This window comes from Bidens hawaiensis, unplaced genomic scaffold, assembly GCF_021521415.1.
Source record: "Bidens hawaiensis isolate Kalapana, Puna unplaced genomic scaffold, B.hawaiensis_p1.1 tig00050482_1, whole genome shotgun sequence".
In the NCBI taxonomy this organism is placed as follows: domain Eukaryota; kingdom Viridiplantae; phylum Streptophyta; class Magnoliopsida; order Asterales; family Asteraceae; genus Bidens; species Bidens hawaiensis.
Genome location: NW_027499029.1, coordinates 29,551 through 101,639, shown reverse-complemented (window position 1 = coordinate 101,639; position 72,089 = coordinate 29,551). Strand labels below are relative to the sequence as shown.

The 72,089-nt window shown below is 35.8% G+C and overlaps 4 protein-coding genes, 2 long non-coding RNA genes and 2 pseudogenes across 7 annotated transcripts in view; 4 read left to right on the top strand and 4 right to left on the bottom strand.

Annotated features, from left to right (window-relative positions):
• LOC143598531 (uncharacterized) overlaps positions 1 to 235 on the bottom strand; it is a gene marked incomplete at its 3' end in the record, with an annotated part of 3,726 nt that extends 3,491 nt beyond the window's left edge. The window contains exon 1 of the mRNA XM_077076728.1: positions 1 to 235. This exon is cut by the window's left edge and continues 35 nt beyond it. Within this exon, the coding sequence (XP_076932843.1) occupies positions 1 to 235 (235 nt within the window).
• Positions 236 to 6,696: 6,461 nt separating this feature from the next.
• LOC143598527 (uncharacterized) lies at positions 6,697 to 8,299 on the bottom strand. Its single transcript, XR_013147125.1, has 3 exons — positions 7,988 to 8,299; positions 7,801 to 7,899; positions 6,697 to 6,865 (listed from the first exon to the last, which is right to left on the bottom strand). It is a non-coding gene; the product is annotated as an uncharacterized LOC143598527 (long non-coding RNA).
• A 1,901-nt stretch (positions 8,300 to 10,200) lies between these two features.
• On the bottom strand, positions 10,201 to 10,788 carry LOC143598530 (uncharacterized). Its single transcript, XM_077076727.1, has one exon. It carries the CDS (start codon positions 10,786 to 10,788, stop codon positions 10,201 to 10,203), a length of 588 nt encoding a protein of 195 aa, XP_076932842.1.
• A 10,962-nt stretch (positions 10,789 to 21,750) lies between these two features.
• On the bottom strand, positions 21,751 to 23,882 carry LOC143598529 (uncharacterized; annotated as a pseudogene).
• A 24,261-nt stretch (positions 23,883 to 48,143) lies between these two features.
• LOC143598528 (protein DMP3-like) lies at positions 48,144 to 48,765 on the top strand. The gene has a single exon (XM_077076726.1). The coding sequence runs from the start codon at positions 48,144 to 48,146 to the stop codon at positions 48,756 to 48,758; it is 615 nt and encodes a 204-aa protein (XP_076932841.1). The 3' UTR covers positions 48,759 to 48,765.
• Positions 48,766 to 51,259: 2,494 nt separating this feature from the next.
• Positions 51,260 to 51,943, top strand: LOC143598526 (uncharacterized). 2 transcript variants are annotated; one of them, XR_013147123.1, is made up of 3 exons: positions 51,265 to 51,550; positions 51,645 to 51,681; positions 51,766 to 51,943. It is a non-coding gene; the product is annotated as an uncharacterized LOC143598526 (long non-coding RNA). The 2 variants fall into 2 exon arrangements; XR_013147124.1 differs by lacking the exon at positions 51,766 to 51,943 and having other exon boundaries at positions 51,260 to 51,550; positions 51,645 to 51,677.
• A 5,232-nt stretch (positions 51,944 to 57,175) lies between these two features.
• Positions 57,176 to 60,135, top strand: LOC143598533 (plant UBX domain-containing protein 7-like; annotated as a pseudogene).
• Positions 60,136 to 65,655: 5,520 nt separating this feature from the next.
• Positions 65,656 to 69,952, top strand: LOC143598525 (uncharacterized). The gene is made up of 7 exons (XM_077076725.1): positions 65,656 to 65,865; positions 67,236 to 67,282; positions 67,749 to 67,890; positions 67,972 to 68,176; positions 68,311 to 68,440; positions 69,470 to 69,637; positions 69,741 to 69,952. Exons 1-7 carry the CDS (start codon positions 65,688 to 65,690, stop codon positions 69,888 to 69,890), a joined length of 1,020 nt encoding a protein of 339 aa, XP_076932840.1. The 5' UTR covers positions 65,656 to 65,687; the 3' UTR covers positions 69,891 to 69,952.
• Positions 69,953 to 72,089: the final 2,137 nt, after the last annotated feature.

Here is a 72,089-nt window from a genome sequence, read left to right as displayed (position 1 = left end):
GAGCTTCATAATTGGGAACCTGGCCGGTTTCTGTCTGGATGAATACATTGACAACTAATGTGATTACTAGAACTTGCAAAGCAATGGTGTTTGTGAGAAGTTCCTTACTGTCCATGGTTGCTAGAGAAGGCAATACATTAGCCATGATGGTGCACATAAATGCCATGCTTCCCAGCTTTGCAGCTTGGTCCACAGCACGTGGCATTGAATCAGTTAGGTCCATGGGTAACTTCATTGCAATAGCTATGACGGTGAGGGAAGCAGCATTGAGAGTAAAGTATTTACATGGAAACCATAATTTTTTTATTTTTGAAACCATGTATTAGATCAGCCACTATTGGTAGGATACAAAAAAGAGAAGCCACTGCAATATAAATCCCAATCCACACCATAGGTTTACTAAACTCTATCTGGGACACTGCTTTCCGGATTAAACTTACAACTCTGTATGGAAGGTTAATGTACTTACACGCCAGTTCGTCTTTAATTTGCTGAATATCATTTTCCGTAGTTATGTTCCTTGGAATTTCGACGAAGATTTTGTGAGTTGTGGGTGATCGAATGAAATTTCCATGAGCAATCAACCTGTATGGTTTATAGACTAGTTAAGCTCGAGGATCAGTTTTCATTTTACACCTTAGACTGTGGGTAATGGGGCGCGGAGGAGGGGGGTTGATCCAGGTGGCTGCAAACGTGGCTCGCGCACACCATTACCACCCTTGCGTGAGCGACGGCGCGGTTGGCGGGGGCGAGCCCGACCACGGGGCGCAAGAATAAGGATGTAGAGAGAGAAAGTGAGATTGGGTTTTTGAGAGAGAGAGAGAGAGTGTGTGTGTGTGTGTTTTTGGATCGGTGGTGGTGTGATCGGTGAAGGTGAAGAAGAAGATCGGTGTTGGTGGTGTGATCGGTGAAGGTGAAGAAGAAGATCGGTGTTGGTGGTGGTGGTGTGATCGGTGGTCCGGTGATAGACGACGGCGGTGGTCCGGTGATCGGTGAAGGTGAAGAAGAAGATCGGTGTGGTGGTGTGATCGGTGGTCCGGCGGCGGTGGTCCGGGAAGGTGAAGAAGATCGCCTGGTGGAGTTTTCTGTGAAGAAGAATATTAAATTTAATATTAATATTAAAATTAATATTTAAAATAAATAAATAACTGGATCAAGCCTCGGATCACCTGACCACTACACCCTTCGGGGCTTGGTTGAGGAGCTTGATCCAGTGCCACGTCATCGCCTACGTGTCGGGTTTTGCTTAGCTCACCTGGGGCTCAACCAAGCCCCATTACCCTTAGCCTTGCAAATTTTAGTAATAAATGTGATTGGCATTTTGGAATTAACAAGAAACGTTAAGATAGAAACATGTGGAAGATGGTGTCACAATTAATATTAAATGAAAATTAATGTGGACGATATAATCAACCTCTACAACGTGTGGACATAAGTGAGATCCAGAATTTTGATACAATTGACATTAAATTCTGGAGGAAAAAAAACAATAACTAGGTATTCGAACAAAATTACACTAAGCCATCCGAATGATTTAGTGATGAAGAAAGATGGTGTATTTTGGGTGATCGAAAAAACTTTTATCACACTTTAAAGGAAGATGATAAATTTACAAAATTGGGTGGAATGTGTGTCATTGCTCGTGTAATGGTAGAAACCGGAAAACACATCATTTTTCCTTTGGTTTATCGAATATTGAAGTTAGCGTTGGTCTTACCGATTGTAACCGAACCGTTGAAATGTGTTTTTCTAAAATAAAGCTTATCATTACGGGTTTGCGCAAGCGAATGGGTGATGAGAATTTGAACAATGTTTAAATTTGTGTGTTCGAAAGAGAACATTTGATAAAGTAAAAGAAGAGGGTGTAATGACTTTATTTCAAGCTTTAAAAATCAAAGAACAGAAATTTGCACCCCGTGTGTTTAACTATATTTATTATCGTGTTTCTTTTTTTGTTTTATTTACCTCGCATAAAATAGGATAAAATAAAAATTAAAACGTTACACCTGAAATTTAATTTTAGGTTAGCCACCGGTCGTATGTGTCATCATAGGGGCGAAGCCATATATACCTTGTGTACAACATTTATCAAAAAGTATCATTTGTTTATTTTTATAATGACAATAATAATAATATTTAATTAGTATATAACACATTTTACTATTAAGTATCTAGAAAACTTAGAATATATATATCAGAGCATTCGCCGGTTCTTTAAAATCTATTATTGTGTTCTTCATTTTTTGGAGTGTGGCTGTGAGTAAATAAGAGAGAAAATATTATTATTTATGATTAAATTTGGAGATTCACTTGTTAGTGGTGGAAGAAAAAATAGTTAGTGATAAATGTATAAAAAGTATTGTTTAACTGAAAATAAGAGAAAATTTAGTGACTTTTAGTGTAATTATACATATAAAGATAGAGAAACTATTATGAATGCTTATTACATATGAGAAGGAAAAAAATTTCAAAGAAAGTTGAGTTTCAGGAAAGGACATTATATTTCGGGTTGACACATGTTGAACATAGACTCTTATCTGATCTTGAATATTACCAAACGTACACACTCAAAGATAGCAACTCTATCAATGCCATTGCCCATTGGGATATAGTAGCAGCGGAACTGGAAGTGGCCAACATGATCAACGCAAAATTTCAAATAACTACATTCTTGCATTTCATTGTTTTGTAATGTTAATTAGCACGGTCTAATTCTCCACACACTCAACTATAAATTTGTTAAAGTAAGATGTTAAACCGTTATGCGGGAGGTCCAACATTTTAGTGGGTCAAAGTGGTTACCCAAAAACATTACCCTTTTCATGTGATATGCTGCTATGAAAAATATCTCACTTCTGATGCTCTTGCCAAAAGAGGCATCAATATCATCTCTCTTAATCGAAGACCTAAGTATGTAGGATTGGACATACGCGACAAAAAAAAAAAAAAAAAAAAAAGAAGAAGAAGAAGAAGAAAGCTCCTAAAGATGATAATCGTGACAACATCCTGGTGCATTTGACGTGCTAGACTGCTAGAAACGATAAATTCTCTAACAAAAAAAAAGATATTTCTATTACAAGGATTTTGAAGACATTGAGATTAATGGTTTTTCATGTGAGAAATAAAGCAAAATTTCTTGCTCTTAAGTGGTGTCAGTTTGATTTTAGTAACATTGTTTTGTAAGTTTTTCTGGTCATGCTGTTTCCTTACTAGTTTATATATAAAATCTCGTTGTTCCAAACAAACTAAACAAATGAGTATTAGTGACAACCAACTTTGTCAATAATCCCTCGACTAAAGAACGTCAGTAATATGAGCTAGTGTTGTTTACTGATTTATTATCGAGGGAGTGTCTCGAGGGATTACCGATGGAATATGCATCAAAGGATTATCGAGGGGTACCTCTATGGTGGCTAGAAAATCTTCTCCAACGACACATCGATCATGACATCGAGTCGCTTCTTTATTTCCAGTTTCATATAGCTTTATTTAACTTTTAGAAAAATTAATACAAGTAATGAAAATTATGGTATTAATTAATACAAAAATCTTAAGCTCTAATACAAATTATGGATATTAACTCCTAATCCAAAAATTAATATAAAATCAACTTAGAGTAAAATTACGAAACTACAATAATAAAAAATAACCTCTAGCAACGAACTTGCATTGGGCTCGGTATCTCTCATGAAAATCATGTATCGGAAGATTCAACATTCAGGCCATCCAGTCAAATATAGTGTTGAGACTCGACACATATCTTGTGATAATATCATGTTCTGGACTCAATTTTAACAAATATCATGTTTCGTGATTAGTTTTAACAATCTTCATAATTTCATTTAAATATGTCAAAAAAGCAGCCGATCATTGAATTAAAACCAAAATTGCATTATTATTATTATTATTATTATTATTATTATTATTATTACTATTATCAAGTTTGGCAACGCAATCACGTGATTGGTCGCCAAACTTCTTATTTACTTTTAATTTGTTTTACATTTTCAAATCGTGTCGGTTTACTACCGGAAAATGCGGGGGTTTTTTATCGTTGATACCGTCAAATGATTCCGGTCAAATTCGCGGTAGCTCACGGACGGAATCCTAGGTTTTTTCTCCGTGAAATATTCTTAGTCCATTGATTCTGGACAAATCCGCGTCAGGTCAAGGCCACAACGCGCCTATATTTTTTGTTTTCACCATGGTCTTTTTAATGTGAATATGTTAATTGTTGTATTTTGAGTGTGGACGAATTAACTTATTGCTTTAATTTCGGAGTCGTAACCCGATACCAACCGAACCCATGTCGGTTTATCACCACAACACGTCGTTTTCTATGTACGATTTAGTCTCGACAACGTCGATTCTGACTGAATTTATGTTAGTTAGCAAACGCAATGCGTGGGGTTGGGGGTTTTTTATAACTTTTTTTTATCCCTCGATTCCATAATCAACGAATTTGTATCAGTTCGCAACTGCAACACGCGTGTTTTTTTGTCCGCCACATTTTTTAAAATTTTTAAATATGTTCAACTGTTATATATTTAAGACTGGACGAATTTATGGTTTGCTTTATTTTTTGGGTCGTAACCAGATACCAATCGAAGTGTCATCGGTTCGTAACCGCAACAACTGTTTTGTTATGTTACTTTTTTTTTATTTTTGAGTTAAGAAAGTTTTTTTTCGGGGAAGGGGGGGGGGGGGGGGTAATTACTGCTTTCGTAACCTAGCACGATCGAACTCACCTATACTCACAGACGCACTGCACAATTTTATAAGTTGTACGAGTACGATTATCAATAATATCAACTTGGCGCAACACGGCGGGAATCTTCCTAGTTATATACAATTAACGAATTTAGTGCCGCAAGTGGCTTATTGGGCCACTTGGCGGCACCGTATTGGTCCGTGATTTTTTAGTTCAGTTACCATAATAAACGTAATGGAAATCGACCAAACGACAATTTTTTTTTGTTTTAGTTTTGTGACCATAACAAATCTAAAAGGAACTGACCGAGTCCGTGCAGACTCGCGGCCTTATTTAAAGCCCATAACCGACAATGCTACATACCTACCCCCCCCCCCTCCATATAGGCCGTTGGTCCACATCAAACTTTATATTTTTGCGCTTTTAGTTCCGGTACCGTAAGGTATGTAATTAAATGTGTAACTATTTAATAAATTAACAAAATTACCATTAAGTTTAAGGAATATTATTGTAACTATTTTTCATACTATATTTGTTTAACATTAATTGTACATCATAATGACATTGTCATGTGAGCAAAGACCATACTACCCCTAACTTTAACATATCGTTCACTCATGCATTATATATAGTATAAATATAGATAACCGATTAAGCCTTCGTGAGACAAGATGTCACTGTTCCTAAGACCTGACTCACCTATAAATACCATTAAGGAAGAAACCACTCTGAATTTGGTATAGGACTTGAGGTTATAAAATCTCAAAGCCTTAATTATCACTCCAATTCCATTGAACCTAAAGGGCCGATTGTGGCCCAACATAAATATAAGGAGAAGTACTCGGAGAGGGTCTAGGCAAAAGAAGAAGGCTACGGCCTTTTTTCCACAACTCATTGTTACAAACCTTCTTTTTATTAGGCGTGGAAACAATCATAACAAAATAACTAATTATAAATGTGTTAAAAATGACATTTCAAATGTTCTTTTCAGTCACAACAATATAAAATTGTAATTTTTTACTAACGTGGTTTATTTTGTTATGTTGTTTATATGTTCATAAGTGATTAGCGACTCGGTATTGTAGTAAGACCTGTTTGTTTCTATAGGGGTGAGCATAAACCTGACAGGGACCCGCAAAACCCGAAAGGATCAAACCCGGTTAATTATAATAGGGTCAGCTTCCGGGTTATGAGAATATCATTAACCTGGTCTAGGCGTCTAGCACAGCTATTGCGGGTCAGACCTATTTGTTCACCCCTATAAGTTTTGGATTTTTGGATGTTGCTGAAGGGCTTTTTGTAAATGTAACACCGGCATATCCTATAATTGGACAATTGGGTGGGATTGTCGCCTGTGACAGATATTAAATTCTTGGATTTAAAAACACAAATAACCATAAATAAGAAATATTGAGTCGTAATAAAAATAAGTTAACTAGTTTATTAAACCAAACCTGTTTTTACTAATTTACTAAGATGGCACCTTCATAGTAGAGGTGTACAAAACCAGTTTTTTTCCAAACCGAACCGGTACCGGTTTAGTAAAACGATGGCCCAAACATGTTTGACATAAACTGGTTCGATTTATAAACCGATTTAGGATCAAGAAAGGTTGAACTAGTCCCACTCAATTCGGTTCAGTTTCAAACTAGTTTGGTAGTTAAGAAGGGGAACCCACTTACCCACTACTAGAAAATAGTCTTTAAAGGGGTAGATGACACGATATCTTGTGTCAATGAAGGTCATGTCATAAAGAAACAATGACGCAAATTTGTGCGTCATCTTTTTATGACATGCATTTATGACAAACATTATTGACATCTTTTTTCGACACGCGTTTGCGTGTCATGGTTTCAAGTATTATAAAATAGAATGTTTTTGACAGATTTATAATTTCAACATTAAATAATGGCAATTACCGTCTCATAATAAAACTAAAATTCATATATAACAAAATAATCCATTTCATATATTACTTCAACATACTAACAAACATTCAAAAGTCGACCATTCTTCACAATATTTCAAAGTTTAACATTTCATTAACATCGATACGAACATTCACGGGTAAATAAATGATGCCACAAAAGTCGACCATTCTTCACGAATTCCATCAATATCAGCATCCGTGTATTCATTATTCCCTCCTCCAACCTGAGAAAAAATTTAGATTTGTTAAACCTAAAGTTCAAATGATTTGAAGATTTATTTATCAGATCCGTTTGACTTTTAAGTCAAAGCTTCTTTTTTGACCATTAAACTACAGTTTTGACCCGTTAGTCAAATTTGCAGTCAAATCCACAAAAAAAAAATTTGAAGTCAAACAATTTGATACTGAATAACGAACTGGTTCACACCAAGATATATGGGTAAATTTGTCTCTTTGCACTAGTTGTAAGCTAAAAATGTTACAAATATCAATAATAATAATAATAATTAAGTATCATCTTCAACAGATATGATTATTATTGTTTCTAAACTGCTTCTGAACATAATACCTTTCTCCCTACTAACTCATCATTAGTTAAATCAGATTAATATCCTACTTAAAGTATCATCTACCATTCAAAAAATTAACAAATAACTAGTAGTAGTAGTAGTAGTAATAATAACATTTAACTATCATCTTCAACGGATACCTTTCTCCCTACTAAACAGATCATTAATTAAATCAGAATTCAATTATTATTATTAGTAAATCATGAATATCAACAACTAATTATTCACAAACATCATCAGCTCTATAACTACTGTAACATCTAATTTCATATTTCATTACATCTCATACATAAATATATATAATCCAGTAATTCCTTAGAACATCTTAATTTTAAAAACAGGTTGCTAACTTTGAATTTCACAGTTAATTAATTCCTTAAAGTTCCATCACTGTATCATAATTGGTGACATGAATAAGTAGATATAATATCAGTCAGTTGCCCTGCATCATCCATTCTACATTTTCACAAGCCCACCGTTTAAAACTTTTGGTTCGGTTTGGTCAACAAAAGTCAAAGCCCATTTATAATCGGTTCATAAATTTACTAAACTGATACAATAATGAAAATATAAAAAGTTGCTGTACTTACATTGTCATTGACCAGTATTTTAATTCCTTCATCAACTATCTCTTTCATGAACTTTAACATAAAGAAGCAACATTCGGTGCTTCCCGGCTGACATGGACACTACATAAATACATTACAAATAGTCATCGACATAGATTCATATAATGGGGTTTAAAACTACTATTTCAATATGGAATAAAATGCTCACTCTAGCGTTGACCCAATTGAGTTTTAACCCCGATCCACTTTGTGTACCGTACAAGTTCATTGCACTACAAAAATGTTAAGAAATATATCAAATACTAAAGCATATTGTTTCCATAATTTGTATAACTTACCCACTGATAATCTGCTGCAACTGGAAATTAACAGTTCCTGGCCTTAGAGAATCAAGGTAATAGCAAGTCATTGTTTTCATGTGTAGTACGGCCAGCACCCAATGATTTCTAAAAAAACAAAAACCAAATTTAGTCAAACAAATAATAAAACTAGTAAAACTTGGATTTCGATTTGGATGGTTTTGATAATTAGACCCGGGATTGTAGGAATCAAGATGATGTCATTATAAACACAAACACGTTTTTCTTAACAAATGAACAGAAACAAAGATAAACACCGTTCGTTTAATTGTTCATGTTCAATCATTTGTTCGGTTAAAGTTAAACGAACGAACATGAACCGTATTTGTTCAGTTCATTTACATGCCTAACTGGAATGATCTATAAGCCTTTAACCAGTTGAACCATTAGACATAAACCATAACCCGAATCAACACAAACTTGCCATTTCTATAATATGTATACCTTTTTTTCTTTTTCTATAATCTCTCTGATTGGGCGATGAGCTGCTGAAAACTAAATGCTAACCTGAAAACTAACGATCTCTAAACAATACGAACACTATTAATCGAATCAAAACGATCTCTAAACGATACTGGTTCCGAAAACCTAATTCAAACTCATTTAATTAAATCAAAATGCTAACAGTTTCCGAAAACCTAATTCGAACTCATTTAATCAAATCAAAATGCTACAGTTTCAAAAAAACCTAAATCAAACACAACTAATCGAATCAACTCAAACTGCAATACCAAATCGAATTACACTAAATACGAACCTGAAACCGAACGATCACTAAACAATACCGGTCCGAAACAAAAACCGCAATGGCGGAAACAGATCGGAGGCGAATACTTCAACAACGGCGATGAAATAACCGGGATGATGGAATTAGGTTATAGCCATGAGAGATCGATGATGAGAGATGATGGAATTAGGTTATTGAGAGATGATGATGAGAGATGATGGAATTAGGTTATAGAAATGAGAGGTCCATGAGATGAAAGAGGGGTTTTGTACTTAGTTTTTTAACCAAAATTAAAAGGTGACACTAAAAAAAAGACACACTGTGTAGCTGGTGTTTTTTTTTTAAAAAAAAAACTTTTATGACACTAAAACATTGACAAACAAATGTGTGTCTTTGTTTCTTCAAATTTCTATAAAAGATGGCAATATTTAGTGACGTGCGGTTTTTACAACGTCATAAAATTACTGTGTGTCATGATTGACGTGTCATTAAAGGTATATTTTCTACCAGTGACCGGTCCCAAAACCGACAGGCTGGGCCGGTTTGGGTGAAACCGGTTTCTTTTACATCTCTACTTCACAGTAGTAATTTTATGTGACTGAATAGGCGGCATGATAAAAATAATTAAATAGATATGAAGTAAGAGTAATATTTTAATTTACAAATTCGTGTCTGCCGGACTGCCCCTGGTTGAACTTTTTATGAAGTTCGCAATAGCCCACTGTATGTAAATACATTTTGCCATTTTGGCCCATTCTTAAGATCAGTATTACTGCACTTTTTCAGTCTATATATTGTCCAGCGCAAAATTTGTATTTGTATTGTTGTACCATTATATAGTCAACAATGCAATCTTTGACCATTAACCTGACTTTAACCATTGACTTTTCCGTTGACAAGTAGGTCAATGATGACAAAATAAAGTCAAACCTTCACTATATTTCACGAACAACAGAGTGACCTTCTTTCTTCATGGGCTCCTTAAATGGGCTGCTAAGTTGGGCCCATAAAAAACTAATATGATGCATAAAATCATAACAATACATTACCATGATTTGGCATCAAACAAACAAATTTGAGTATTTATGTTTTAATACTTACTATCATGATCTGATGTTATAACATGTGGCTTATGAATCCAATGATAGTAATGTTTAATAATATATGTAGTATGTCTAAGACATGGGTTATAATACCCCAAAAACACAAGCAACAGCCATAAAAAGCATTAAAAAAAAAAAGAAAATTTGAATCTGCATTCATATATCAAGAAATAACAAGCTAGTACCTCTCAAAACTGATTACTGAACAAAACTAAACTATTACATATCATATCTATACCCTCAACGCAACAGCCCTACATAAGGGGCAAACGTTCTTTGATAACAGCCAACCCTTGATGCATACGGCATGATATTGATGCCCACATTCGAGACGCCCAATTTTCTCGTTTTTTTCACAGTCACAGAAACAGATAGAGCAGGTCACCGCTTCAGATTGTTTTATCTTATTTCCTTGTGCCGTGTAGACATGTAGACACTTTGAAATCTCTTCTTCCGATAAACCGGAACCACTTCGTTGCGGTGCCGGTGCAGGTGCAGGATCAGCCTCCATCGCTAGCATCATATAAGTTTCTTCTAGAGAGCTGTACTCAGACATGTCGAACGTGTCTTCTGATATTGTATACGGTATGTAGTGGTTTTGCGTATATGAACGCGGTGGTTGTTGATTCATCGACGAGTTATTGGGGATGTCGAGAATGAATACATCGTCAAGAAACGAAACAAATCGAGGGTAGGGTTCGCCCGTGGCATAATGAACCGGAATGACTTGAACCCGTGGAGCGGGAACTGGGAGTATAGGAACAGCGTAAGCGTAGCGTGGTGGTTGCGGAATGGCGTGGTGATAATAAGAATGATTCATCGTTAACAAGAGAAAAACTGATCGATTATAATATGAACAATGGAGTAATGATCGATAAAAGGAATAAGTATAGATAAATTGGTATGATGTTGCCCTTATATATATATAGTTTTATTATAAGGTAATTACTGTATACTAACGGTAACTAGCACTTGAAGAGTTGAACGCGTATAAATGATTCGTATTCGTAAATCAAATATCGTCTTGATTTGGTTAGATAAGATATTTTGATTCCTATTTTAATGTATTTTGTTTCCTATAAGTCTATTAAAAAACATATTTTTATATAACTTCTGTTAACAAAAATATCTTTAACTAAATATTAATATCTTTCAAAAAAATAACTTAAATATTACTAGTATTTATCCAACTAATTAGTTTGATTAAGCTTTCTTTGGGTCCCTTGCCCTATAAGTTGACGTGTTTCTTAAATGACTTCAGCGGACCGTGCATAATAACTAATTGACGACGAGAATTATATTTTGTGTTTTTGCATGATTTGTTTTGTCATTCAAAAAGATATTGCGACACAGCTTGTTGCTTGATTACATGCTAATCTATTGTAACTGGATTCTTTGTTTTCAATATAATATTATTCTTTATAAAAATGAAGTTTAAAAATATGTTGATTTTTCTTTGGCTGGCTTCTAATGTGTGGGACGCCTTGATTTCGTGGTGTGAAACGCTTTTTTTCCTTGCTTTCTCTGTTCAAGAAGACCTTTTGGAATTTACACTCACATGGGGTTAATGGAAAATAATGATTTTCATGGTATTTTTATAATTGTTTGTTGAAGGATTTGAAAAGTTAGAAATGAGAGGTTTTTTGAAGACAATGAATTGAAGATCAAAGACATCATTTGTGATATTGAATACTTGAGTTTTCAATTGTATAAATTCTCCTTATTGGTGTAAATGTAAGTTGGTCTAATTGACGTAAATTCTCCTTATTGTAGTTTGGGTTCCGTTGTGGCAGGCTTCTTTCGGGTTGGTATTGTGGGGTTGTCGTTTGGTTTCGGCCTTTTGTATATAAAAATTAACTTTTTGATTTTTTTTTATCAGTTCTTAATATTTAACTTCATATTTATTTAAACATGCGATGTAAATTTATGACACCGATCTTTTCATACTTCTAATTATCTATAAGCGCTCCAAATCGTCATTAGCTGATTAGTTATTCTTTAATTAGGATTTTATGTCAGTAAACAAAGAAAATAACTATAAATACGTGATTCAAAATTTAAATATGGAAAATTCAAATAGAAGAAATGTCGAAAAGACTAAACGAAATTAATTAAATGAAAATTAAATAGCAAAAAAGAAATATAAGATTCAACGTACTAAAATAATTTAATTTTCTAAAATGAATTTATTTTAATTTCATATACTTGAACCCAAGACTTTAAGTGTTTATATTACTAGACCACCAACTTTAGGCGTTCCACACGTTATTATGTATTTTTGTTTGTTTTTAGGGATCCCTTGTTTTTATTATATAGTTTTTAGCTCGTGTGTTATGCAAGTTTATTTACATTTTATCTTTATCGAGAATATGTAATTTGAATCCGAGTTTTGATAGTTTTTTGTATTTCATATTCATTTTATTTATTTAGGCTCATGTAAATTAAAATTTATGATGTTACGGATAGTAAATTTTGTTTTGATATGATTTATTTTTCTTCTTTGTTTGTTATGTATATATTTTTCAATAATTGTTTGTATAAAGATGGGTTGTTATGTAATTGTAATTTCTTGAAGACCAATTATCTATATTGTTTTTGGTGGTTGTATGTCGAGTGGTGTTATGTGATGTTGGTATTTTATGAATGTTTTAAGTGGTTTAATATTTATTTCATTTTGACACGAATTTTGATACTTTTTTTTATTCATATTAATGTAATTTTTTTACACTGATAGAAACTAAAAATCATGTTAGAAGTTCATTTATTTTGAATACATAAATATTTGTTTGTTTGTTAGGTATAGTAAATTTTGTTTATAATTGTTTTTTTATTTTTGTTTGATTGTTATGTAAAGGTTTTTTTTTGGTAAAATTCTTAGGACAAACATTGGCTAGGATATAGTTGGGTTGGACTTATGCTTCGAACAATGTTTGCTTTAGGTTGTGTGGCATGGTTTTTGTGATCCGAAAGGTCTGACTCACGTCCAACAGTAGTATAAACCATTAGAAGAACATGCGAAGGGAGGTAAGTGATGAAGATGTAAGTCTACATTGTGTTAAAGACATTGCAATTTTAATTACTTAATGAGTTTATATTGTTATCAAATATAAGAAAAAAGATATATGTTTTTGAGTTGAATGCGTATACTCTATACGTATTTGTAAATCAAATATCATCATGATTTAGTTGGTTAAAATATTTTGTTTCCTATATATATAATATTATAAACCTTTCAACCTCTAAATGAGCTATCAACCCATTGTATAAGTCGATCTATTAAAAAACAGTATTTTATTTACTTTCTTTTAACAAAATTATCTTTAACTAAGTGAATTTAAATATTACAAGTATTTATCCAACTAATTAATCTGATTAAGCTTTCTTTGGGTCTGGCGGTGGACACTTAACTGATTTTCGACGGTGGGCACTAACCATTTGTTGAATCATCATCTACTAACGAGTACCTGTAAATACGGCACTTCGGCAGGCGGACGGTGGGCACCGGCCCACCCTAGCTAAGGTGTGAATCCGCCCCTGATTCGGTATGCTCTCACAAGCTATTATTAAACACGATTAGTCAGTCGTAGTCATGAGAATTTATATAAATAATAGTAAAATAATAATGAAGAATTACCTTATCCACATAACTTAGCACGACTTCTTTAGTCTCGGATTGTCGCAGCTGGTTTTGCATACAAATGGCCATCGTTTGGCACGCTTCACATAATATTGTGTCCCCAAATCCCCCTTCAACCACTGACTCAATAACTGAACTGCAATAATCAAAGTAGAATTTTAATATCATATTCAATATCAACTGTTATAATCCAAAACATAAAAAACAGATTCATACCTCATAAACTAAGCACCACTAGAGAAACATAAATCAACCATTCAAGTACCGATCAAAATGGTATGACACAGCAGTTTGGTTTCGAGGCAATATCAAGTTTCTTTATGGCCACGTAATTGAGGTTTCATAGATCAAAACCGAACCGTGAGCACACCTATATAACAACACAATTCATACCACGGTGAGGTCGTTCGAGCAGCAAACGAACCAATAAATGGACCCGCAACTCCATGTTGCTTGCTTTAAGGATGCACCGTCTAATTGTGCGCGGTTGAACGTGTGACTCACGGAAATCACCCAATGCTTTTCTAACACAATTTTAATAGAATGAATGAAAGAAAGATCATAAATTAAAACCATAATAGAAGCAATGTTACAAGATCTGTAAATTGTTTAACAAACCTGAATTTCGCCGGCTTGACGGTTTTTCGAAGCTTCAATACCATATGCCCATGATACATCAATAAACTTATAAACAAAAAAAAATGTAGTTTCAATTGTTCACAAGTTTCATCAACAACCTTAAAAAACATTCAACTACTTAAGAATGTTTCATCAACACATGTATAAACAAGCTTACCAACAATCAATCGAATTAAAAACCTTCAACAATCAATTGAAATAAGTAATGGTACCATATTAAGACCATCAAATCATCCATATTTCTACAAATATAAATACTAACATTAATCCATAATACCTTACATCCATCATAACATCTTAGAAACACATATCACAGCAAAAACATACTTCATATGCTTACTTCCATATAAGCAACAGAAATAAAAACCACCAACAAAAATAATGAATCAGTTTTCATATGAACTTGGTTTAATACATCAAGAAATAACAGCCAACCGATTACTAAACAAATCTAAACAATTACATATTATCATATCAACATTTATATCTATATCCTCAACGCAACAGCCCTACATAAGGGGCAAACGTTCTTCGATAACAGTCAACCCTTGATGCACACGGCATGATATCGATGCCCACACTCGAGACGCCCAATCTTCTCGTTTTTTTCACAGTCAAACAAACAGATAGAGCAGGTCACCACTTCAAACTTCAGATTCTTTTATCTTGTTTTCTTGTGCCGTGTACACATGTAGACGCTTTGAAATCTCTTCTTCTGATAAACCGGAACCACTTCGTTGACGTGCAGGTGCAGGATCATGCTCCATCGCTAGCACCATAAAAGTTTCTTCTAGAGAGTTCTAGTCAAACATGCCAAAAGTGTCTTCTGGACTTGCATACGGTATGTAGTGATTTTGCGTATATGAACGCGTTGGTTGTTGATTCACCAACGAGGTATCAGGGGTGTTGAGAATGAATACATCGTCAAGAAACGAAACAAATCGAGGGTAGGGTTCGCCCGTGGCATAATGAACCGGAATGGCCTGAAACCATGGAGCAGGAACGGGGAGTATAGGAACACCGTAAGCGTAGCGTGGTGGTTGCGGAATGGGGTGGTGATTATAAGAAGGATTCATCGTGAACAAGAAGAAACTAATTGATTATAATATGAACACAGGTTGATATACTTACCGATGGAGAGAAACTATGGATAATGAGTATTAAGTATAAGATGAATGGTATGATATTGTTGCCTTTATATACAGTTAATTAAAAGGTAATAACTTGCACTACAAGGTTCTTATGCTTCTAACGGTAACTACTAACTAACACTTCAAGAGTTAATGCGTATCCTCGATTAGTTAGGATTCGTAAATCAAATATTATCATGATTTAGTTTGTTAATATATTTTTGTTTCCTATTTTAATGTTTCACCGACTTATGATAAAAAAAAGTGTATTTTGTTTCCTATTCTATATTTTCTTATCTTTGTTTGTTGAATCTTAAGTTTATTTAAAAACAATTTTTATTAAACTTTTTTAACTAAAATATCTTTTTTAAATTTTATCTTCAAGATTTACCTGGTATAATCCTCTCCCCCAAATATGTCAACTTTTTCTCCTCTCATTTAATTCTTTTAACTATAATTCATTTTTCTCATTTTTCTTCATATTAATTTGCATAACACAAGAAATCTATTCATCGTGCTATCTTTGATAAGGATCGATTCAAGATGGTCAATCTCATGTTTTAACCTTTTTGTAATAAGTTAACACTTCCAAGAATCTAAAGAAAAAGTGAACAAGACATTGCTGCTATTTTTCATTACTTTCTCAAATGCAATTACATGACCTATAAATATGCATAATGCATTCAGGCGATACAATAACTTGAGGGAACGTGGAGCACTAACCAAACCACTAAACATAAAAATGCATAATAAAGAAATAAACTATGAGAACGTAGAATATGTGATCAACACCAATGCCAAAAGATGTGGAAACGTGTTTGACTACACCATGGCATGTATCACTAGGTTTCTCGATGGATACCCAGGTTAAACCTCATTGACAATAGTATTTTGGATAGGGCATGTGTGACTTAATGAAGAAAGACGGGGTTCATTGTGATCTTTAGTTCGATCCTAAAGGCTTCCGGGTTTTACCACTAGTGGGTCTTCGGGCGGGTGGATTTTCTTGGAACTGGAGTTAACTTAGAGGCGCTTAAGGGATTGGTCCGACTGGATCGGGCCAGCTGACGGTAGTCTTTTGCCATTAGGTCTCTCTGTACGGTGTACATAGGCAATTCTCTGTTTGTTGGTCGTTAAAAAATATCTCAATAATGCTTAGTAAACCTGAATTTGAATCTATTCAGATCAGATGCCATGGCATCCCCATAAACCACCAATTATAGAATTAGGTTGATCCTTTGGAAACCTCATCGCATTAAAATCACCAAAATAATAGCCATGTACATAACTTTTCTTAATTCGACCATAAGGTTTTAGTTACATCACTTTACTCTAAGTTAATGTAGTAATTTATTAATAAGATCCATATATAATGACCCGAATGTTTTGGTATCATATCCGTTCCCTGTTCCCCTCTTCTCTATAGTCCCCTATGATTAGATTTGGTTTGACCCCGTTTAAAATATAAGTTTTCTATAACATTATAATAATAATACATTTATTGCTAGTGATGTCAATATAAAACTTTGGAATATATGCATAATGGTCAACGTGCAAGAGTCATGAATTACAAATTAAAGAATATTTATAGTAAAGTTGTCAATAATTTGTAAATATCAAACATGTTTAAATACAATATGTTCACGGCCTAAGTTTAAACACAAGTTTTTCGAAACATGCATCAAAATAACTATGTGACCAAACTTCAATATGCCAAAATATATCAAAAAGTTAACAAAATACATCAAAAAGTTTAACGGTTTGGCTTAACACATTTTCTAATTCATTGCAAGTATGCAGTTAATAAATATTATATACATTATTAGTTCTAGTTTAACAAATATATTCATATATAATCTTAGATATATTAAGAAATTAAATATAATTAACTTATACAGTACGGTCCGGTTGTATACGGTTGGTTTTCGGTATAAACCGTAAACCAAACCGTTCGCTACGGTTTGAAATTTTTGAAACCGACCGACCGAAACTTAAGAAAAAAAACCAACCATGAAACCGAACCGATGACCGGTTTTGGGCGGTTTCACGGTTTCGAACCGAACCGTGAACACCCCTAATGATTACAATCAATACAATAAATGAGATTGACTAATCTATTTTAAAATCAAATCTATATTCTAAATACATGCGATCTCTATTACAAATATTGAACCCAGAACTTTAGGTGCTAAGACCACCAACTTTAAGCGCCCCACACCTTATTGTATTTTTTTTATTTGTTTTTATTATATATTTTAGATTTAGAGAAGACTGAATGATGTTGTAACTTCATGTTCTTTATATTTTCATCCCTATAAAGTCTCTGAGATGAAATACTGACATTATATGATCACTTAAACAATAGTTTTCATGGAGGTTACCATATTCTCCTGTGGTGAAATACGGTGTTTGTTTTCTTCCAATTAGTGAAGCGTATTCAAAAGGTGTCATCTAGTTCCATTATCGAATTCAAGAGGTAATTAATCAGAAATCCAATGCTAGGTCGACCATGACTGAAGCCATTGATCGATGCGACACTTATTTTCTTCAAATTACATTATTCCAATATTATAAATGATCTTTATACGTCATTAATATAAATATAGATGGACTAATACCTACCTCTCCAAGTAAGAAACCACTACTATGAGAATACCCGACTGAATCTGGCATAGTACCTAAGGTTATAACATCTCAAGCCCTAACTATCACTCCAATTACATAGACCAAAAGACTAATTGTAGCCCCACACAAATTAAGGAGAAGTCTTCGGAGAGGGTCTAGGCAAATGAAGAAGGCTACGACCTTTTTTTCCACAACTCAATGTTACAAACCCTCTTTTATTAGGCGTGGAAACAATAATAGCATAAAATAACTAATAGAAAATGTGTTAAAAATGATATTTCAATGTTCATTTTAGTCACAATCATATCATCATCATCATCATCATCGTACTCAGTATATCCCACCAATAGCAATGCTATGGTAGGGTCTGAGGAGGGTAAGATGTAGACAGCCTTATCTCTATCCCATAGGGATATAGAGACTGCTTCCGGTGAGACCCCCGGCTCGATATTAGTTTTGCATCAAGCCTTGGACATAAGGCACATAGCACTCAATCATCGGGACACCGGCTGATTGGTGCATGTCCCCTTGTCTTTCGGCTATCAACGCCACCACATGATGCCTGATTAACCTTCCGCCACTTTTAACGTTATTTTCATGAGATTAGTAAAATAATGTCAAAATTAGTGCAATTTTACTTTTGCCCACCTGAGGGTTCACGCATATATACATTATATGTGCGCACCGCAAGCAGGGCGTCTTAGTCACAATCATATGAAATTGTTATATTTTTTTTACTAGCTTGAATTTTTTTTTCTTGTTAACGTGATTTTTTAGCGGGTCAGTACGGCGGGTAAGACATGTTTGCTCCTATAAGGGTGAGCATCAACCAGGCAATACCCATGAACCATGAACCGATCGGACCCGTTCATTTACAGTATGGTCGGCTCCCGGTTTTTGAGAATATCATTAACGTGGTCCGGGATAGCTATTGCAGGAAAGACCCGTTTGTTCACCCCTATAAGTTTTGGATTTTTCGATGTCGCTGAATGGCTTTTGTTAATGTAACACCGTCATATCCTTTAATGTTAGAACGATTGGACAATCGGGTGGGATTGTAGCCGGAATAGAATCCTTAAATTTTAAAAAACAAATAACAACCTTAAATAAGAAATATTAAGTCGTAATAAAAATAAGTTACATAGTTTATTAAAGCAAACCGGTTTTTACTAATTTACTAAGACAACACCTTCATAGTAGAGGTGTACAAAGTCGGTTTTTTTTTCAAACCGAACCAGTTTTTAAACCAAGCCGGGTTGGTCAAACCATGGTCCAAACCTGTTTGACTTAAACGGTTCGATTTATAAACCGGTTTGATTTACAAACCGGTTTAGGAGCAAGAAAGGTTGAACTGGTCCAACTCGATTCGGTTTGGTATAAACCGGTTTCGTAGTTCAGAAGGGGAACCGGTCCCAAAACCGGCAAGCTGAGTCGGTTTGGGTGAAACCACTGGTTTTCTTGTCATACTAGTTTGGGTCGGTTTGTAATGAACTGGCCACAAACCGGTTTTTTTTTTTTTACATTTCTACTTCATAGTAGTTTATGTGACTGAAAGTCTGAGATTATTCCAGCAATAATAGATACCGCTTCAACAGGCTGCATGATGAAAATAATTAAATAGATATGAAGTAGCAATAATATTTTAATTAAATTTGTACCTGCTGCCCCTGGTTGAACTTTTTATGAAGTTCATAATAGCCCATTGTATGTAAATACATTTTGGCCCATTCTTAAAATCAGTATTACTGCTAGGGCTGTTTAAAGCACTCGTCGCTCTCTCGTAAATTGCTTGAAAAATGCTCGCTTGTTTTTTCGCTCGAGTGTAAACAAGCCGCTCTGCTCGGTTCGGTTTGTAAACAAGCCAATCAACGAGCAAAGGTCTGCTCGATTCGGTTCGGCTAGAATATTTTTAATTTATTTTATATATCGCTATATGAACAAGTATATAAATATATAGACAACATGCATAAATATAAGTATACAGTTTTTTAAATCCTTTAAAAATTTTCTAGTTCCGTCAATTTTATATTTTTATTTGTTCGCTTCAAGTTTTCAGAATAACATAAGTTTGTTTATATGTTCATTATATTTCAATTTAAATTTATTTCTCATAAAAATCTACAAACTATTACAAATTTGTCTAAAAGCTACTAACTTGTTTTCAAAATATATTACTTACAACCTTTAAAAGTGTTTCTTATTGAAAGTTTTGAAGTGAAAACGAAATAAATAATGCTTGAAAATCGCTCGATTTTCGATCGAAAATGCTCGATTCGATTTTGGCTTGTTTCATTTTTCGTTGGGTTCGAATTTCAACTGTTCGGTTGTAAACGAGCCAAGCAATGAGCAAGCATTCGCTTGGTTCGGCTCGGCTTGTGAACAGCCACCGCACTTTTTCAGCCCATATATATCTATTTATATTGTCAAGCACAAATTTGTATTTTTGTACAATTATACAGTCAACACTCAACACACCACTGCAATCCTTATTCTTTGACCATTAACTTGACTTTGTCCATTGACTTTTCCGTTGATAATGTGGTCAATGATAACAAAAAGTCAAACCTACAACAACTACATTTCACCATACAACACATAATCCAACTTAGTGTGAAATGTAACCTTTAATATTTGTTTTATACGATAATACACACACTTCTAATAAGATCTATCATACTAAGAGGAAACGGTAAATATACATGATGTGATTTGATACAATCACACTTCTAATCTAATGAAACTTTAATCAATTATATTTCCATTACTTTCATGAAACGGTTACAACTAAGAGATTTAAAGAAGATAAAATAAGTAACATACAAGTACATGGGAGAACCAGATAATCAGAGACGAAGACGGGAAAAAGAAGCATAATAATATTCATTCATGTCCTATTCTCCCAAGTCCCAAGTCCCAAATTCTTGTGCATTATATTCACGAACAACATACGGTACCTGTTTTTTTCATGAGCTGCTAAGCTGGGCCATGAAGGACTAATATGATGCATAAATCATAACAAATTAACAATACATTACCGTGATTCGGCTATCTATTTTATGGCATCAAACAAACAAATTTGGGTATTTCTGTTTTAATACTTACTATTGTGATCTGATGTTATAATATGTGGCTTTAGAAATCGAATGACAGTAATGTTTAATAAAATATAGTATGTCTAAGACATGGGATTCATATAATCATACAAATATTGAAAGTAATGTTCAACTCATACACATAATATCCCAAAAACACAATAAGAATTCCATATAAGCAACATGGGTTATAAACCATGAAGCTTGGTATTTTTCGACATGTTATAAGAATTCCATATAAGTAACATGGGTTATAAGCAACATGTTCAACTCAAAAAGATCTATTCTTAATCCAAAGAAAATCTGAAGACTTGGTATTTTCCAAAACTTAATAAACCATAAAGCTGTTTACCTTGTATTAGTTAATGAAGTGTTTTTCATATTACCATTCTGTAAAACAATGGTTTTTACCCATGTAATAATTCAATAATGTTTTCAACTTTATAAGGTGTTAAAACTTTTTAATTATTCCGCTACGTATATGTTATGCATGAAAAACACCATTGATCACCCACCTAGGCCTAAAACCGCGGTGTGACATCTATATAAAGTTGTAACTATATATGCTTAAATATTCACTATTAAATAAGACAATTATGATTATTCAAATGTTTAGAAGAAACTAATTCATAAAGATAAAAAAAATATAATGTAACATTAAATAAACTAAATTGGATGAACTTAAATGCCCTCATTTAACCCGTTAACCGGTCCAATATCGGGCTGGGCTCAAAAAGCCCGTGTTAAAAGGAAGGAAGCCCAGCAATTAACCTAAACTTTTCATAAGAAACCCAAAACACAAATTGCCAAGGCTCGAGCCGAGCCCAAGTAGGAAAAAAACTCTTTCCACAAAGCTCTAAACCCTTCAAATCTAACAGTTTTCACCAACCAATCATAACTACATGTATACTCATTACTCACCTGGTTCATCATTCGCGTCTTGACCACGTCAGCCGGGCAACTTATGGTTGTAGCTGTGAGGCCCGACATCATAGAGGCTAATGTGTACGCGTATATGTTATCGTTAGCAATGTTACTATTAATAACAAAATGTTTTGCATGATCATAACAAGCTAATTCTCCCATGTTTACTAAAAACGCTCTTTGAATATTTGGAATAACACCCCTCCAAAGTCCTTTAAATCCGTCGGTATTGATGATTTTCATTAGGGCGTCAATTGACCCGGTGTATCATGGCTGGAGCCCTTGGCTAACCATACGCCCATTTGCTTGCATCCTAACTTTAACCAGATCAGCAGGACTAGCCACTACCTGCACTATTAATGCAAAGATTTGATCAATTTTGACCCAAATGTACAATTTCAACTAGGGATGCAAACGGGCCAAGCCGAGCCCGGTTCGTGTATTATTGGTTAATTAATTTATTAACATTTTCAATTATTTTTATATATTTTGAGAAGCCTTAAACGAGCCTAGCCACAAGCCAATCTTGTGGGCAGCACCTTAAACAAGTCAAAGCTCGAGCCAAGCTCGTGGGCAGCACCTTAAACAGACCAAAACACGGCTCGAGCTCGATAGTATAGTGTGAAATTAATACATAGATGTCCAAAAGAGCTAAAATTTAAAATATACACAAGGCTTGAGCTCGATAATTTAACGAGCTTTATTTCAGGCTTGAGCTCGACAAGGTTCGTCTAGTTTCGAGCTTTTTATGGATCCGATCTCAAGTAGCTTGCGAGCGAGTCGGCTCGTTTGCACCCCTAATTTCAACAGTATGGTTTGCAATTTCAAAACTTTATATGAATCCTAAATCCTAAATTTGGTACAAGTTCATGAATTAAACAATTTCCTCCAAAATCAAGTTAATTAACTAATCCATCTTCCGTGTGCAAACTCACATTGTTTTCTCATCCAAATAACTTAATTCAACAACACTCAACAATTACATGTCAAAATTTATAAGAATTTATAACAATTTAATAAATCCGTAACTTAAACTAATCGGCTCAAATCTATACCAATTAATTAGTTACTAACTAAAAACATATAATTTAAGCCCAAATTCATTGTTTTGATCCAACCCAAAATTTTCAAACTTAAATGACAAAACCAAAAAATCCAAATCCCAAGTCTCCGTTTTAGCCCAAAACCGACTCAAACTAAAGCATGCAGCTAGTACATCTCAAGACCGATTACTAAACAAATCTAAACTATTACATATTATTATATCAACATCAATATCTATACTCTCAACGCAACAGCCCTACATAAGGGGCAAACGTTCTTCGACAACAGCCAAACCCTTGATGCACACGGTATGATATTGATGCCCACATTCGAGACGCCCGATCTTCTCGTTGTTTTCACAGTCGCACAAACAGATAGAGCAGGTCACCACTTCAGATTCTTTTATCTTCTTTCCTTGTGCCGTGTACACATGTAGACGCTTTGAAATCTCTTCTTCTGATAAACCGGAACCACTTCGTTGCGGTGCAGGTGCAGGATCAGCCTCTTCGTGGCGGAACCACATCATAAAAGTTTCTTCTACAGAGTCATAGTCAGACATGTCAAACGTGTCTTCTGGACTTGCATACGGTATGTAGTGATTTTGCGTATATGAACGCGTTGGTTGTTGATTCACCGCCGAGGTATTGGGGGTGTCAAGAAAGAATAAATCGTCAAGAAATGAAACAAATCGAGGGTAGGGTTCGCCCGTGGCATAATGAACTGGAATGACTTGAACCCGTGGAGCGGGAACGGGGAGTATAGGAACACCGTAAGCGTAGCGCGGTGGTTGCGGAATGGCGTGGTGATAATAAGAAGGATTCATCGTTAACAAGAGAAAAACTGATCGATTAATCAAGAAAGTCGCGTTAGTTATTGGGCCTAAATAAAAGAAAGTCGCGTTAGTTATTGGGCCTAAATAAATAATTAGTAAAGAAAAGGTCGTGGACTTAGATTAATCAAGATAGGATTATGGATGAGATGGGCTTAGGTCCATGGGCCTTAGGAGTATAAATACTCCCTTAAACCACCCTTAAACCCTAAACCCTCATTTCTTTCCATCTTATTCTCTCCACACCCAAAAACACACACACACCACCACACATATACGGCCGCGAGTGAGAAAGGGGTGAAACGGGATCGAGCGAACGTTAGTTTTGGTAGATCCTTGCTATACGAGCCATACACAAGATCTAGAGTCCATAAGCAAGCTAACCGAGACCGAAGAACGCATAAAGGTAAGCCGTTTTACCTTTAAAGTTTACGTTTTTATATACGTTTAGCCTTGAAACTTAGAACGAGACTAGATCGGGTGAAGGTAAAACATAAAGTTGTAAACTTGATGATAAATATGAGTGTAATGAACCCGGAAATGGAAACGACTCGATTAATAAACCCTTAAACCTAGTATTGAACGTTTTTACGCTTAAAGGTCCAAACTTTACGTTTTTCCGGGCCAAGTTTTACCCGAAAAAGACCATGGGAATGATCACGGGTTTGGGTAACATCATATCCGATGATTTCTCGTTGAAACGAAGATGATTTTTGGGAAATATGGCCGAACAGCGGCGGCTGCTGAACAACTTCGCCTACAAACCAACTTCGCTTGCAAGCAAGTTCGCCAGCCAAGTTCGCTAACTGGTTAAGTTCGCTTAAGTTAAGTTCGTTTACATTTATGACCGCTTGCGAATACATGAGAGTTAAAATGATAACTTAAAATCCTAATGAAAAAAATACGTTAAGACAGTTAACGAAAATAAAATTTTTCCAAGCTGACCTGACAGCTTAACCCCAACCAGGGGCTCTGCCCCTTGGACCTCGCTAGAGGCTGCCGCCCCTAGAACCCCGCTGCCAGGGGCGCTGCCCCCGGACCCCCGTTCGTTGTGGGTAATAATTGAACTAGGAAGACGATATGGGTAGTGATAGTTAATTGATACGTGTAATTGTTATACAGTTATCGTGCGTAGCTCAAGAAAGAGATTACCATAAACGGTGAACGTAACCGACTTCAGGTGAGTTTCTAGCCCCACTTCCTTGTTATGTTTTTGGGGCTGTGTGCATACTCGATGTGAATGTTAATACACTTACCTTAAATGGTAAGGTATGTCTTAATGACAAATGTGATTGTTACGAATGTATGCTTGACAGTACGTGAATGACCTTCGGGTATTGCATGTATCGTTAAGGAAAGTATAGTGTAGTATGTATGTTATGTATATGTGAATAAGGAAGTATGTACGACAATGATATGTATGATATTAAATGTATGGATATGATAGTGGTGATGATAATGAAAGGTAAGGTAAGGTTAAAGGGCTGCATACCCTAATAATATATGCGAAGGTTAAAGAGTTGCATACCCTAATAATATATGCGAATGTTAAAGGGTTGCATACCCTAATAAAATATGCGAAGGTTAAAGGGTTGCATACCCTAAAAATATATGCGAACGTTAAAAAGGGTTGCATACCCTAATAATATATGCGAAGGTTATAGGGCGAAATGTTCATTATAACGTAAGGTATGAATATGAAAGGAAAAGAGTAAGTATGTATGAACGAAAGTATGAAAGCATGGGGTACGTATGAAAGTATGTAATTATGAATATGTTGTATGTTGTATGATTAACTAGAACTCACTCAGCGTAGCTGACTTTTAATATGCACGCAGGTGAATAGGATGAGACAGCTGGCTTGAAGGGAGACACATGGCGGATGAATAAAGAAGCTGGCATCTGAAGATTTAATTGTTAACGTTTGAACTAAAAGACATGTTTTAAGTTATGTTTTAAAGACAAGTTATGAATGGTTGTAACGACTATTGATGTTTTATGTTATTCCGCGAAAGTTTTAATTAACTCTGATATTTAGAACTGTGTTTATGAGTAAATCCAATGTCAAAAGTGAGGCACCGGTAACCGGGCTTTACATCGGGTGGGTGGGTTTTCCTGGAACTGGAGTTAACGTGGAGGTGCTTCAGGGCTCAGTACGGCTGGATTGGGCAAGCTAGTGGTTTTCTTTTGCCATTCATTGACAATTCTCTGTTTGTTGGTTGTTAAAAAAATATCCCAATAATGTGTAGTAAACCAGAAATTAAATCCATTCAGCTCGTATGCCACGTCATCCCTATAAACCGTCGATTATAGAATTACGTTGATCCTTTTGGAAATCTCACCGCATTAAAATCAACAAAAAAAAATAGCCATGTACATAACTTTTCTTAATTCAACCATAAGGTTTTAGTTACATCACTTCACTCAAGTTAATGTAGTAATTTGTTAGTAAGATCTACAGATAATGACCCGAATGTTTTGGTATCATATCAGCTCCTTGTTCCCATTCTTCTATATCATCAAATATGATTAGATTTGGTTTTATCCCGTTTATAATATAAGTTTTCTATAACATAATAATACATTTAGTGCTAGTGGTGTCAATATAAAACTTTGGAATATATGCATAATGGTTAACGTGCAAGAGTCATGAATGGTAAATTAAAGAAGAATTATACACAATTAGGTTGAATTAGTCAACCATCAACATTCTTTTTGTTCTTTTATCTTAGTACAAAAATCGCTAATGCATTTAATATTTACTAATACAACAAACTAAACACCAGATGATTGAAACATTAAGGGTTAGGAAGTCTTGATGAATTCAAGTCTTTCAAATAACATAAATTCATCGTTATGAAATACAACAAACTCAAAATGTTATACACACATGATTTTTATATAAAAATAAAATGACCAAATAAAAATTATTGAATGTATAAAGAAGTTAAAAAGATTAGTTTTTTATTTCCACCTACTTATAGTCTTTGGCATGGTTGTAAAAATCGCGCCTATGCGGCAAGTACTCAATGAGTAATTCCCGAGTACTCCCCGCCTAGGCGAGGTCTTGGTGAGCTATCCCAGAGTAATACTCGACTAATGCCGAGTACTGGCAACTCCCAAGTCGTCTGAGTTAGCAATGCCTAATGATTTCTACAACCATAGTCTTTGATGAATTTACTCTCTCAGAAGAAAATATAATCCATCATACCTTTTTAAAACTTTATGCACAAGCATGTGCATAAAAACTAGTAAAAAAGTAAGACAACAACATAGAAGGCTTGAATTAAGTTATAAACTTGGGAAGGAGGGAAAGAGATTTCTAACACGTTTACTAGATTTATTTAATTTCTTTTAACTACTTTTGAGGACATTTTGAATAAATTATAACCAACGTTAACCAAACGAATATACTTTTTCTTTTTTCTTTTTTTTTGGTGGAAGTGTGATTCCTAGTTTACTTAAGTCTAAAGGGAAAAGTATTGTAACATCCCGAAATTTCCAAGTAATATTAATTATGTTACTTAATAATAGAGAGAAAGTTTACCCGGGTTATCAGGAAATAAATAATAGAATAGGAGTTGGTATGGGTCGGGCTGGTGTTGGGTAATGGATGTGGGTTGTGGACTTGGATTAATTAGGATGGGTTAAATGAGAATGGGCCTTAGGTCCATGGGATCTCAGGGATATAAATACCCTAACACCCCAAAATATCTTCATTCTATCTTTATCCAAGCACACTCCACACACACATACACACACACCAAGCACCCAAAACAGCCGCCGGCCGGGCCGAGAAAGAAGGGAGGATCGAGCGAGGTCCGGGTAAGAGAGAAAGATTAGTGGTGATACCAAGATAAACGAGATCCAAACAAGCTCAAAAGGTATGAATCTTGATCTTGGAAGTTTAAAGATCCGAGCTTTTAGTGTATAAACGACCAAAAATGGTCGGGAAGTGTAGTGGGTGGTATTGAACCATAGCAAGGGTGTTAAAATCGCCCGAAATGTTGATCAGAAACCGAAACAGCGGACATCTGGGCAACTTCGCCTTCATCTGGGCAACTTCGCCTTCATCTGGGCAACTTCGCCTTCAAGCGATAAACTTCGCCTGCAAGCTAAGTTCGCCTGATGAACTTCGCCTGCAAGCTAAGTTCGCCTGATGACAAGTTCGCCTGAGGTTTAAGTTCGCCTGATGATAAGTTCGCTTGAGGTTTAAGTTCGCCTGATGATAAGTTCGCCTGAGGTTTAACTTCGCCTAAAGCTAAGTTCGCCTGAGGTTTAACTTCGCCTAAAGCTAAGTTAGCCTGAGGTTTAACTTCGCCTGAAGCCAAGTTCGCCCGAGGGTTAACTTCGCCTAAAGCCAAGTTTGATTAGAAAATAAATTAAAAGCGATAAGTAAAAGTAAGCTAATACTAGGCCGCCAGATTAGATCAGACGAGTATTGATACGTGTAACTTGTACAGTCAGCCGAGCTCAGTTAAGGAAGGGATTTACAGCTATCAGAAAAAGAAGCAGAGTTCAGGTGAGTTTCTAGCCCCATTTATGTGTTACGTTTTCGGGGCTGTGTGCATACTCAATGTGATAGTTAATACACTTACCTTAAATGGTAAGTGTATGCCGTGTATGATATATGTGATAGATATGATTGATTGCATGACGGTACGTGAACGATCTTCGGATATTGCACGTACTGTCAGGATGTAAATAAAGATATTAATATTGTATGTAATGTGAGGATGATGTATAAACATTATGAATGAAAGCTTGTCGGTACGTGAACGATCTTCGGATATTGCACGTATCGTCAAGGGAAGTGATTAGCTCCTTACATGGATATTAAATAATAACTCATAGATAGTGTTCCTCATATGGATATATATAGAGTTCCTTACATGGATAGTATAATGTTCCTTTTATGGAAAGTAAAATGTTCCTTTTATGGAAAGTATAATGTTCCTTCTATGGAAAGTATAGTGTTCCTTCTATGGAAAGTATAGGGTTCCTTCTATGGAAAGTATAGGGTTCCTTCTATGGAAAGAATAGGGTTCCTTCTATGGATAGTAAAGTGTTCCTTCTATGGAAAGTATACAGAGTGTTCCTCCTATGGAAATTCTATATAGTATGGTAATGGTAAAAGTTCTTTTAATAGATATTACGTGATGATCCTCCTATGGATATTTATACGAGGTTAAGGTAGAAATATGTGCCTTCGGATACGTTAAGAAATATATGAGAATAAAATTGTATGTTGCCTGATTAACTAAAACTCACTCAGCGTAGCTGACTTTTAGTATGCACGCAGGTGAGCTGATTATAGAGTTAGCATGAGGATGACACACGGCATGGATTGAACGGCTGGCATCTGAAGAAAGAAGTAAAGATGTTTTAAATATAAAGTTTTGTGATATGGTATCAAAGAAAAGATTTAATGTTTTGTAACAAATGATTGATGTTTTATATTCCGCGAAAAGTTTTAATAAACTCTGATTTGAAGGACTGTGTTTATGAGTAAATCCGACGCTAAAGTAGGGCTATGTGACATCTGCCCGATCCGACCCGACCCAGGTACCCGTTTCTCTAATCCGGTCTCTTTCTTTTATGATTTAATATTTATTTATACTTATATTTTAATAATAATAATATATTTTCCTTCCCGTCCCTCTTCTCTCTTCTTTTCCCTCTTGTCGCCGTCCCGCCCTTAAGCCTTGAACCCTCTTTTTGTCCTTTGTTCCTTCCCGCCTAAGGTTGTCTGCGCAGCTCCACGCGCCAGACTCCTTACAAGGAAGCCTGCGTGATGACCACCTGTTACTGCGATACGCGAGACGAACTGTCCCCGCAGCGCGCTAAGGATTTTAGTTCTTCCCGCGGCGCGCTATGGATACCGTTCTTCCCGCGACGCGCTAAGGAATATAGTTCTTCTCGCGACGCGCCTAGAATTGAAGTTCTCCCCGCGGCGCGCTTAGAAATGTAATTCTTCCCGCAACGCGTTAAGGTTGGTTCTGTCTGCCTTCGCGCTCGCGCACTTTTGCCTTCGCGCTCGATGCCTTCTCGCGCTACCCCTTTGAGTCTCTTCTTCTGTTTGTCCAGCTGTTTACTTTTGTGTTGTCTTATCTTCTGTGTTGTTAACCTGACCTATCTTATGTCTGAAAAGCCACTTTTGGCGCAGCATGCGCACCAACCCCATTGGTTGACAGAAAAAGTGACTGACATTATCTTTTGAGATCTGCTTTTCCATGCTTTGACCAGTACCTTTATCTGACCCGCCCATGCCTGTTTACTGTTCCCTGTCAGCTTTATCTTGCCCCCTGCAACTGCCATATCTTTTGATATCTTTTGCTTTTGGAACCTTTTGCTTTTTGAGATCTTTTCCCCTTTTTCTAGGGATTGTGTTCCCTAGGGTTTCTCTATAAATAATAATGCTATTTTCTTAACACTACACACACAAACACTTATTATCTTTCTCCTCCTTGCTCTCTTTGCCGTCTTCCTCTCTGCCTCCGTCTTTCTCTCCTGTTCTGCCCTGATTTCCGGTAATATATATATATTATATATAATAATTTACTTATTAATTATGCTAACTTGTAATCAAGACTTAAAACAAATCATTAAAACAATAATCTTATTTATAGGTTAACTTGTGCTTGTTTAAAGTTGGTTCTTGCTTTATCTTACACCGCATCGTTTATCAAGTGAGTAATCTCGTACCTAATCCCTTTTTATTTTTAATGTTTTGGGATGTTCATGTGTTCGTACAAACTTGAGTCTTAAACTGGTTTATGAACTTTAGTCGCGCAGTATCCCATGTGTTAAGGACGTTTACTTGGCTGTTTATTTGTATGTGTGTATCATTAACCGCTTTGTTCGGCCTATTCCGCAGTTTTCATGGATCCATTAGATGAACACGGGAGACCTATCGTTTACGGTTTTCTTTTGTTTACACTTGCACAGATGTTTTCTTGTTTTTGTGCTCAATTGGGAGCACGGATTGAACTATGAGCTATGATCTATTTAGGCTTGATCACAATCTGATTACACCCTTGTTAAACACCAGACATACACGTGTTGCGCGCAGATTTATTGTTATCTATTATTATCTATTAAACTTGATTTCTCACCAACACGCAAGTGTTTGACGTTTATTTTAACACATGTTCAGGTTTGCCGTAGCTGTTTTGGAGCTTGTGGTCACGTAGGAAGTTTTCTTTATTTTGGACCTAGATTAAAATGTATCAAGACAAGTTATTGCTGTTCGAATATTATGATTTATAATATATTGATTTATGTTGATTTATGCTATCTTGTGTTTACTCTGCGCGTGCGCGAATGAATGTATTTATTAAATATTGACACCCAATAGTGTCACGAGTAATGAAACAATATGTGGCGCCCCGATGTATAATCCGCCTTTGGTCGGGGTGTTACAGATTGGTATCAGAGCTCGTTGACTTTAGGATAGGTGGTTAGACGTAACGGCCTAGAATACCTAAGAGTCCCTTCTCGCGCATAAGAGAAATCTCATGATTTCGCGCTTATTGTTAATTACTCGTTATTTATAAATATGCTTGCGCAGACGCAGTATATGATTTTATGTTCTATTCCGCGATATTTTGATTTTTGTTGAATTTCGATTTTTATTGATTTTACTTACATATTCGTTTGTTGGACTTGAAAATCCGAAAAGTCATGGTGATACATGAATAGTTGGTTTTCAATTTCCATTTGCGATTATGTTCTGAGGTTGGAGACTTGAAAAGTCATGGTGATACATGAATTGTCAACCTCCAATACTCATTTTCTTGTATATTTTATATTGAAGATTGAAAAGTCATGGTGATACATGAATCGTCAATCTCCAATACTCGTTTGCTCGTATATTTTAAATTGGGAATTCGGAAAGTCATGGTGATACATGAATTGTCGATTCTCGATTCGAATTTGTTATCTGTATTAAGTTTGCATTCAAATTCATGTTTTACTTTTAACTGTTGATGGTATCTAACCCCGCGAAACCAAGCTTTATAAGATTATACTTTGCGCTAAGATATTAACAAAACTAAAACTTTTATAGAATGCCTCCGCTATCTCGCCGCCATCTGAGGAGAGAAGCCTCGCGCAGACGTTCGCTGCAACGTTCCCAGGAAATGGCCGCCGCAATAGCCCAAGCTTTGTGCCAAAACAATACCAACACCTCCGGTTACAACATTAAATCCTTCAATGCGGGTAACCCTCCAAAGTTCACAGGCCTTGAAGGAGCCACCGTGATGCTCCAGTGGCTTGAGAAATATGAAAACACTTTCCTCCACACCCAATGCCCCTCAGACAGACGAACCCTATATGCCTCCAGTGTCCTGGAATCCAGAGCGCTTACATGGTGGAATGGAGTAGCTCATGCGCGTGGCGCAGAAGCTGCTTCTAGCATGACATGGGAGGAATTCAAGGAAATTCTGACGCGAGAATTCTGCCCTCCCAACGAAGTTAAGCGCCTGGAGGAAGAATTTTGGAATCTTAAGCAATACAGTGGAGAAGCGCGCGAGTACGCGACGCGCTTCCACGAGCTAAGCTTACTGGTCCCTCACCTTGTTACCCCTTCACGCCGAGCAATCGAGAAATTCCTTGGGGGTCTCCCCATGGAAATTCAAGATTCTGTATGGGCCAGAAACCCAGTAACCCTCTCTGACGCCATCGAGTTGGCCGCTGTGCTCAGCGACAACCATGTCAGAACAGGAACCCTGTTCCTGCGGGGATCTGAGAAGACCAAACCCACCAAGACTGCCCCTGAACCAACAGAAACCAAACCAGAACCCTCAAACCGTAACAACCTCAAGCGCAGGCGCAAAGCCTATGCGCTTACCAACCCGCCCATTGTCCAGCAACCCATCTACCAACCTCCAGTTTACGCGCCTAACCCACTGTCAGCCTACCCAACTCCCCCTATAGTCCACAACTATGCCTTGACCAATCCAGCACTCCCTGCCCCGCCACCTAAGAAACCTTACACAGGAAACCAACCCTTTTGCCCAACCTGTAGACTTCACCACCCAACCCAAACCCCGTGTCGACAATGTAACCGATGTGGCCGCGTTGGTCACTCTGCTGAGTTCTGTAGAGTCCCTCCCGTCAACCCGATCGCACAAACACCACCAGTCTACCCGCAGAACCCACAACCAACCTACCAAAATCCACGACCCAGGTCGTGCTATAACTGCGGTGATCCCAGTCATTTCCGGAACGCGTGCCCGAGACTACAAGTTCAGATTACGCAAGCGAATCCGGTGAACCAGATTTCAAACCAAGTGACGCTGTGGACGAGCTTTTAACATAACCGCGCACCAAGCGCAAGCGAATAATGACGTAGTTAATGGTACATTTTTGCTTAACGGATTTTATGCTTCTGTACTTTTTGATACTGGCGCCGATCGAAGTTTTATCTCTCGCGCCTTTGAGCAGAAGCTTGCGCGACCGCGCGATAACTTAAAAGAAGATTTTTCAGTTGAATTGGCTAATGGTGAAGCTATTTTAATAAACTCAGTGATTAAAGATTGCACGCTTAACCTTAACGAAAACGATTTTCTGATCGACCTCATCCCCATGCCTCTTGGAAGCTTTGATGTTATCATTGGTATGGACTGGCTTACGCATAATCGCGCCGAAGTTATTTGCGCCAAGAAGATGATTCGCATACCTCGAGAAAATGGTGATCTTCATATCTACGGCGAAAAACCCTCCAGTGGTCTTAAGCTTATGTCTTGCGCCGAAGCCCAAAGACTCATGCGGAAGAAGTGTATTGCATTTCTAGCCCATGTGGTTAAACCTGCTGAAGAGAAGAAGCTTCGCGATATCCCTGTTGTGCGTGAATTCCCTGAAGTTTTTCCTGATGATCTTCCTGGTATTCCTCCCGCTCGTGAAGTCGAGTTCCGTATTGATCTTGTCCCTGGTGCTTCCCCCGTAGCTAAATCTCCTTACCGTCTTGCGCCCGCTGAGATGCAAGAACTGGCAAGCCAACTTCAAGAGTTGACTGCTAAAGGATTCATTCGCCCTAGCTCTTCGCCCTGGGGTGCTCCGGTGTTGTTCGTTAAAAAGAAAGATGGATCGTTTCGCATGTGTATTGATTACCGCGAGTTGAACAAACTCACCATTAAAAACCGGTATCCCTTACCGCGTATTGACGACCTCTTTGATCAACTCCAAGGTGCCTCTTGTTTTTCCAAGATTGATCTCCGCTCTGGCTATCACCAGTTGCGTATCCGCGATGAAGATGTTCCGAAGACTGCTTTTCGAACTCGTTATGGCCATTTTGAATTCTTGGTCATGTCCTTCGGTTTAACCAATGCACCCGCCGTTTTTATGGATCTAATGAATCGGGTGTGTAGGCCCTTCTTGGATAAATTCGTGATTGTGTTTATCGATGACGTTCTGGTGTATTCTAAGACCAAGGCCGAGCATGAGCAACATCTCCGATTGGTATTGCAAAAGCTTCGAACCGAGCAGCTATTTGCCAAGCTTTCCAAGTGTGAATTCTGGTCTGATGAAGTACAGTTTCTTGGTCATGTTGTAAACAAGATGGGTATTCATGTCGACCCATCCAAGATTGAAGCAATCAAGAACTGGATTACGCCGACCACTCCTTCTGAGATCCGTTCCTTTCTGGGCTTAGCTGGTTATTACCGGCGCTTCATTTCGAACTTCTCGAAGATCGCTTTGCCTTTAACAGCTCTGACGCACAAAGGTAAACCGTATATTTGGGGCTCGAAGCAAGAAGAAGCCTTTCTAACGCTCAAGCGATTGTTGTGTGAAGCTCCTGTTCTTGCGCTACCTGAGGGTAATGAAGATTTTGTTGTGTATTGCGATGCATCCAACCAAGGTCTCGGTTGTGTTCTTATGCAACGAGGCAAGGTTATCGCTTACGCATCGAGGCAACTCAAGGTTCATGAAAAGAATTATACGACTCACGACCTCGAACTTGGTGCAGTTGTATTTGCCTTGAAGATCTGGAGACACTACCTTTATGGTACTAAGTGTATCCTCTACACTGACCATAAAAGCCTTCAGCATATCTTTGATCAGAAGGAACTTAACATGAGGCAACGCCGATGGAACGAGCTCATCAGCGATTACGATTGTGAGATCCGGTATCATCCTGGTAAGGCTAATGTGGTAGCCGATGCGCTCAGCCGAAAACCCTGCCAGCTTAACTGTATCTTGCCGCGCACGCAGCTTCACTTTGCGCCGATTCAAAGCAACCTTGAATCGCGTATTCGTGACGCGCAGCGCGCATCCATCGGTAATGGTAATCTTCGCGCCGAGTTAGCGTGTGGCGCGGAAGCGCACTTTGTTCCTAATCTGAGTGGAATTCTCTGCTATCTTAATCGCATCTGGATTCCCTTTTATGAGAATCTTCGCGCTGATATCCTGAGTGAAGCGCATAAATCTCGGTATTCTATTCATCCCGGCGCTGATAAGATGTACAAGGATTTGCGCATTACTTATTGGTGGCCCGGTATGAAAAAGGATATTGCTGTGTTCGTAGCTAGATGCCTGACTTGTTCTAAGGTGAAAGCTGAACACCAACGCCCATCTGGTTTGCTCGAACAACCGGAAATTCCTACGTGGAAATGGGAATGTGTAGCGATGGACTTCATTACCAAGTTACCTTTGACGACAAGCAAACATGATAGCATTTGGGGTAATAGTGGATCGTTTGACTAAGTCTGCTCACTTTCTGCCCATTCGTGAAAACTACCGTGTTGAGCATCTCGCGCAGCTTTATGTCAAGGAAATTGTCTGCCGCCATGGTACTCCTTTGAGCATCATATCCGATCGCGATGGCCGTTTTATATCCCGCTTTTGGAAATCTCTCCAATCTGCGCTAGGAACTCGCTTGGACATGAGTACGGCATATCATCCTCAGACTGACGGTCAGTCTGAGCGAACTATTCAAACTCTTGAGGATATGCTCCGATCTTGTGTTCTTGATTTTGGAGGTAATTGGGATTCGCACCTGCCTTTGATCGAGTTCTCTTATAATAACAGCTATCATTCCAGTATCGGTATGGCCCCATTTAAAGCACTTTACGGTCGTAAGTGTCGCTCCCCGATTTGTTGGAGCGAAGTGGGAGAAGCTCAAGTCACAGGACCCGAACTTGTTCAAGAAACAACCGATAAAATCGCCAAGATCCGTGATCATCTGCTGACTGCCAGAAGCCGACAGAAGAGTTACGCAGATCGCAGGCGAAAGCCTCTCGAATTTCAAGTTGGTGATCTTGTTCTCCTCAAAGTGTCGCCCTGGAAGGGTGTTGTCCGCTTTGGGAAGAAAGGTAAGCTTGCTCCTCGATATGTTGGACCATTTAAGATTCTCGCGCGTGTAGGAAAAGTTGCTTACAGACTTGACCTACCGCCCGCGCTCAGTAATGTGCATCCAACGTTCCATGTATCCAATCTCAAGAAGTGTTTAGCTGACGAGAACCTTCACATTCCACTTGATGAAGTTCAAGTTGATGAATCTATGCATTTCGTTGAGAAGCCTGTTGAGATTATGGATCGCGAGGTTAAGCGAACCAAGCCCAGTCGTATCCCTATCGTGAAAGTTCGCTGGGAGTCCAAGCGCGGAGCCGAGTTTACATGGGAAAGGGAAGATCAAATGAAGAACAAGTACCCGCACCTGTTCTCTGCGCAACCTACTTCGAGATAAATTTCGGGACGAAATTTCTTAAAGTAGGGGAGACTGTGACATCTGCCCTATCCGACCCGACCCAGTACCCGTTTCTCTAATCCGGTCTCTTTCTTTTATGATTTAATATTTATTTATACTTATATTTTAATAATAATAATATATTTTCCTTCCCGTCCCTCTTCTCTCTTCTTTTCCCTCTTGTCGCCGTCCCGCCCTTAAGCCTTGAACCCTCTTTTTGTCCTTTGTTCCTTCCCGCCTAAGGTTGTCTGCGCAGCTCCGCGTGCCAGACTCCTTACAAGGAAGCCTGCGTGAAGACCACCTGTTACTGCGATACGCGAGACGAACTGTCCCCGCAGCGCGCTAAGGATTTTAGTTCTTCCCGCGGCGCGCTATGGATACCGTTCTTCCCGCGACGCGCTAAGGAATATAGTTCTTCTCGCGACGCGCCTAGAATTGAAGTTCTCCCCGCGGCGCGCTTAGAAATGTAATTCTTCCCGCGACGCGTTAAGGTTGGTTCTGTCTGCCTTCGCGCTCGCGCACTTTTGCCTTCGCGCTCGATGCCTTCTCGCGCTACCCCTTTGAGTCTCTTCTTCTGTTTGTCCAGCTGTTTACTTTTGTGTTGTCTTATCTTCTGTGTTGTTAACCTGACCTATCTTATGTCTGAAAAGCCACTTTTGGCGCAGCATGCGCACCAACCCCATTGGTTGACAGAAAAAGTGACTGACATTATCTTTTGAGATCTGCTTTTCCATGCTTTGACCAGTACCTTTATCTGACCCGCCCATGCCTGTTTACTGTTCCCTGTCAGCTTTATCTTGCCCCCTGCAACTGCCATATCTTTTGATATCTTTTGCTTTTGGAACCTTTTGCTTTTTGAGATCTTTTCCCCTTTTTCTAGGGATTGTGTTCCCTAGGGTTTCTCTATAAATAATAATGCTATTTTCTTAACACTACACACACAAACACTTATTATCTTTCTCCTCCTTGCTCTCTTTGCCGTCTTCCTCTCTGCCTCCGTCTTTCTCTCCTGTTCTGCCCTGATTTTCGGTAATATATATATATTATATATAATAATTTACTTATTAATTATGCTAACTTGTAATCAAGACTTAAAACAAATCATTAAAACAATAATCTTATTTATAGGTTAACTTGTGCTTGTTTAAAGTTGGTTCTTGCTTTATCTTACACCGCATCGTTTATCAAGTGAGTAATCTCGTACCTAATCCCTTTTTATTTTTAATGTTTTGGGATGTTCATGTGTTCGTACAAACTTGAGTCTTAAACTGGTTTATGAACTTTAGTCGCGCAGTATCCCATGTGTTAAGGACGTTTACTTGGCTGTTTATTTGTATGTGTGTATCATTAACCGCTTTGTTCGGCCTATTCCGCAGTTTTCATGGATCCATTAGATGAACACGGGAGACCTATCGTTTACGGTTTTCTTTTGTTTACACTTGCACAGATGTTTTCTTGTTTTTGTGCTCAATTGGGAGCACGGATTGAACTATGAGCTATGATCTATTTAGGCTTGATCACAATCTGATTACACCCTTGTTAAACACCAGACATACACGTGTTGCGCGCAGATTTATTGTTATCTATTATTATCTATTAAACTTGATTTCTCACCAACACGCAAGTGTTTGACGTTTATTTTAACACATGTTCAGGTTTGCGTAGCTGTTTTGGAGCTTGTGGTCACGTAGGAAGTTTTCTTTATTTTGGACCTAGATTAAAATGTATCAAGACAAGTTATTGCTGTTCGAATATTATGATTTATAATATATTGATTTATGTTGATTTATGCTATCTTGTGTTTACTCTGCGCGTGCGCGAATGAATGTATTTATTAAATATTGACACCCAATAGTGTCACGAGTAATGAAACAATATGTGGCGCCCCGATGTATAATCCGCCTTTGGTCGGGGTGTTATAGGCTAACGGGTTCGGGGCCTTACAAGTTGGTATCAGAGCATAAGTTCGAGAGATTTAAGCATCCTACATGCTTAGACTCGAACAGAGAATGGGATTTAAGTAAGAAAAGAAAGAATATGCCAGTTCAAGAATGCCATGTGTCGCTCAAGCAAAAAAATCAGAAAAGGTAAGGTGTATAATTAAATGATATATGTTAATGATAAAGAAAAGATACGTGAACGATAAGGATAGAGGTAATTGATTGTTTGATTTGACTAACTGCTTAAGTAGAACCAGCACAAATAGACTCATAAAGGGAAGCGAATAGGACACGGAAAGCAACGTGATCAGCTAGTCACAGCTGGCCACTGTTATTACCTGTTAGCCTTGCTATCCTTGTACTAAATAGTTCCTTGAGTGATGATGTTTGTGTTGTCCCTTTAAGAATACTGATGGCTGGAGCTGGAGAAGTTGTGGGAACTGGGGGTCGCACTGGACGTCGTGGCAGGCCTCGTCTTGTCCGGCAACCCTCGGTAGAAGAAGTTTCCCACACCGAAGATGAAGGGAGCGCCGCAGGAGGAGACCGTAACAACAACGAAGAAGTTCAACTTAGCCCTACTGTTCAAGCAGCCATTGTTCAAGCTGTAGTTGCTGCTGTGAAGAACCTGAATCCCGAAGGATCTGCTGGAAGCCGTGAACGAACCGTTGAAGGAGCAGGTGGTAATAATAGAAAGGATGACGAGAGGGAAAGGGGTGACTCGAGTGAGGTAAAGTCTGTGAAAGATGATGATAGGAAGAGGGGCCGAGGAAGTTGCAACTATAAGTCTTTCAAAGGTTGTGACCCGCCTAAGCTGACTGGTTTAGGAGACGCAATCGCTACTCTTCAGTGGATAACCGCCATGGATAAGGTTATCTGCATTAGCGAGTGCCGTCCTGACCAAGCTGTCGGTTATGCCACTCAATCTTTTGAAGATGAGGCTATGTATTGGTGGGAGAGTGTGGAGCAGAGGAAGACCCGTGAAGAGATCAAGGCGATGAGTTGGAATGACCTAAAGGACATGGTGATGAAGAGGTTCTGCGCTGATACAGAAGTTGAAAGAGTGGAGATGAAGTTTCTGAATTTGAAAGCGGGAGAGATGACACAACGGGAGTATACTACTGAATTCAACCGCATGTCTAGGTTGGTACCTGACATGGTGAACACCGAAGCTAAAAGGATCAAGTGTTACGTGAGGGGACTTCCGCGGAATGTTCGCACTTTGGTTAAGTCTAGTAAGCCCGCAACATTTGACTCGGCCGTGGAATTGGCCGAGATGATTTATGAGGACCTTGCCAACTGTGAAGGGGAGAAGATGGAACCGAAGAAAAAGAACCCAACCCCAGAACCAGAGGAAGCCAATGAGGTGGATCCACGCAAAAAGAAGGCAAGGCAAGAGGGGTTCACTGCTTGTGAAAAATGTCGGAAGAGACACCCCGGAGAGTGCAGAAAGGGATTAGGTGTTTGCTACAGGTTTGGAAGAGCAGGACATTCCTCTTGGGAATGTAATGATTACCATAGGTGTCACAAATGTGGAGGACGTGGGCACCTGGCTAGGGATTGCAAGGAATCAGGGGCGGGAGGTGTGAAAGGATGAAGACTTGGGGAAACTGCAGAGAGGGACACCTGATGAAGGAATAATTGCTCATGCAATGGTTTTATTAAGTTACTTTTGCTTAAGGACTTGTTTCGTGTTAGGGTTTAAAACTTATGTTTATCTGTGGCGTGTAATATATTGAGTTTGGTTATGAATGATTATTATGCTATGATGAAAGGTTGTTTTAGACAATAGTGTTAAAAGTACTAATCGAAGCCCTTGGAGGTATGAGATGAGTTGTGGTACATCGAGGGTCTCATGGACAAGCTACCTTAAATAGCTAAAACACATGACCACCATTCGATGACTGCAAAGTCGGAAGTAAGAAGGATAACTCAGAAAGCGAAGGCGATTCAATGAAGCGTGTAAATATAAGAAGTTTTTCCTTTTATAGAGAATAAGTTAGGTTTCGGGGACGAAACCTCTTTAAGGAGGGAAGACTTGTAACATCCCGAAATTTCCAAGTAATATTAATTATGTTACTTAATAATAGAGAGAAAGTTTACCCGGGTTATCAGGAAATAAATAATAGAATAGGAGTTGGTATGGGTCGGGCTAGTGTTGGGTAATGGATGTGGGTTGTGGACTTGGATTAATTAGGATGGGTTAAATGAGAATGGGCCTTAGGTCCATGGGATCTCAAGGATATAAATACCCTAACACCCCAAAATATCTTCATTCTATCTTTATCCAAGCACACTCCACACACACATACACACACACCAAGCACCCAAAACCGCCGCCGGCCGGGCCGAGAAAGAAGGGAGGATCGAGTGAGGTCCGGGTAAGAGAGAAAGATTAGTGGTGATACCAAGATAAACGAGATCCAAACAAGTTCAAAAGGTATGAATCTTGATCTTGGAAGTTTAAAGATCCGAGCTTTCAGTGTATAAACGACCAAAAATGGTCGGGAAGTGTAGTGGGTGGTATTGAACCATAGCAAGGGTGTTAAAATCGCCCGAAATGTTGATCAGAAACCGAAACAGCGGACATCTGGGCAACTTCGCCTTCATCTGGGCAACTTCGCCTTCATCTGGGCAACTTCGCCTTCATCTGGGCAACTTCGCCTTCAAGCGATGAACTTCGCCTGCAAGCTAAGTTCGCCTGATGAACTTCGCCTGCAAGCTAAGTTCGCCTGATGACAAGTTCGCCTGAGGTTTAAGTTCGCCTGATGATAAGTTCGCCTGAGGTTTAAGTTCGCCTGATGATAAGTTCGCCTGAGGTTTAACTTCGCCTAAAGCTAAGTTCGCCTGAGGTTTAACTTCGCCTAAAGCTAAGTTCGCCTGAGGTTTAACTTCGCCTGAAGCCAAGTTCGCCCGAGGGTTAACTTCGCCTAAAGCCAAGTTTGATTAGAAAATAAATTAAAAGCGATAAGTAAAAGTAAGCTAATACTAGGCCGCTAGATTAGATCAGACGAGTATTGATACGTGTAACTTGTACAGTCAGCCGAGCTCAGTTAAGGAAGGGATTTACAGCTATCAGAAAAAGAAGCAGAGTTCAGGTGAGTTTCTAGCCCCATTTATGTGTTACGTTTTCGGGGCTGTGTGCATACTCAATGTGATAGTTAATACACTTACCTTAAATGGTAAGTGTATGCCGTGTATGATATATGTGATAGATATGATTGATTGCATGACGGTACGTGAACGATCTTCGGATATTGCACGTACTGTCAGGATGTAAATAAAGATATTAATATTGTATGTAATGTGAGGATGATGTATAAACATTATGAATGAAAGCTTGTCGGTACGTGAACGATCTTCGGATGTTGCACGTATCGTCAAGGGAAGTGATTAGCTCCTTACATGGATATTAAATAATAACTCATAGATAGTGTTCCTCATATGGATATATATAGAGTTCCTTACATGGATAGTATAATGTTCCTTTTATGGAAAGTAAAATGTTCCTTTTATGGAAAGTATAATGTTCCTTCTATGGAAAGTATAGTGTTCCTTCTATGGAAAGTATAGGGTTCCTTCTATGGAAAGTATAGGGTTCCTTCTATGGAAAGAATAGGGTTCCTTCTATGGATAGTAAAGTGTTCCTTCTATGGAAAGTATACAGAGTGTTCCTCCTATGGAAATTCTATATAGTATGGTAATGGTAAAGGTTCTTTTAATAGATATTACGTGATGATCCTCCTATGGATATTTATACGAGGTTAAGGTAGAAATATGTGCCTTCGGATACGTTAAGAAATATATGAGAATAAAATTGTATGTTGCCTGATTAACTAGAACTCACTCAGCGTAGCTGACTTTTAGTATGCACGCAAGTGAGCTGATTATAGAGTTAGCATGAGGATGACACACGGCATGGATTGAACGGCTGGCATCTGAAGAAAGAAGTAAAGATGTTTTAAATATAAAGTTTTGTGATATGGTATCAAAGAAAAGATTTAATGTTTTGTAACAAATGATTGATGTTTTATATTCCGCGAAAAGTTTTAATAAACTCTGATTTGAAGGACTGTGTTTATGAGTAAATCCGACGCTAAAGTAGGGCTACCGGGTTCGGGGCCTTACAAGTATTATCGGTAGGGTCGGCTTCAAGAATGTGAAAATTTTTTTGGATCAAAGGCGAAAAAAATTTTTCTCCTTAAGAAATATTTTATTGGGTTTAAAAAAAATAATTTTAAATGAACTTACTTGGTTATATTTAAGTTATGTAAAAAACTTTTGTATAAAACTAAACTTAAAAATGTCTCAAATAAAATTAAAACCCACAACCTCTTAGTTAGATGTCATACCTCTTTGCCACTAGACCAAGCTAGTGATTATGTAATTGTGTTGAACGTTGATTATACATATTTTTTTCACAAATATATATATATATATATATATATTTTTAAAAATATATATATTTCGGGTCTAACGAGATAGCGGGCCTTGGGCCGTTGACTACCCTGCCACCTCTCATGACCGGCTCTGTACATCGGTCAAGCAACTCAAAAGCTTGGATACATTTAGGAGTAAGTGAAAACTAAATTTATTTTTCTATAAGAAGTGGAGTCTCAAAACAGATTCAGTTTCCAAAATTTAGATATTAATTCATCTGAAGTTCAAAATAACATGTTAATTTCCTATTTAAGTATCACTATTGAAACAATTTGCAACACACTATAATTACACTTATTATATTATTAAAACGATGACTTTCTTGTATTTAGGTTACCGCATTCTTTAAATTTGAAGAGCCCAGTTGCCTCACTCTGGCCAGACTATGTTGTTTTAACTGGGCCCACGCTGGCTTTTAAAGTTTGGATTGGGCGTTCTCCCGGAAAACCATATCGCCGACTGCCTCTTGACAATCATTGTGCCACCACAAGAGCATAACTCTCTGGCGTAACACACGGTGAGACGAAAACCCGGGTGGGCGCGGGTTTCAAACTACCAATCTTTACATAATGCCTATCTTAAATCTTCATTTTCAATATTCCAAAATGACACAAGTGAGATTCGGACTTGAGTCTTTATTGAAGAGCCCAAACATTTTATCACTAAGAAAGAAGTGAGAGGGATAATTACATTCACAATAACAGCAACAGAAACATCTTTAGTCGCAAATACGTTTTTCTTTTCTTTTTGTTTTGACACCTGTCTCTGTACCGCAAGGGTAGGTACGCCCCTGGCTTAAAGCTTAATACATGCACTTCTAACTAATTTTGTTACTTGCTTTTTAACTTATTAAAACCTCTCATATATACTTATCCTTGTTTCAATGATTTCCTCAAATTAAATTACTTCATTTTCATAAAACCATTAATTATTATCATCTCTTTGATATTATTATTTACAGTTTTGACAGCTGTTCCCGTGCCACAAGGGTAGGTCCGGCCGGGCTTAAAGCTTAACACACCTCTAGTTAATTTTGTTATTTGCATACTTATTTAAACCAATCATATACAAACTTGTTTCAATGACTTCCTCAAATTTAATTACTTCATTTTCACAAAAACATTAATTATTATCATCCTTTTCATAATATTATTATTTGCATATTTACATACACACAGCAAACTGAAAGGGGAACCGAAACCATCCACACAAGCAGTCAACCTCCAAAACTACACACAACCAAAGTTAACTTCAATAATTTGATGATCATTAGTAAGCGGGAACCGAAGCCGACTTGTGAGAACGAGTACTCGGCCTCCAGAAGCAGCAGCAGAGATACAAGGCCACCATTTTCAAGCTGCCCCTGACCACCTCCCCTCTTTTCGGTATCACCCGCGGAGGTGGTTGGGACATTTTCGGGTGTGACAACTCACAACACTTGTTTTATTTGTTTGTTTGTTTGTTTATTTGAATGAAAATAATTGAATTGGGAAGCTAGAAGGCCGACATGGGGTGTTATATATTATGGTTGTAAGTGCCGCGTACATAAACGAGTACACATCGTGTACACTTTGGAGTTTGGACATAGGAGTTGGTAGTATATGTGTATATAACTATATGTATGGATGTATGTATATGCATGCATATGCATGATGTTGAATGGATCAACGGGTCGTCGTGAAAGTCGTCTCCATGAATGTGTCTGACCCTTGAAATGGTCTACTCGGTTGGTCACTCGCTAATTGGAATGTATATCATGCATGCATATATGTATGAGGCAGAAAGTTAACATCATTTTTATTAATATATAATATAATAATATTAAGTATTAGTGATTTTTATTTGATAGATTGCCACATTCTTTTCTTAGCATGAAAAGTTGAAAACTCACTACTACTCACACAACCAACCAATAAATAAATATATTTATTAATTAACCGCTAGTTTTTATTATTTCTAATGGCTTATATTATAAACGACTATAAAACTACATTTTTTCAGATTTCGTATTCACTTCTCAACATTGAACATTCACGTGTGCGTTGAAAAGTACGTACGGGTGTTTTTTTAACTGACATGTGTTTTGCATTTTTTTTCATCCTTCATTTGAACGTATGTTATTTGATGTAAAAATAGAATTTTTAAGAGAAGTACGAGAGCTGTAAAGATTATAAAATTTAAATGGTAATTTATAGGTCATAAGTATTGGCGAAGCTTAGTGAGGTCTTGTCAGCAGGTCATAAGTATTGGCGAAGCCTAGTGAGGTCTTGTTTTTTTATACAGCAGTGAAAGTTTACATGTTTTCACCCGGGAATTTATATGCCTAGATTTTCGACCATAAATTTAAGCCTAGCCCCCATCGTTTATGATTTTTTAATACATTTTCAATCAACCCCCCCCCCCCCCCCTCACCCTCTCAACGAACTCGGTCAAGCTTCGTCACTCATAAAATAGGTATCTAAGTATTTTTTTTTTCATATTAACTAAACAACCATATTATGTTGCCCAGTCCAAGTTCTACTACCCGAAGATCAAGCTCCCTATCCATGCTTAATTGAGTGGGCGTGTGGTTGCCCTTAAGGGATTATAGTTTCATACACCTCTTTTACGAATTATACAGCACTTTTATATTATAAACAATTGCATTTAATTTTTTGTTGTCTTTTTTTCATAAGGTGTATGAAAATGTTGTATTAAATTTGAAACACATGATGAAATGTTTTTATGCATGTATACAATTTAATGTTGCCTTAGGCTATACCTACCCCTCCCCTAAATTTTCTCCTTTAAGAATTTTATTTGATATATTACTCCTTTGTAACATTTTTATTGTATTTTATGGTGTCCATTGAAAATATTAAAATTAAAAACTATAAAGTTTTTTTTATTTTATTTTTTTTATCTCTTAATTTCATTTCCTTCTAAGAATTTTATTTTACATCATTACATTCATGTAACATTTTTTTACATTTTATGGTCTCTCTTTAAAATATTAAATTAAAAATTGTAAAGTTTTTTTCCTCATTTTTTGTATTTATTATCCTGTCATAATAATAATATTTATTATTATCATTATCGATGTATTATTATATTTATAAAACTCCACACACACACACACACACACACATATATATACATATTGATACTATTAAAATTTTAAAAAAGATATTATAAATATTTACAATATTAATACTAAAAAAAAAATTAATCGTAATAGGTTAATTGTTTTTAATTTGATATATGCAGTGGAGATTGGAGACTGTTAAGTGAAAAACTTTTTGTAGTGACTAATATGTATATAAATAATGTTAAGAGCTAATAGTAATTGATCTAATAAGTTTAGAGAGTGTGTATTCAATAAAAATGGTATACATGATGATATGTTTAGCAACACCCTTTCAATATTTGTTTGATTCTTGAGTTGAAAATCATAGATCCCTCATCCGTACTTTTGGAAATTTCTGAAAATAGCAATAAATGTAGCATGTTTCCACATTCTTGTGTATTTCTTTCCCAGTTGCCGAGTATGAAAGTCATTATAGACTTCCATCGACATTGACATAAAAAGACTTGGATGAGATAATTTCTTATATAAACTTGATTATTTAACATATACCAAACTTAACTTAAAATTTAAAATTCCAGGATGACACCTATAAGTCGCCTAACTTGTCATTAGTGCACATGTTGTCGTTCGCGCTTATTCATCACTGATGGACCAAATTGTTATTGAGTAGTAGTAACTTATTATTGATGAACATTTGCCACTAATAAACAAGTTACAATCAGTTTTCATGCAACTTTTTATCAATAACGTAAATAAAAAAAACATCTAGTATCTAGACCCCGCCGCATAAAGTTGGAAAAAGGATATACAACTTTATGTTACGGGAAGACATAGTGAACCCTTCAAAAACTTGTAGCTCTATTTAAAATGCCTGGTGTGTATTTATATTTCCTAACGATACTTTAGAAAGGCTAGTAATAGTTGTCTCGCCTAAAACTTGTAAACAAACTCCAAAATGGTCTAAGCTTTGCAAACAAAAAACCCTATACCATACTTCTAGCATCATAAGGCTCTAGTTTACGTGCCAATGAATGAAATGTCAGGCTACATGATTAAAATGTAAAGCTGTTTACATCGGTTCCATATACAAACACAAATTGTGTTAAAATTACAAAGCCCAAAAAACAATACACCATTCAAGCCATTAACATTCAAAATCACCACTATAATAAGAATAATCTCATCATTCAACCCGTAATTAAACACCACCATTCGGAATCAGTCCCACCAAAACCTGTTAACAACAAAAAGTGAGATACCAATCAACTGACCTACAGAGCCTGCCCATAGGGGTGGCGGGGTGGTCGACGGCCACAGGCCCAACACCCCGTTAGGCCCGAAATTTTGCTTTTTTTTAAATTATATTTATTTTTATTAAAAACATTATATATATTTAATGTTTAAACTTAATTATATAACCACTAGCTTGGTCTAGTGTTAAAACCAAAAGGTTATGAGTTCAAGTCTCATTTGAGACATGTTTAATTCTATTTTTATATAAAAAATTTTACACCACCCAAATTATAACCAAGTAAACCTATATAAAAATTTGTTTAAACCAACAAAATACTCTTTTTTAATTAAGGCCCCAAAAAAATTTCGTCTTCGACTCAAAATTTTTTTTGCTTTCTCGGAGCCGGGCCTGCTGACCTATATACCATTGCATGAGCCAAATTCTATAATCAATTGATATAGATTTCACATATTGCTAAATGAATAACCACTTTATAAATTTAGTTATTTTTCTTTAAGGCTTCAAAGATTGGTTGTACAGTTTCATGATGTACCAACTTCAACCAAACCATTAAACTAAATATATAATATGAAGTTGAACTTACATGTAAAGTACGAGGGAAAGTTAAGGAAAATGGATTACAAACAACTTGAACATCAAGAACTGAAACACCACCAAAGCGTAACGTAACCCCAACCAACAAATTTAAACCGTACAAGAAACATTCATAGCAATGTTACGTTTCCAAGCACATTTATTTATTGTATATTATTTCCGACATAAAGTATGTAACTTATCAATTTTGGTACATACAAGTCCCACACGCCAATATATACATCACACAATCACTTTAACAACCAACTTATAATTTTTGTTTACCTTAAAAAAAATGTCTTTGCGAGCTAGACCACCCGCCACCAATGCGGCCGCGGATGGCCCCACACCGTCGCATCCACGACTACCATCACCACTCTCCCAAACGCTAACAACCACAGGCAACCTAGCCAAACTCCTCCCAACCGGCACCCTATTGGTCTTCCAAGTCCTCACACCAATATTCACCAACAACGGCTCATGCGACCCCACCACTCGGTCACTAACCGCGGTCCTACTCGTCCTCTTAGCCGTCTCATGCTTCCTCGCTTGCTTTACCGACAGTTTTACATCAAACGACGGGCAAATTTACTACGGGCTCGCGACTTTTCAAGGCATGTGGCTCATTGACTACACCGATCCTAAAACCGTGCCTGATTTGAGAAAGTATCGGTTGAGGTTCATTGATTTGGTGCATGGGGTGCTTTCGGTTATGGTTTTTAGTGCGGTCGCGTTGAGGGATCGGAATGTGGTGAGTTGCTTTTACCCGAGCCCCGGGCATGAGACTCAGGAGGTTCTGGATATTGTACCGATCGGTGTAGGTATCATTTCGAGTGCGTTGTTTGTCGCTTTTCCGACTAGACGGCATGGGATTGGTTATCCTGTTACTGATGATACTAACGGTTCATGATGTTTTGTTTAAATGACTAAATGTTACTCTCTCCGTCCTATTTTAAATGTCTATTTTTTTATTTTTGATTGTCTCAATTTGAATGTCATTTCTATACATATAAATTCAATTTCCAATTATGCCCTTACTATTAAATATACTAGATGTTATTATGGTTTTTAGCCATAATAAATTAAAGGACATTATTATCATTTTACAACTCATAAAATAAAATGATCAAACATTTCTTAATTTGTGTGTTTTAGGTTCCATGACATTTAAAATAGGACGGAAGGAGTACATAGATTAAACCATTAATATTAATATTAATATTTTATTCTATACCTTAATCACTTTATCATATCACATCCAATAGTCTTAGTTGAAATAAAAATGCATGTATGAGAATATGATAATTTTGGAGATCGCTATAATTTGTTTTCAATATTGCGCAAGAAAAACAAAAGAAGAAAAAAGGAGTTTCACAAAGTTAGCTATCGATTTGTGGCTTCTGTGACAACGCGGAGTTGGTCACAATATGTCAAAAAATGCGACCAGTTAAACTCGATAGCAAAATTTGCAATTACTTAGACTTGGTCACGAAATGGTTAAAAATTAAAGGAATAATTAATTAAGTAAATTAAAAACTTTTAGTTTGCTTTTAATTATTTCTGTTAATATTCAATTTTTATTTGCTTTATACAGTAGTCAAGTCGGGTAAAAATGATTAAACGTGAAGATAAAATAGATATATTGAAAGCTAGAAGAAACCAATGCTTGGAAGCAAAGAAAACGTGAAACACATGTTAGACTTTCCTTTTTAGTACCATCAAAGCAACATATTTTATGAGATATTTTGATAGAGAGAAAGTTACTCATAAATAAGACATTAGGCAGAGAAAAGGGACGTGTAAAGTCAAGGTGTACGTGTCACTCAGAGAAGGCAAAGAAAAGAATTAGTTAGTATTATTATCTAATCTTTTTTTGTTAACAGAGTTTAAGTTTGATAATGTCCATATAATATATAGATCAGCGAATTATATGGATAATAATTGATGCACATTTTAATTTTATAATCTTTTTCTTAATATTTCATGTTATCAAGTTTGTATGAATTTAATTAGTTCTATACCATCCCACCTTTAGGAGAATTACTTAATACGTGTTTCTTGATTAATCACCATGAAATTGGCTATTTGGATGGTCTTTTATGTTAGTTTGAATGAAAACAGTACATCTAGAGCTCTGGTTACATGGCAAAGGGTGCTCCTTAAAGTAAGCGGTGAAGCACTTGCGGGTGATGGTGAGCAAACACCCAAAGGAAACTTAAACTAGATTTCGTTTTTATTTATAATATATCTATATTTTAATAAATATTAGCATATGAATATATGATGCTACCTCTGATTAATAGGTTATGATATCTATTGCAAGAGAAGTTGATGATGACACTCGCCTTAGCATTGAGGTACCTTTTTTATATATAATTTAAGAGGTGCTTAGATGCGTGATTTTAAACTGTTTATATGATATTGAATAATAATATATACTATTTTTTTGTAATATAAGTTATATAATTTTAGGTAGCTATAGTTGGTGAAGGAAACATCTTTTGTAGAACCTCATAAGCCAAAAGTAGTGGTTATCGTTCATATTACATTGGGTTAAACTTCAGTCACTCTTTTGTTAGTAATTAAAGCTATAATATACAGTAAGATATAATTTTCTCTCTTGGGGTCTATAAAGTCTGTATAATTTTACTATAGAGATTTTTAATAATTTTTTTTCTAACTTTTTAGATATGTTAAAACTTGTGAGGAAGCATGAATTAGAAATATCTCTCCGCGGTTTGGATCCTATCAGACTAGGCTTAACATGGAAAATCACTAGGAGACGTGGAGACCTGAAGTTCATAAGTCCGTCCACGAGTTATTCCTTTTGTTATGTATTACGTATGTTTAGAGATGATAAAATGGTTAAAATGCGTATCTTTATTTTAGTGGTTATGTCTAATCCTTTCAATTATAAATGTAGAATGATTTGGTTCACAAGTGGGGTATAGATTTTGCTCTCCATAAATTTGTTGAGGTAATTAACTACCTCTTTCATTTAATTTCGTCAATTTTTATGAAACATCATGAAGTTGAACATGTATTCTCTTATCATTATTGTTATATTTTTGGTGACATAGCATACGCTTAAAAATATTGAAATTTTCTTATCAAAATAAACATAAAGAGTTTAGTACGCAATGGGTCTTTTAAATTGGTTAAAAATCTAACTCAACATAGCATATTATGATTTTGAGGTTTTAGATTATGTAAAAAATTGTTATTTTGTAGTTCTATTCAAGGTTTTTGATTTAGGATTGTAAATTATTTTAATTTAGGAGAATATCAAAGTCACTTGATGCAATATGAGATTTAGATTCTTAGTCTAGGTTAATATTTCTAAAGCTATGATAATATAATGTGTGAATGAATTCGCATTTGAATGGCCGTGGCTGATGCAACTTGAGATTTAAATCTAGGCTAATATATTGTTTTTAAGTTATTTATTTCACCGCTTTTATAGTTGATTATTGACTTAGTTACATGTTTTTATTTAGGCTAAAATTTCCATTGTGGAAGGTTATTGAACTTGATTTTAAGTCAATTTGTAGTTTAACGTGTATTAATCGGAACAGATAGACGGATTGATTTGATGGTTGGTGGAAAAGAGAATTTTGATTTCACTAAACTTGGATTCACTTCATCTTCATTGATTTGTGAAAGTAGTTATACCAACACTGCTAGATCTCACTGCAGCTACATGTAAGCTTCTATAAGTCAACTTTTTTTTAGCTTTCATAGGGTCAATTTTGACCAATATTTAATAAATCATTACTGGACTTTGACTCAGATATAGGTGACAGTGAAAGTTATTTTAATCAATTATGAGGTTAGTTTCGTCTTATGTTTCAGTTTGGTATAGTTTGTGTGTGTGTTGTGATGATATTAATAATCCTTTGTTTCCATTGTAGAAACAGAAAACTTGAAAATAGAGAAAAATGGTGCAAATGAGATTGAAAGCTATTTCAGATGGAAAGTTGGTTGTGTTGCTTTTGTTTGGTTGACATGTATACATTAATTTCACTTTTAACAAGTCAATAATCATGCATGTGTTGATTATTTAGGAATTATTGATCATAATAAGTTTGTATAATCATATTTTATTTGATCTGGTCCAAAATTGACTTTGAAACTGGTTTGGGTAAAACTGGTTTCGATTTGATCCGTAATTTGAAACTACTTTGAGAGTACACATGCTCGAACCTGTTAGAAGCAAACGGATCTAGATTTTCCACTTATAAAGTTGGTTTCTAGACTAATCCGCTTTGGGCGGACCGATATTTACTTTGTTTTGAGTCGAGCGAGAACCGATTTTCAAATCAATCTGGTTCGGGCCAAATTCCGGTTTTGTGCATCTCCATTTGGATGTTATCAAACTTTTTTGTCTGAATCGTTTTTTATTGTGTTGATAAATTATTCGGATCAACGTATTTTAAGTGTGTGCTCATCTGTTCTGGTTAATCGAAGCTTCCAAATGATTTTAAATTATATAGTGTGTACCTTTAACTTTATTGTTGAATTGTCAATTTGGTGAAATCATATATGTTCCACTTTTATGTATGTAAGCAGTGTGGGAAGTTTAAAGCGTTTTGCTAATCGTTTGGAGAGTGTGCATGATGGTCAATTTTTTTTTATCATGGATCTTAGGACGAACATAATTGTAGGTTTCAACAATTAGTTTGGAAAGTTTAAAGCTTTTTTCCTAACAGTTTGGAAGGTTAATGCACGATATTGAAGTTTTTTTGATCACTAATGTTATGCCACCTTGAAAGTTCTTTAGTTTGGAAAGAGTACTATGCCACAACGTTTTGTATGTGTTCTTAGGTGATATAGACTTGGCTATATATATTTGAACTAGAATTAAGATATAGCAAGATTTGCGAATGTTATTATGCTGCTAGAAACTATTTGTTGATTAAATATACCAAACCATCGCCCTGTGTGTATTACATGAATTATATTTATTAACGTTTTATTAATAATTTTGCAACTCGTGTATTACACGAGTATATAGACTAGTATAATATAATAATATAATTTCTATTGGGGCCTCCTACCACTGAAAAGGGACTACACCATGTTTTTGTAAAGACTATAACTCTGACTGAACGTCATGTGATGCATATTGCCTGGTAGTGAGGCTTTGTTACTACACATGATCTAACAAACAAGTTACAGTTAGTTTTCATGCAACTTTTCATCAATAACACAAATTAACAACAAATTTTTATTGGAGCCTCCTATAGGGTGTTGTCCCCGAACCACGAGAAGGTGGCAACCCCCTTGAACCCCTAGTTCACTGGTTTCGAATTTACAATAATCTTAGAACAAATGTTATCCTAACTTGTATCCATATATATTATAATATCAAACTGGTGTTAAGTTATCCTAAGTTAAAGTAAAAAGATTTTGATGACATTTGAACCACCATCATTGTGATGGAAATTCAGAGATGTGTGAACAAGTGGGTCTTGATTCAATTGGGATTTTTTTTAATGTTTGTTTGCAATGTTCTTTGTTTTACAAGTTTAGATTATTTTGATGCAGTAAGTTGATGTACTCTTTTTAAGCTATCCTATTAAACTTCCGGTGAGACGCATGTATATTAAATGCACTCTAAGTTTCCGGCCATGTCTTCACTTCACTTCGTTCAAGTCCCCGGTTAAATTGAATGCAACATATGTTACGGATTACTTCATCTCTTCTAGCGACCATTGAATGACCTTAAATTGAATGCTAAACCCCTCTAGTGGCTCTTCATGACCTTAAAACTGTGGTATTTTGAGGACCCCAAACCAAACCAAACCCTACCTCAAATTCAGCGGCCCTCGTAGTCTTCGTAATTAGTTTTCGATTTGCCATTCTGATTTCTCATGCTCTATATCTTGGTTTCTATCTGATTTTAGATTGTGTTCACGTTGATTTACTAATCATACTCTGGTTGGATTAACCATACTCTACTATGGTTGAATTAGAGTTTTAAACTGAGTTCCGGTTTTCTGATATCATTTCTGGGCTATGGCTTCTTCGATTACTGACTTCTTCGATTTGTTACTTCGTTAATTGAAGTTTCTTATAGAATTATGGTTTGTTATCATGTTATGGTTTTGAATTTTTTTTTGTTCGATTGGTAAGTTTTATATGATTGGGTCTCAAGTTTACTATGTCCGAATGTTTCATTTAGTTTTTCTTCTAAGCCGGCGTGTTACGTATGTTCAAATTTACTCATTAATTTCAAAAACATAGTTAATTATCATTGCAAGTTGTTATTGTGAGTTGGCACATTAGTTTATTTGTAAATTAGTTTAAAAACACATTCCCGGCGCGAAGCGTAAATTAACGAAGGTAAACGAATGTCTCTAAATGAACGAACGAACGTTAACGTCCCCGAACATAATGCATGAACAAGACGTTTTCATAGTCGTTTAGGTATTTTTGGAAATCCAGGTTGAGTTGCAGTTTGGGTATAGCTTAAGAATGATCTAATTTATGAATTACGATCCCTCTTTTTAAACTTATAAACTAATTATTTGCAGCTATGGGTCGAGAAGATAATGCAAGCAGACGAGGATGTAAGATAAACGGTCCAAAATATAAATAAATAAGTGGACGACTTAACGAAGGTGAAACACTGTAAAAATAAGGAATACTTTCAGATGACATTGTCAAATTGCTTGCAGCTAATTAGAAGTATTCAATTTTTCAACTTTTGCATGTTTCTTTATTCAATTATAACTAACTAATTAACTATACTTTTTTTTTGCTGTAGGAAAATTTTCAATTCACACTATGAGGAAGAAAACAATGACAAAAAGTCTAGAGAAGAAATCCAAACACTCAGGCTAATTTCTGAAAACTGTTTTAAGTGATTGTTTTACATGGCACAAACCAAACATGGACTCCACCGTTTGGATGGGTTTAAAGTTTAAACTAAACGGGTTTTGTTTGTGTCAACTTGGTGGTTCATAGGTTGACCCGATCAACCCATATGCTTTAATAACTGTGTTTTTTGCAATTACTTAAACTATTCGGGTTAAAAAAAATTGGCATACTTACAATTTTTTATAAACTAACAAACAATATGTAACTAGGATTTTAATGTTTGTAGGCGAAAGAATGAGTTTTTTTATAATATTTTTTGGGTTAAACGGTTGGGGTTTCTAATTAAAATGAGAATAGAACCGGAAACTGATTTGTAGAACCGATAACCGAGTCAAATACCAAACTTACAGTTTGCCAGTTCAGTTTGTTTTCCCCAATTACAGATACGTTCTGCTTTATCAGGTTTCCCGATTTCTCTACACACTCTCAGTCGAGTTCATGTCAATCCTTGAATACGCACGCCATCTTTAGGTTTGACCCGTCAGTTCTCGAGCATGACTTGAGATAAAGTAACTGTTTTTTTTTTGGTAATTGTTACACGGGATGGAGCCAGTTATTTTGAAGGGCATACCAGCGCCTCCGTGTTTACAAAACTCATTGGAGTTTTTGAAGAAAAGGAAAATAGTGTTATTTGGATATGTACAAGTTTGGTTGACGATTCCGGTTTTGTTACGAAGGCAGGGATGCGGGTTAAACAGTTACGATAACAACCCTTGTTAAATACTTTAGATTCCGGTTTTATTACGAAGGCAGGGATGCGGGTTAAATAGTTACGATAACAACCCTTGTTAAATACTTTAGATTCGTTTTTTAAAGATTGATAACTAAGTTTTTCATCTTATGATCTTCTAAAAAATAAAGATTTCTCTTTTTAAAGATGGTTGAGGGAGAATGAGATTGTAACCCAAACAAGTGGAAATGGGACTGTAACCCAAACAAAGGTGGTTGTTTGTTTGTTTTTTATTAATTGTTTTTGTTTTAGTGCATATTTTTGTTAATAGAATAATGTTAAAGTATGCATTAAAATGGCAACTTTACAAACCGTATGTAACTTAAATCAAATTGTTTCTTGCTCAGTAGTGTAACATTGCTATTACAAACATTTGCAATAGCACTATTCTTAACACGAAATCAGTCTCAACATTGACAATCACATGCTCTTTATACACCAAATTGCTTATACCCGTAACTCCTTATTCCAAAATGCCCTTAAGATCGTAGTTGATGACAAGTTGTAACATGTATAAATCGAATTCGTTATGTGATGCACAATGTTTATTGTTTAGTTACAATAAAGGTTTTCCATAAGACGTGTTAAAATAAACAACTTAGTCAACATTGCTACAAAATTTGGAGGGCCAAATTTAAAGGTGCAGGTCACATAGATAAGATACTTTGATTATACTTTAGTTTTGTCTTAATTGACATCAAGCTAATTCTATGTGCCCGTTAAATTATCTTCTCCACGAATATTGTTAAATATATGTGGGTTTTTTTTTCGTATCGTAAACTATACCAAATAGACAATTTGCTATAGGAAACAATGGTGCCATAACAAACCGGACCACACGCCAACAACCGAAATCATGCAAAGACCCGCCGCAACGCGCGGACACTTTTACTAGTCACAATTAATAGAGATATTCGAAGTACACGCAATAGTTCAGTTACACATTTGTGTGAAGGATTAAAAAACATAAATAACCTAAATCAATTAATATTTTTTTTAATTCAGATTAGATAAAATGAACGAGTTATATAAAACTCTCCCTGTTAATTTTCTAAAAATATTTATTTATTATTTTTCTTTTTGAAAGACATAAACTAGTTTTTATTAAGCAAAACTAGCAAGTAGCTAGACACCGGAAGTACAAGATTCGACAAAAGATAGAAGATGTAGAGCAAGTAGCTAGTCTCTTTGTCGTCTACAATTCACTGAGTCCATATACACTCAGAGAGTCAGTCAGGATATCTATTGTTCTTCTTTTAAGCATCGTTAAAAACTATTGGACCTACAATATGGGTGGAAACCTCCATAGAAGATAACCAACTACCATCAAAATAACTATACCAAAGCAAAATCAATAACTATTAACTTGGATTGAAATTTGAAACATAAACCAATTTACATGAACATAATAAAAACACCGTGTATATTGAAAAAAAAATGTTTAAAATATATATATCAAAAAGGGTTAAATAGTCATGAGTTCAAAAATCATTAAAAGGGTAAAAATGTAATATTTTAAATATACTTTTGACATATATTTATACTTAGAATCTTCATCTAGTTTAAAAAAGATCTTCAAATAATAATATCAAAATTCGATGATAAGTTCAAACGCCGAAATATCATATTTTAACGCCGAAAATAACGGTTTTGCAACACCATAAAAGCAACGGCAATGCAGCAGGGTTTTACATTCTTATAAATCACCAAAACTTATACCAAAAAACTTATTATCTTCCAAATTAACCTTTTAGTTTAATTTCCACGATCGTTCATTGATTCTTGAACGACCAATAACAATAATATAAGATGGAGAGTGATGGGCTTTCATTGAGTACTGATCAGCAAGCAACGATCGATTCGTTTCTTGAAATCGCACTCGACCAGACGGCTGTTACCGCTAGGCGGTTCTTGCAGGTTATGATTTCTTTGCTTTTGTTTAATTAGTTGTTTTAATTCTTTGATCAATGTAGGGTTTAAGCGGTATGCCATTGTTGGTTTAAGTAAATAAATTATATGCCGAGTATTGAATATTGGAACTTTTTTTTATTTTTCTTTATTTTAATAAGTGGAAATTGCCGCTCAATTGGGGTCATAACACTTGTCATATGTATTGGGCTAATACCCTTGTCCACATTAGCCTAAAACGCCTAGCACGCTTTTGTCATATGTAGTGGGCTAACGCCCTCATCCACGTTAACCTAAAACGCCTAGCATGCGGTAACGGCTGTGTGTTGTCGAGGCGTTATTGGTAGTGGTATTAGGCTCAGTATCAAATAAAATATAGCAATGTTTTAAGGTTATATATTATAAGCGAAACACAAATAACTCTCATTCTCATTACAGAAAACTAATAAACTCTCCAATTTGTTTTTTTAGATGAATAGTTCATTAGTATCTTGATTTTTTTATATTTAATTGTAGTAAGTTTTAATTTAATTATAGGTTCTTTTTGTATTACTTTAAATCTTTTTTTATTACTTAAAATAATTAGTATTTCTATTGTAACACAAAATATTTAAATTAATGAGCATGTTCCATTTTGAGTGACTCCACTACAAACACAAATGCCCTAAAAGTATTGAAATCATGAGTCTCGTGGTGTAAATTTGTACCATTGTCTTGTTTGAGTTTTGACTTCAAACGTCAAAATTTCTAGACATGCCTTTAAAGTAATATATATTATAAGATACTCCCTATTTATTAGTTCTGTTCTAAATTGTTGAATCTTGATGTTACATGGGGCTAACGATATGATGGCGATTCTTATATTCAGGCAACTGAATGGAAGCTTGACGAAGCTCTTGAACTTTTTTATACCGGAAATGAGGCGCTCAAGCAGGACAGCCAAAGTTCAAGGTAACTTATATGAAATTCTTGAATAATATTATCATTCAAGTTGGGTACATTATTTATGTGACATATTCTTATTTCAGGGTTGCGGAAAATCATATGGCGTTTGAAAATGTTATAGAAGATGATGAAGATGTTATAGAAGATGATGAATATGAAAATAACATAGAAGATGATGGAAGTGATGTTCGTGCACCATTACCGGTTAGAAGAGAGACCCTTTATGGCACACATTACAGGTGTTCTACTCTTCTCATTTTCTAGAGTTACTTTATTATGTTATATTCATATGTAACACCCAAAGCTTATTATTATATTTTTCCTTGTTGATTGTTACATATTTAGGCCACATGTGGAGTTACGACATCCTGAAGTCTGGGAAGGAGACCAAGGTTCCACGTCAACCGCAGAAGCTTCAAAAGAAAATCTTGCTTCATTGTACCGTCCTCCCTTTGCACTAATGTAACCATGGGACCTTTGAGATGGTAATTTATGATTAAGGTCTTTAAGCGAATTCGTATTGGCCGATAAATTACTTGTCAATGAAATAATCGTATTTTATTTGCTACATTTTCAGGCGAAAGATGCTGCTAAACACCAAGACAGATGGCTTCTAGTGAATGTTCAATCCACTAAGGAATTCAGCTCACACATGGTATGTTATTGTTACTTACCCTCAACATTTACAACATGTTACATTATTAAAACTCATCACTTGTTTTTAATTTTTATGTAGCTCAACCGCGACACATGGGGCAACGAAACTGTGGCTCAAACAATCACCGGCAATTTTATCTTCTGGCAGGTACGTTTTTTAAATAAGTGTTAACATGTCAAATACATTAGCTAATGCGAAATATAACATTTTCGCTAATTTTTATTTGTGTTTGCGAATAGATATATGATGACACTGAAGAGGGCTGCAAGATTGCTACATACTACAAGTTGGAATCGCTTCCGGTAACTTTTGTAATTGATCCCATCACCGGTCAAAAAATGAAGCAATGGTGTGGAGTGATCGAACCAGAAAGTTTTTTAGAGGTACACTATTTACATATGCTATAAAATCTTCTAATTGATAATTTATGTTAAATAAGTTATAGAGAACTAAAGTTCTATGTGCAATATTCTTTATAGGACGTGTTACAGTTTACTGACCGAAGCCCGAAGGATCATCTATATAGCTTGACTCACAAACGTGCTATGCCTCCTAAAATCCAAGGTTCAACAATTTTTTTTTTATTTATTTTTAAAATTTAATAGTTTTAGTTTCTTTTTGTTACATTGACATGTGAGATCTTGTGAGTGCAGATGAAATATATGATGATGACGAAATGAAGGCGGCTCTAGAATTATCAGTGGAAACGAAGAAGGAAAATAATGAATGGTTATCGAACGAGTGTGACGTTAAAGCAAAATATAATTATCCACCGTTGCCAAAAGAGCCGAAAGGAGATAAGAGCTTGCTTTGTAGGGTGGGGTTGGGCCTTCCGGATGGATCAGTGATTCAAAGGAATTTCTTACGGTCTGATCCGATACAGGTAATCATTTAATAAAGTGATTTAGTAGGTTGTGTGTATTGAAAATACACTTTGGGTGACTTTTGACATGTTTGTATTCTAACTAAAGTCTTGATTTGATTGTTTATCCTTTTCAGTTGTTATGGTCATTTTGTGCTGCTAAGTGTGGGGACGAAAGGGGATTCCGATTGACTCAAGCGATACCCGGGGCAGTGAAAGACATGGATTATGAGAAGATGTTAACGCTTGATGAATCCGGTGTTGCGAATTCCATGATTCGGTTACTTGGGTGTGAAGTTTAAGGGTGGTTTGACGGCTGCTAGAAACTGTATTTTGGTATATATGCAAATTGTTTCTTTCTGATTATGGATGTAATAAACTTTTCTAGTGTTTGTATATATAAAGTTGCTATTTGTTATGACCTGAAGATGAATATGTTCCAAGTGATGAGCTATATTTTAGAGCTCTTCTATGACCTAGTTTGATAGTTTGTGATATGTCAACTCCTTTAACTCCAAACGTGACCAATATAGGCACGGCTAGGACTTTAGACCTCCACTTGGATAAGGCCCAACTTAGACAAAAAAACATACTAAATTGTGAAAATTAAATCAAGGTTAAAGTTGTGACACTCGGCTAAAAATTAGCCTAAACCGCGACTAATGTAATCTTGATTAGCAATAAAATTTCGTCATTATGAGAAAAATCTTCTTTATTAGTAATCTAGACGTTTCAAAGTCAACAAAAAGTGCAAAAATCGCCACGTAACGAGCTTGGCGTGGATTAACCTCGGGTAACGAGTCAAAAAGTAAATAAATCCTTAAAGGGGCTAAATGATCTCGAAAAATTAAAATACATATTAAAGTAGTCGAGACAATGTATAAACTTAATTTTAGAAGGCTCGAATCACAAAAAATGCAAAATAAGTTACCCTAGTGTCGGTGGACGACCCGGTAAGGACCCAACGTCAACTATTTCCAAAATTAGTTTCTTAGACTCGTATTATCAGGAATCCAATTTCGTTCAAGGTCTGACAAAAATTATTAGAAACGAGATTCGTTTGATTAGCTAAAATTCGTTAGACGTTAAAATGGAAACTTAAGATTATTGTTTAAATACCCATTAACCAACCCAACCCAACCCAAAACCATCCCACCCCTTGTTTTCTCAAAACCACCCCACCCCATGACACCTCACCCTAACACCTCACACCCTCACCTCCCTTCTCATCCAATCAACATCCAACAACAAAACCCCATAATGATTACCCTAATCATTACACTCATGTGTTGGATCAATCATCATCACCCACTTGTCCAACACCTCACCACAAAATCTCATTCTTTTTCTCTATATATACATGGCACACACACCCACATTCACACACACTCAAATTCAAATTAAACAGACACATCATAACCAAGATCAAGTTCAATGGAGGTTTAGAAGATCAATAGGAAGGATTAAGACATTAAGGAGTCATTAGAGAGGATTAAATCTAAGAGACACACACACTACTATCACTCACCATTTTCATCTTTTAACAATCTCAAGAAATCAAGTAAGTATTATATTATGGATTGATTATGGATATACAAGGATTATTGTTCTTGAGTTTGATTTGAAAGATTGTTAATTTGTGTGGTATATGTATATGTATGTGTGCCGTGAGTGTATGTATATATGTATGAGAGGATCAAAACTCAATAATACATACATACATACATCCTAAAGACTCTATATTGATTAATGGAATTGATGTTAAGTGTTAATAAACTCTTGAAACTTTTGGTGAATTTGAAAGAGTTTGATTCTAAGGTTTGTTGTTAGAGTTAAGTTTGGAGTAATTATTGTTTACAAACTTGTTAATATGGGTTTAGATTGTTGAATATTGTTGTTAGAAATGAATAAAACAAGGATATGTTCATAATGGTAAATTGGGGATTTTTGGTTTTGGATTAATAAAAAGGTTTTGGATGAATTATTGACATGGGATAACTTAATTGAAAGTAAGATATGTTATATGCTAGAATTAATAGTTGGAACTTGAAGATTAACAAAGATTGGTAAAAGTTACTAATTAAGGAAACTTTAATTTAAGAAAAGTTGAAATTTGGATTTTGATGTGAATACTTGTGATGCATGTGATCAATATGTGATTAATAACAACTTTGAACTAAGATAGGGTGCATGATTAGAAGCATTGATTAGTTAACACCTTGGCTAAAATGGACAACAACTTACTAAATAAGAAAACTTTGTTGGATGATAAATTGAAAGAACAAAATTGGATAGGACACTTAGGATGCATGAAACCCTATCAAACAAGTTGAATGAATTAAACTTAGAATTGTACTTAATCAAAGTAGGAAGATTGAATTAGATAGAATTATCAAAAATTAAAAGTTACTATAAAAGAAACTTTATTAGTTAAATACTTAGGAAATTCATAATTTGATTGATTAATTAACTACTTGAACTTATACATATATGATATGATGAGTTAAACCTGGAAATTTAGGTATTAATATGATATTTGTTCATATAAAAATAACAAGCTTAACTAGTAACGTTGTTAAGGTAATCTAAAATACGAACTAGGAATTGAAAAACTCGATTAAAGTATCTTAGGAACATATATAGTCAAAACTGCTATTTATGAAAAATTATATGTTATTATATGTGTGTTTAGTTCATAGGATGATTAGTATAGACTTGTGTAATTTATTTAACATGTCGGTAACTTAAACGGTCGAAAAATCGACTTTTCGAACAAAACCGACACAACTATTAGGGACTGTTTTAGAACAACCACTAAAGTGTTAAAACACTCATGTATAACATAAGTTAATACATGAGAAAAGAACAAGATGATAAGACTTAGTCCTAAACGGTTCGTGTCGCGAAAGCCGACACGAAAACGTTAAAAAGTTGCTATTTTAATAAAATATTAACAAAATGAAAATAATATATTTTCACAAGTAAACTTATAAAACTTGATTAATATTTTATGTAACAAATATTTTTCATAAGTTATAAGTTATATTTTAAACGAAAAACCGAATTAACGCATTTCAAGCATAAAACCGACAAAAGCAACAAAACCAACGAAACCGTCAAGTTTTGTGAAAAATAAAAGATTAATATTTTCTTGAAAAATTCCAGCAACTGAATCTTAAGTTATTTTATTTGTTTATTAATTAATTTAATTAATTAATAGCTAACGGAAAACCGAAATATGTGTACTCGCTTATGTGTTTATGTGAATACTAGAATAAGACTTATAAAATAAAAAGGAGTTTTATATAAAAACTAAAATCAAATTTTTATTAACAAAACGTGTACTAATATAGGACACGCAAAATCTGGAACGAAAAGCTACAAGACAGTGAGTTTCTCTATCGAACCCCCCCTCGATTTTTAACTGGAAATGTTTTTAAAACGATATTTGATTGTGTTTTGGGGGAAAGCATATTCTTCATTTCATATTATTTTCATTGATGTTTTCTTTAAAAGGCATTTTATTTTACAAATTGGTGTATAATGCGGGATGAGTCTAGTTGGCTAAATAACTGTTAACCGAATTAGTAAGGGCACAGAAATATGGGTAGATCTATCGGGGTGACGCCCCCCACTTCCATTCGCGTTGGGTTAAAAGTGGGTATATTTTGAGTATGGTATGTTTCGAGTTATCAACTGAGATGTCATACGCAATGTTGTATTCTTTGCTCGTCTACAACAGCTCAATTTGTTTAAGAAATAAAATGCATACTGTTTTGTGATGTAATGACGGTAGATCATTACACACGGTTAGTGATATAATGGCGGTAGACCAATATAGGAGAAATAATACTCGCACAGATGTTTGAACTAAGTTTGCAGTTTTTTCATTTCCAAATACCAAAGATGCAATATAATCTAATGTGCATTTGTGCAAATAACTTTAAGTGGAAATTTAAATGACTATTTAACCCCAAACACTGATGACGAGTTGACCATAGTTAATGCTAGGGACTACATGTGCAACCAGCTCGCAGTTGTTTTGTTTGGACTAAGTTTTGCAAATTTTCATTCTCAAAACCAATATGATAAAACCACATCAACATCTATGCAACTAACTTAAAAAAAATGTAAAGAATGAAAATCATGTGTTTTTAAAAGTTTTTAATATAGAGGAAATGAGAGTATTTTTAATTCAATATTCTTAACCCAATTCTAAATGAGTAGCAGTGCAAACGAGCCTCTTGTTACGAGAGCTACTCAAGCCCAGATTGATAAAATGCTCGAAACAACTCGAGCTTTTACGAACTTGATTCGAGCCCGAGCCTCACATAAAACTCACTTAGTTATCGTGTCCAAGATCGAGCCTTGTATGTGCGCGCGTGTGTTTTTACCGTTTTTAAACTTCTATGTATTAGTTTTATGATGCTCAGTTGAGCTTAAGCTAAGCTTAGGCTCGTTTAAACTTCTTTTCAAAATACATAAAAATAATAAAAAACGTACACAAAGTAATTAAGAAATAATAAACAAGACCAACTGAGTGGTGGTCCCTTGGCAAAATCAAAGACTTTAAACACTTGGGTTTGGGAGTGGTACGTATTGTGTTCAAGTCGCACAAACAACAAGAGTTAAAAGAAATTTGTTGTAAAAAACAATAATAAATAAGTAATAAACAAGCCGAAACCAACCTTGTAAAAACAACCGACAAGCCGATCTTGAACTTTAGATAACAAAAGCTCAAAACAAGCTGAGCTCAAACACAAACAAAAACTCACGCCCTCATAAGTTAAAACAAGTCGAGCTCGAGATCTTGATTCTTGACCAAATTGAGTTCGTTCCAATCTGGGGTAGAGGTGTTAATCGGGTCAACCCGATCGAGTTTTGGGTCGGGTTAGTCAGGTTTTTCAAAAAAAATATATGACCCACAACCCGACCCTATTAAGTTTCGGGTTTGTCGGGTTCGGGTTAATCGGTGTTCGAGTTAGTCGGGTTAATCGGGTTACTCTATATTTTTTAAGCTAGTTATTGTGTTAGTAAATGGTGGGTTGCAAAGAGAGGTATAAGTTGTATAACCAATAATAAATGATCTAAAGAACCATTGTTTGTCCTAAGAGTTACTTTTCTTTAACGTAATTAAAAGTATAAGCATAAGCGGGTGTCATGATATTGAAATATGTTAATTAAATATTGTTAGGTTTACCAACATGTGATATAGTAGCATACTAGCCACATAATGCAAAAGTGTAAAAAAGTAAATAAAATTATGTGTTTGTGGCATAGTACCTTACGTGGCATTGCCGCTGAGTGAGGCTGATATACCTCTCACGTGATGGGCTGGGACGGTCTGGCGTGGGCCGGTTTGCGTGTCCGGAACAACACGTTTTGGAACAATAATAGGAGAAAGAACAAAGACCGTGACTTTTAACGACTTACGGTCATGCTTCGTTTGGGAAAATCATTGCTGTATTTATTTGTAATTAAGCTGATATTAACAAACTAATATGTAGTCAATTTGTTACTTTTCAACCATTCAATCTGATTTAATTACTTGGCCATGTTATATTTTTAATTAAACTAAATATATATAAGTAACATTATCTAAAAAACTAATATATATCTTCACCACTAATCGGGTTATTCCGGCTAACCCGAAAACCAAATTTTTCCCAAAAACTAACCTGAAACCCAACCCTAATTAGTTTATTCGGGTTCGAGTCAGGTTAGGTTAATCGGGTAATCTGGGGCTTATGTGACCGTAGTAAACTGATTTAACCCTTGTTCTTCTTCCAATTAGCCAAAGTCATCCGTACACATATCTTGTTTACAGAGCAGAGTAAACGAGTACCAATCAGCCATGGCCGAATTGGAACCATCAGAACCACCGAAGACTAACCAAAACACACAAAAAGATAATGAAATGAAGCCCTGGGAGCAACATTCAGCTGTGATTAGCATCCCCAGATACGATTACAAGGCCCCTAATTCATTGCTTCATCACTCGTTTTCCGGGTTTCTTGTTACTTGCCCCATCAGTATGCACCTTGTGCCTTATCTCTCTCTATATTATGTTATTATTATTATTGTTGTTGTTGTTGTTGTTGTTATGTAGTTGTTGTTTGTGTTAAAAATTGGAAATTTATTTATGAAATTTGTTAAATTATTGAAACAGTTAAGTCAAATCTCATGAACAAAGTTATTAGATGTAGCTTGAGGTGCACGAACCGGTTTGAAACTCAAAACTGGTTTGAGTTGAAAGCGGTTCGGTTTGGTCAACAAAAGTCAAAACCGGTTTCGGTTCGGTTAACCAGTTTGGAAGCGGTTTTGATGGAGAAAATTACAAACTGGCTCTGAACCTACGGTTTCAGTCGGTTTCAAACCAGGTTTGGTTTCGATTTGATTTTCGGGTTGGTTCGGTTCGGTTAACCGGTTTAGTTGCCCACCTCTAGATATTGCAGTGTTGTAAAACTGTTAGGAGGTGGGGACCTGCCTAGTAGGGGCGGGCATGGTTTGGTTATTAGGATCGACCACATCATGAGATGGATCATGGAAGTATAAAAGGTAGAATCATCATCATCATCATCGTACTCAGTATATCCCACCAATAGCAAAGCTATGGTAGAAATATTTGAAAATATTAATGGTTTGGTTTAGTTCGGTTAATTTTAGTTAACCGAGGGTACAAAAAAAACAATAATTGCTTTACGGTTAATTTGGTTTTCGGTTAACGGTCCAGTTATATACACTCATATTTACACACATTTTTTTTCAAAATTTTATTATTCGTACTTATTAATTGTATTAGATTAGGAACTTAGGGGCTGTTTGGTTCATTCAGATCTGAATGAGTCAGATCTGAATGAGCATCTGTCCCATTCAGCAACAACAATATGTCTGAATGATTCAGACCTAATTTTAACCATTCAGATGTTTTCGGTTTGGAACCAAACAGTTTGAAGTCTGAATGAATCAGATGTTTACATCTGAATGGTTCCATTCAGATGTAAACAAACAGCCCCTTAGTAAGTATAGTTTTTTTAATACTTCAAATATTTTGACCACTTTTGACTGAAATTTGACCGATATTGAATTATTTGGGCTGGCTCTGACTGATTTTGACCTACTGCCGATTTGTTGGTCTGGTTGGGGGAAATCGAATCGGTAGCATACCAATTAGCGATTAATCGGTGACTAATCGCGTTTTTTATGACACTGAGATTTAGGTTCATCCATGCTTCTTCTATGTATGATTTTGGTTAATTTTAAGTGAATGTGGACATTATTGCAGCCTAAATATTATTTTGCATTCACCACAATCATTATTATAAACGGATTTTACTAATTCTCTCTTAATCTTTTGTTGTAAGTTACTGACGTACGCTGAAATGTGATGCTGTGTTTTCAGAGAGGGAGAAAAGTGCAACAAAAGAAGCGATATCTATCCTTGACAAGGTTTACGTCTATATATATACTCTAGACTGATATTTAGTGTATGAGTAAGCATCAGACGTGATTCTAGCATAAGCAGGAAACTCAAAACTAAATAGTTGTTCATTAGACACTATGTTTCTTGAATTGATCTTATTGTGAATTTTAGAATAAGACTGATATATATTTGAGATATATCAAGAAATGGTCAATGGGTCAAACCTAGCAGACTGTTATGAGCTTTAACGAACACTTGCCAGTTTATAAGGGAGCTAATGCTGACACCGGACTCTGATTCATTGACAATAGGATAGAATTGTTGTCTTACATGTAGGGTCCTACCAAACAGTTTAGCCGGGTTTGGACGGTTCAGGTGGTTTTATGTTTTAACGGGGTTTGTACGCCCCCGATGTTAGCATCTCTAGTAGTCGAAGCTTTTGATTTTCATCACTTATATGCACTAAAGGTGGTCACTATCTATACTGTGCAGTATCTCAGGGCTATAAACACTTGCGATTCTGTAGCTGAGGAACACCCTCAAAATATTATTCCCAAGAGAAGAAAAGTAGTTACAACCGAAACAGAGGAGTGCATCAATGATACAGAAAACAAAACCCTGAATGAAAACAACGGTAATTTATCTTGTGTCATATAATGTTAAATAATTATTAATCGAAGCTATTGTAACCATATAACATGCTTTGTGGTTGCAGGTGCTAGAGAGGTTCCAGAAGGTTCTTGTTTATCGACTCCAAGCTCAGATACAAATACAGAAACATCTAATCCACTTTCTCTTGTTAAGCTAACCAGGAGTGGTTTGCTCTTATTTACATTTTCTAATGACCGTTGTCCTGATGCTGTGGATATAGTGTCAAACATCATGCAATCTTTGGATTCGGGAAGTTTAAAAGCACCACTGTAAGTAATTAAGTATAAATTCATTTTCTTATAGCATAAGTTATTGTTGCTTGTTTTTATTCTGCTTAATGATATTGTTAAGTTTAGTAATTTGAACGTTTAAAATATAAAGAATATATTTTGTTTTTGCGCAGTTGGTGCCACAGGATACTACCTATCCAAACAACTTGTATTTTGCACGAGAAAGAGATCGGAACTCTGGTATCCAAACTTGTTGCTGAGTTCATGAATAATCAAGGAAAGGAACTTGCTCGACCTATAAAGGTACGACTTTGAAGATTGCAACTATTTGCATCTTGAGCCAATGGCATTATATTTTGCTGCAATCTTTTTTTTTTGTTTTTGTCGGTAGTTGATATGATGCATTGCAGTAATGTGCAAACTAACTGTAGACAGTGCAAGTCATGGCTAAATTAACTAGATAACTTGCTTCATGATGGTCTATATAATAATATAGGTTTGGGGATGTTTATTTTTTGTATTGAGTCAAGTTTTGTTGCAAGTTTATTAATTTAAAAGAGTCTGTAGTCTGTTGACTTCAAAATATGTTTTTTTTCTTTTTCATAAGATCCAATTAGGCTGTGTTTGTTTATCGATCCGGGCCAACAATATGTCAATATTGACAATACTAGTTCGCTCTCGCAAACTTTGACTTTTGGTTGGGGTGACCATGATTCGGTAGGGTTATTGGCTAAAAGTCTGCCTATAATTGATGTTTTAGTTTTTAGAGTTTCCTAAGCAATCATTTTCAGTTATAAACTGTTCCATAAATCTGTATGTAACTGTATTCAAGCTAATTTTAATTAATAAATCCAATTGTAGGTTGAGTGAAATAAATTATTAGCAATCCTTCTAGTTTGGAAAGAAGACTAGTGCAACTAATATGTTTGTTGTAAAAAAGTTTGTTACAAAACTTCTCCGACATAGAACATAATGTCTGCAAAAGATAAAAATATTTAGGCAAGTTCGGTTCCGGTAGTTAAGTTATATTTACAGAATTACAGATATTAGTAAATAACCATAACTATCACTTATAAAAGAAATCATAATTCATAACAAAACCATTAATTTCTCAGTTGCTTCATTTACTTCGATTATAAGTTGTTCTCTTTGTTTTTGCTTTTATGTACTTATGAGGTTCATTGAGAAGTCTTTGGTTCATAAAATAATCTTAAAATCTGAAAAATAAACGATTTAGTATGTCGTTCAGTTCTGGGACTATACGCATTAAATCGTATCTTTGCCAACTTTAACCTGTTTAACCCGTTTGACCCACAAAATAAGTTTTCATAGTTTGCAGTAGGATACAACAGAAGAGGAATCGAGGAAACCGAATTAAAAGGTACAAATAGTAATTCAAATCCAGTGGCACTGCTAGACCGTAACAAATGTTTTGAGGTTGTTGCCGCTGCTGTTAAAAGCATCGTCTCTGATTCGGTTGTTGATCTGAAATGTCCCGAGGTACAAGTTTCACTCATCTCTGTTTTTTTTGTATTCTTGTTGAGAAAATTGCAGGTCCCTGTTGTTTTAGGATATTTGCTGACAAAAGTATCTGATATTCCAGCTTACCGTTCTTATTGAGGTGCTACCCGTTTCTGGGATACCCAACGGGTCTCCTATAGTTGCGGTTTCAGTTCTTCCCCAAAAGCTCATTATGACAAAGCCTCGCCTTTGCATCAAAGCTTTGGTTCCTGATGTGAAGTCAAAGAAATGAAAGTCTAAAATGATGATCGATTTTGTAGTTTTATAGCTTTGAGTTTTGACTTGTTTTACGTTTTTAAAAATTGAAATTATTTACAAGGAAATGTCTCGTCTGGTAAAAAATATATTATCTTTCGAATATGAATGTAGTCGGCCGTCACATTGGCAATTCATCTATTCTAAAAAACATTACTTCCCTCTTAAAGACATTCTTAGTTTATGTGTTATGGTGTGGTGGTGGGCGTGTTGACTCCGCCATATCAGTCTCTGACTTCGAATGAGACAATCGCAGATGCACACCTGCGTTAGGATGCTTTGTGAGTTGGGATGCTTTCATGAATGTCATTTTAGGCCTTAAAACATGTTAATGCTAGAATCTATTAAAGTCTCTACCTCTATAAAAATGAAGTATCTAACAAAATAATTAGTATCTACTTACGTATCATTATAAATATGTTGAAGAGTGTATAAATCTGATTTTAACATTTTACGTATTTCACTTCATATCTTCAATAATACGGAGTATCACATAAAAGAAATCATTACATATTTATGACATTTACCATTCATTTTTTTAGAATGACAACTTACACACTCTTAGCTATATATAAATCACTTTTTTTTACATCTAGAGACTTGAATACTCAAAGTTAAGAAAAAAGAACCATATCCAACATATTGGTACCGCACTATCGCTATGTACTTTAATATTAATATATTTTTTTTCCTTAAAACTTAGGAAACATGCTTTAACAAAATACATAAATTAATTAAAATTTACACCGGGACAATTACAGACTAACGGAAGATAGACGGGCAACAAGCTGCACCGCTACCCCTTTTTGAATAGCAAACCCTACCTTACTAAACACAACGTTCCCTTTAGCATGGACGGAGTTACTGCTGACCACCTACTAAACACAACGTTCCCTTTAATATTATTTTTCAAATATCTAAATCACGCAAGTTCTAATCATAAAATAAAAGAGAATGATTTATACTAAATAATTTGTATATATTTCATAAAAAAATTGATCAAAACTTTTAAATGCTGAAATGTATATTTAATATTACTTTTTAATAGTTAAATATTATTTTATGATATTTCTTTTTTGTTGGGCATCTACTATAAATTTAAGTATCTACTTTGTATTTAACATTTATTGTATTTGAGTTCTGACAAATATATGTGTTCATGTTTGTTCGTTTAAAAAATAAGCATCCTCGTGTCCGATTATGTTCGTTCATTTAAAATTTAAACGATTAGTTCGCGAACATAATTGAACAAAGAAAAATAAACATATGTGAAAAATATGTAAATGAACACAAACAAACATAAATGAAGACAAATGAACACAAACAAAAAAAATATAAAACATAAAGTAAATAAATCATTCAAAAACCACATCAAAATAAGTTGCTAAAAGTACATGAATACATGATTCACGAACGAACATACACAAACGTAAATGGACAAACATAAATGGACGTTTACGAACATAAATGAACGAACGAAACATGTTTTCATGTTTCTTCGCTTACTTAAATGTACACCCACTCTTTTCATGTTCATTCGTTTAATAAACAAATATAAACAAGTTTTCTAGCAAACAATTTACAAACAATTCACTGAATGTTCGGTTAAACACGTCTACTTATAATGTATTCATGTTCATAGCGCGAACAGGTTTTTAAGTAAGTTCCATTCTGATGGGTCATTGGCTATGCTTACTATTGATTTTTGTAATGCCTTCAACTTGGTGGATAGGACTGCCCTTCTGAATGAGGTTCGGGCCCGATGTCCATCTATTTCCTTATGGGTGAACTTTTTATATGGGCAACCGGCCAGGCTATATATGGGGGATGACCACATTTGGTCCACCACTGGGGTTCAGCAGGGGGACACTTTGGGACCTCTTCTTTTCGCCTTAGTTCTGCACCCACTTATTCATCTAGTCCAGAGTTCCTGTAAGCTTCTCTTTCATGCTTGGTACCTAGATGATGGTACAATTATTGGGGACTCTAAAGAGGTTGCCAAAGCTTTAGATATTATCAGGTCGGAGGGTCCCCTCCTGGGCCTTGAACTTAATATTAAGAAAACCGAAGTATTTTGGCCGTCGTGCAATGGGGTTAAGGTGCAGGAGGGGGTGTTTCCCTGTGAGATTGGAAGACCGGTGCTAGGTGTGAAACTCCTCGGGGGAGCCGTTAGCCG

What these genes read in the sequence shown, in the direction of transcription:
- LOC143598530 (XM_077076727.1), bottom strand. Translation starts at nt 10,788, where the DNA reads ATGAATCATTCTTATTATCACCACGCCATTCCGCAACCACCACGCTAC.
- LOC143598528 (XM_077076726.1), top strand. Translation starts at nt 48,144, where the DNA reads ATGTCTTTGCGAGCTAGACCACCCGCCACCAATGCGGCCGCGGATGGC.
- LOC143598525 (XM_077076725.1), top strand. Translation starts at nt 65,688, where the DNA reads ATGGCCGAATTGGAACCATCAGAACCACCGAAGACTAACCAAAACACA. An exon ending in CGATATCTATCCTTGACAAG is followed by an intron (nt 67,283 to 67,748) that starts GTTTACGTCTAT and finishes TATACTGTGCAG; the next exon opens with TATCTCAGGGCTATAAACAC. An exon ending in AACTTGCTCGACCTATAAAG is followed by an intron (nt 68,441 to 69,469) that starts GTACGACTTTGA and finishes AAGTTTTCATAG; the next exon opens with TTTGCAGTAGGATACAACAG.